Here is a 72,089-nt window from a genome sequence, read left to right on the forward strand (position 1 = left end):
TATTTTCCTATTATTATTGTTATTAGTATTTTATAATTATTAATAGTGTTATGAATATTATTACTATTATTATTATTGACATTTTTTAGTATCTTATTAAACAATAATATTATTATTATTAATTAGTATTATTATTATTATTATTATTATCACTAGTATATTTATTAATTATTAATATTAACTATATAATTTATAAAAATCAGAAAAATGAACGGAATCAGTTTCATGTAACTATCAATATGTAGCTAAGTTTTGTTTCTGTCTCCTAATTATTACATATTACAAACGAATCTGCAGATGCAACCAAAATCAGTTGAACATAGCTATCTGATTCATTTCTTCTCATTGAAAATTATGTCCTTCGTATCTGATTCTTGTTACATGTCGATCTCATTATCACAACAAAACAAACACCATTAAATCAAATTGTTAAATATCAATAGCAATCATACGAATCCGTTACACTTCCATTTCTACTTTATAAATTTTTGTTTGTTACTTACTGGCTCGAATACTTCTGTCGACAACAATCACCACCTTTCTCCTTATTTTTGAATATACATAAATGTTACAATACAGAGAGAGAAGGAGAGATCACCACGAACTAATACAAACTTGGAACGCCATTATTCAATAACTACACCTTGTTACTTCATAACCATCATCCGCCATATATATTTTGTTTCCTTCTATATTTATATATATACGTACCTATGATCATAATCACCTCTTGTACTATATGTTGCTGCATGAATAAGCTTCAGTTTCGTTTGATAACCAACACCAACACAACACGATCACCATCATCTCACCACCATATCCTTCTCAAACTCTTACTCACTCTCCTTCTTTATGAGAAACCTCCATAACCGCCACCATCATCAAACTTATTTTTCTTTCTTTCGTTTACCAACCATAGAACCACCACACCCATCGAACCCCTCCATCATCAGACATAATTGAACACCACAAAACAGCCCTCACCATTTTCTTTTTTTCTTTTTTTTTCGTACCTACAACTCACTAATGAATACTATTGTTGTTGTAATGTTCTTCCTTCTGTTTTCATTTATGTTGCTGTTACATCCGTCACCAAATCACCACCATCAACAATCAACACCTGCTACTACTTACTTTCTGTTATTCTTCTATCACTACCACCTTCGAAAACCTGCATGCTTCTGTTTCTATTTCAACCCGTCACCACCTCTCTCTCTCTACATCTCTTAGGTAAATCAAGATTCAAACTTAATGCTTCTGTTTTTGATTCACAGCCTGCAAATACCTTCGAATTTTTTCTGTTTGCACACGATCAAAATAAACCCACCATGATCGAAGTTAAATTGCAGCTCCTGTTTCCTGTTTTCGTTTATACTCTTGTTAATATAACAATGGTGAATATTGTGAAACAAAAGAGTTAATAAGTGGCTTTAATGATTGATAATTAGTGTGATAGTGGATATTCAGCTGTAAAGAGGTGATATGGTATCCAAGGAGGTGTATTTACATGATACCATCTATATCTATATTTTTTTTAAACACCGCCCCACTAGCAAGAATAAGAAACGAATTATAAATGACCTATGAATTGGGTTGTGATGGCTTATACATGTGGGCCGAAATCCACCTTACTCTGTTGGGCCACTACTTGCAAAATGGGACTTTTGATTTCCGAGATTTTGATGGGCCAAACGAGTACCCTTTGGGCCGTAAATGTATTTAAATATTGGGCAGTTTGTTTAAGCTATTCTCCTTCTATCTGCTCGAGTTGAGTGCTGCTATTGCAGCTGGCTTGCTTCAATGATGTATCATGACCAGGGATGTAGGATACGATGATGAACCGTAGGAAATGACAATGATGATAATTAATTTATGATGATATAGATGATGATTTACGGTTAAGACTATTATGAAGATGACGATAGGTATTATGATATGAGGTAAATCGATGATGATTCGTTATGATGATGATTATGGGAAGATGAGATGATGATCCGAGATTGATGATAGTTAGATGGTGATGAATAGATTAGTTTAAGAGAGGAGTAAGATGATGAACATGGGAGAATATAACACGGGTTATATATACTTCGGGGATAAATTTAATCAGAAAAACGAAATTGGCAGAATGGTTTAGGAGGTTAGTGGGTGAGCGAAAGGTCTCAGGTTCGAGTCCCATCCCAGACAGTTTATCTATTTTTAGTGTTTCTAAGGTATAATTTGATATTTATTATTATTATTATTATTATCATTATTATTATTATTGTTATTATTATAAATTATTGATATTATTAGGTTAATATAAATATGATAAATAACATTATTATCATTCTTGTTATTAAGTAATATCATTAGGTATTATTAGTGTTATCATTATTATTATTAACATTGATATGAGTAGAAATATTATTATTATTGTTAATATGAAAATAATACGAACTATTATAATTAATAATAGTATTAGTATCATTTTTGAATTAGTATTATTATTAACAAAAGTATTCTTAGTAATATTACCACTAGTAATAAGATTTTTATAATTATTATTATTATTTTTAACATTAATATTATTTTATCAAATAACTTAGTTATATAAAACTATAATTAATACATATAATATAACTATATTTTTATTTATTTAAAGTACATAAAATGAATACATTTACCAAACATACAAGTTATTAATACAAAATGATATCAAATAAATATATTTAACATACATAACTTAACTATATTAATACTTTTATATACCAAATAAGACATTTAACAATGAAAAACATATCAGTTAATAATATAAAAATTATATCATTAATAATAATATATATATTTATTCGATTACAAGAATACGTTTTAATATATATATACAAATGATATAGGTTCGTGAATCCGAGGACAACCCTGCATTGTTCAGTTCCGTAGTATGCATATTTTTACTACAAAATATCGTATTGTGAGTTTCATTTGCCCCTTTTACTCTTTACGTTTTTGGACTGAGAATACAGGCAAATGCTTTATTAACTGTTTTACAATATTTATATGCGTGAGTTCATTTGCTCCCTTTTACTCTTTACATTTTTGGGACTGAGTATACATGTGCTGTTATTTACAACTGCTTTATTAAATGCTTTAGAAATATATTTTTGAACTGCGAATACATGAAATGCTTTTATAAATGTTTCATGAGATAGACACAAGCAAAACATTCCTCGAATGAATTATTATGCAGACAGAAGTTCTGCGGATTATTATTGAATTATGTGGACATGATAATTGCCACCATTGAATTATGTGGACATGATAATTGCCACCATTAAATTATGTGGACATGATAATTGCCACCATTGAATTATGTGGATATGATAATTGCCACCAATTGATGTGAATGTTATGTATCGAGAGAATGATTTTTTTTATACACAGGTTATGTGTATGAGCTTTTGTACATGAGATATGTGTACGGTTACTAAGATTTATGAAAGATGATTTCGTACACGAGAAAGGTGTACTGTATTTAAAAGATATCGCATGTACATTACAGGTGGGTATAGGATTCGAGCCCATTTGTACCATGCAGGATTTAAATATTGTGGTCTATCAAAATGATGAATTTTATTGTTTATAATAAACCTATGAACTCACCAACCTTTTGGTTGACACTTTAAAGCATGTTTATTCTCAGGTATGAAAGAAATCTTCCGCTGTGCATTTGCTCATATTACATGGAGTCGTTCATGGCATATAGAGGTCAAAACCAACTATTGAAGACTTCGTCCAGATGGATTAGGACGGGGCATTTCAGACACGGCGTGCCACTCTGAATCTGCCAATTTTGTTTAAAGTTTTATATTCATACACCACAATTAACACCCCCAATCACAATTAAGGCAAACTAACCATATTACATTGTTATAAATGTTGTACCAAATACATTTTCACAACAAAATAAGTTTTACGACCCCGAGACCATCTCGGACCGTTTAGCAAATTTGAATACAAGTTACGACCCAATAAGTTTACATACCAAACGACGACACTAGAGCATGGGTTTGAGATTAAACTACCCAAAAACTAGGTCGAACTTCAAAAGCAATCCACTAGCATAATCAAATATGGAGTTCTCTAGTCCAAATGTATACCCTTGCCTTTATCCACGCCGGAGCCTAAAAAAGAGTAAACAACGAGAGGGTAAGCAAAACGCTTAGTGAATGCAATAATTACACACATACATATATAAATACCTATTTGCAAACACTTACACACATACCGCATTCATGCTAGCAATTTAATTAGCATACCATCTCAAAGTATAAGGCTAATAACCTCCAATACCGCAACTAGCATATCCAATAGCATATAGTCGAAACAATATAATATGCTACACTACAACACATAACCATGGTTAACCAATCGTACAAGGGAATGGTACTCGCGGAAGACCATCGGTGTTCACAACAACCGTTAGTGTACTAATCCCACAGGTGGTGTCTTAACACGTCGACACTTCACCCATCATACTTCTCGGAGTGGTGTCTTAACACGTCGACACTTCACTCGTCACGTGAAATGTGGTGTCTTAACACGTCGACACTTCACATCTCACGCTACACAAGTAAATACATCATAAACATACACGCATAATTATTTCACTTACCTTTTGGTCGAAAATGGAAGTAAGCAAAATAAGCTCCACAACCGTCAATGAAATTCACCTATTACATTAACATAAAATCAACACACATCTAAATAGAGCTTCCGACCCGCCCAACTAGACACTTGGTGCAAATGTTCACCATTTGCACCCACAATGCCAATCTTCGACCTAAACCATAAAGCTAGTGACCAAGGCTTTAAATGACCCAACTACACATCACTAGGTCATTAAGTTCATGCTAGTGTTCTTTTGACCCAATATGGCCAAACACCAAACTTGCAAGTTTCACACCCCAATTCGCTAGTTAATCGATTTTATTAGTAAACTTTAACCAATGTTAACTCATAAAACTAACAATTTCATCAACTAACTCTAAATTACTAATATTAGGTTTCTTACACTTTCACCCAAACCACAAACCCCCAATTTCACAAAGATCTAGGGTTTAGTTACTTGCAAGACCTAAATAAGAACACTAACACAATTTACTCACAAAATTCGATTTAGAGACTTACCACCACTCTTAAAGAGGTGCTAGGAGGTAGAAACACGAAGGATTGGACCCGATCTATGTAACGACCCCAAATCCGTTTACCAAAAATGAAGCACATTTTTTTTATATAAGTTAGGTCCCATTAATACTTAACATTTCCAACTCAGTTTTAATCAAAAACATAATATCATAAAGACACGTTTAACAATTTATAACGACCCTTGGTACACAAATGACACATTACAAAAGCATTTGTAATAATGAACCAATCATACAAATTTCGGGTTAACACTCGACAACCCAACCCGATACCAAGAGCATAATATCGGGGACTACCAGATCCCCAAACCGCGTTCAATAATCTAAAAGCTAATCCTCCAAGCTTAAGCAACGTCTATCAAGCCTAGTATAGCAACTAGGTAACTCCGCATCAACAATACCTATAAAAAGGTAAACAACGAGAGGGGTAAGCTAACGCTTAGTGAGTGCAATAAGTATACACATGCATATATAATATACCTACTTGCAACCACCTACTCACATACCACAAACATGCTAGCAATATAATATTAGCATACGAACTCCAAGTATAAAACTAATAACCTCCAATACCGCAACTAGCATAAACAATAGCATATACTCCAAAATATAATATGCTACACTACAATACATACACAAAATTTATAGTTAACCATATACTCATCATGGTGCTACCAGCTCCGTGGTTCACACCATAAAGTTCACGCTACCGGCTCTGTGGTTCACGTCACTACACATTCAATTCATACTCTTTTATAGTGCTACCGGCTCCGTGGTTTACACTTCAGTGCTACCAGCTCCGTGGTTCACACCTAATTTTATAGTGCTACCGGCTCCGTGGTTCACACTTTGATGCTACCAGCTCCGCGGTTCACATCACAACACGTGTACCATGATGCTACCGGCTCCGTGGTTCACATCATAGCACACTCACACACACTATGGCACTCCCGGCTCCGTGGGTCATACCATATCATACAAATAAATATACTATATACATACATACATACATAACTATCCCACTCACCTTGGAATGCCCGCACAAGTCATGTATGTAAATCGCCTCCAAACGCAACCGAGCAAACCTTTACCTATAATACACATATAGGTACAATACACATAAATAACAATTCTCTAAAAGAGAACTCAACACTCACATCCCTTAGTCGAGGGATCTCACCTTGCTCGTTTGACCCGCCCATTTATCTCCTAATGAGCTCAATCCGATTACCACTTCGGGTGGTAATTCAAACCAACACTAATAAGTACAAGTTAACCCAATTTGCACTTTACACTAATTAGACCAACCTAGGTCCCGACACTAGATTACTACTTAGGTAGTGATCATTTCAAACACCATATACACCAAAACCCCAACACGAGCAATATTGACCCATATTGCATTTGACCACCTTTGACTTATTGTTAAAATACCACTTTAACCCAAAATTACTTCTCGCGAGTAATTACATCCAAAAACATTATTTAACACTTAACAAAAGCGTTTAATATCCATTTAATCTAAATTAGTGTCATCCTCAATTTTGACCCAATTCAAATTTCCCATTTTAACCAAAGTCATAAAAACGCCCCATAATCACTAACGGCTAGTGATTATATTTCCAAAATACCAATTACAACCAAATCAAGTATTTACATACTTGATTCACCAAAACTTGACTCAAATCTTAGTTTGACACTAAATCAAAGTCATCACCCATTTTTGACCAACTAACATGTTCTTACGAACATCTATACACTAACACATTTATAATCTAGTGATTTACACCCAAAACTATGACCAAAATTGTCATCAAACCCTAACCCACCAATAACGATTCAAAACCCATCTACTAACCACAACAAACCCATTTCACAACCATTAAAGGGTTTCTAACAAGTTCAAGCTCAAACCCTAATTTGAATATCAAAATCAAATAATGAAAATCGAAGTTAGAACTTACCACCACTACCAAAATGTAGCTAGCAATGAGGTGAACAACTTTAATACACGCGACTAGACCCGATTCACACTTCTTCTTCCTCAAACCAAGCTCTCTCTCTCTCTCTCTCTCTCTTAAACTCTCCTTCTCTCTCTAAACTTGGAGTGTGTAGGTGAAAGGGTGTTAAATGAGGTTACGATAAGCTTGTATCAGCTTTTAAGTCCACCAAACCGTCCACAAGTGAAAAGACCAAAACACCCCAAAAGATACCCTCAAAACGGGTTAAAATTGACAATTCAGCGACTTTGTCGCGTTTCGCGACGACCTGTCTCGTTTCGCGACAATCAGGATACGACAACACCAACCCAAATGCGATAAAGTGGTCAGGTGGGGGATTTTCAAGCCCTCGCATTTCAACCTATTCTGTCGCGTTCCGCGACGTTCTAAAACGCGACAAACACCACTTAAACGTGACATAGTACCAGTTCTTAGAGTTCAGGGACTGAAGTTGTTAGGTTCACTTTTAGTGGCGCTTTCAGGTGCACACATTTACTGACACTTTCAGGAGCATTTTCTGAAGCACAAAATTCAGGATCTTACAACTCTCCCCCACTTAAACTGAATCACGTCCCCGTGAACTCCGTCACTTAACCAACCGGACCCACACTCAACGGTCGTCCGACATATCTCCAAACTCGATGTCCACAACAATTTTCCATTAATCCGAATATCTCACCACACACTAATAGTCACTAGCGTGCATTACCGCAACCAGCGGTATCTCATACACTCGACGTCCAAAATACACACTTAGGAAATACGAAAAACACCATATATTCCTTCAAATTCTTTCGACTAAAACTCGCAATAAGCTACATCCATAACTATATCACCCAACACGATCTACTAGGTCCACTACGTCGTGAACCAAGTTTTGCATTAATCCAAATCGAGAAGGACCATGCCTCATTAAAACTCTGTACTTCATCGGTTCATAAATGTACTACTCAACCGGTCATTCATGAATGTTCTCTAATTCAGGAACCAACTACTCATATTAGGAACACAACCTTCCCATCATTTGCTCCGCCAATGATCATTCGTCACTGAATTAATTTAAGACGACAATAATATACCACGATCTAGCCAAAACATCAATACTCGACACAGGGTTTCTCCTCCAAACCCTACAACACAACCACACAAGACGACCCCTAGTACTAGCATGGAAACTATTCATGTACTAGAATCCCGTCAACAGCGAATCATCATCACAATAAATTCGCAATTCACCACACGACCCACAAAATATTCACCAACACCGGGTGAATCCTCTTACCTAGACCGTCCGTTAAGGTTAGCCATGACATTTCGATGTAACCAATGCGTCACATCACTAGGGAACACACTTTACAAACAAACAACATCCGCGCGTCTCGATGTGATACAATCGGAACAGACACTCACCGCCCCATAAAGTGGAATAATCCACTGACAATTTCCATGAACTCATTTCCTAATAGGGAAAAAATACAACAACCACCACGATATCGAACTCGTTCCCATTCAATAATACTGTCCGAGTTTCACGATAACCAAGATTTTCACTACGAGAGCACCCGCAATGACAACTTCATTCTCTCACTTCCGGGATCTCAAACTTCGTATTTGGTCTCATACCGCACATTGGTACTACATGACCACTTTACATAAGAAGACTTACACTCCCTTCGATCCCACCATCACAATCTTCACGCATAACATTCCGAAATTGTAACTCACAATCGTAAAGCACGATCTCGAGTCGACATTAACAACCTGTCACTCTTCCTCGTTAGGAACTCTGAATACCTATTAAGGCTTAGCACGGTACACTCCGACATTTCACTATATATAACACCACTGGAGTTTTCCTCGGGCGGCAGTAAAAACTCCCCCACTTAGGATTTATCTCCCCATTCTCACCGCCAAGATGATAACATCCCGCGGAATTGTAATCCCACGTCACACCTGACCATTCTCACCGCTGGTCATAAACATGAAATCACCGCAAATTCACTTTAGGCTCTCAGAGCCGACATGCACAATCACTTGAGACGTCGTACACGCGAGGACATCACACCTTCATACCACCAATCACAATTAACAGTTCTTCATCGTTCGCAAAGCGAACTCCACTAAAGTCCCACATACGCCTCTATGACTAGGCATATGACACTCCGCTTAATCAGTCGTGCATCACAGTCGAGATCACCTGACCTTCTACGCAACGAACTTTTATCAACAATTGCTCACTCTCTTGGAGAAGAGTGACCAATCCGACACAATAATTGCATCGACCGCAATATCAACACTTCATTATAACCTCCAGCCTAACCGACCATTAAGTACATCACCGGCTCACCGGTCATCTTTACGCGTCTATCACTTAAGAGCAATAAGATTCGCTCATCCGTCACTTCATAAGAAGTATCTAACGCAATACTCTTAAACTTTGACTTTCGCAACCGTCGAATTACTATCGCCCGTCGATCACTATTATAATCTCCGTTGCTTCTAAGGGTATCTCACGGACACCTCAGGTACAAAGTGATTACACCATCACCGGAGTTGAACATCACACTTTGCAGGTATAAAGGGGCACCTGAAGCGGTGTCATGCAGACTCCCACCACAAGCTACCGAATTTTAGAAACTCGGTCTTTAGGTTCCATACACCCGATGTCACCCATCTCTCTATAATAATGACCGGAAGTCATACCTACCCAACAAACCTTACAGTTTATTGTCTTATCGAAAGTTCCTAGCGATCACACGCTACTCGCAATCTTCACAAGGCCAAACGATATAGCCTAACGAAACCTTTCATCCGACACTAAGGGATGCTCGGGAACACCAAGTCTTACACCCTTCTATATTTCGGCACAACCACAACTACATGGGATATTCCGTTAGGAATGTTACCCTAAAATCCACAACACGTTAACACACTACGCAATCATCATCATACGGGTCCCACTCCCATGAGTTTAATGACCCAAGGACTCCTCGATTCACCAATTCCAAGGCGACTCACAACTAGAATCCTTACCCAACCCCGTAATCACACACTCTACCGAGTGTAACCCAAACTACAATCATTAGACTTGTCGCATTCCATTACGGAATTCAAGTCCTCGACGCACACACACGCATACATTAATCGGTCATCCCCGTTACGATGTGTAACCACAACCAATGACAACCTCAACAGTGCACCCACTACTTAGGGTGACTACGCACGCGCCGAACTCGTGAGTTTGCTCACTCACATTAGCTAACCGAAACCACCGTAACACTTCCCGACTCACAAAGAACCCGATGCGACAACAAGCACATCCCCTGAGATCACTATAACCTAGGAACCAATAAAAGATTCCTAACTCGTCCCAATTCTACCCCAACCATGCCACGTTTCCTCCGCTCGGTACTCGTCATGTCATGCTTGGTGTCAAGATACACTTTCGTAATAATGGTGATCAGTCACTATTACAACGGCGTACCTTACCATTTCCACATGGTCACACAAAGTACTTTACCCGGACTGACGCAAAATTCACACAAACAAACACGCGATAACTCCTAGTACCCGAATGTGTAATGACCCGGAATTTTCCGACCAAATTATACTTATGAGATTAATATTTACATAAATTAAACCATACCAACATGATAAGCAATCCAAATTGTTGAGACTTGTGTTTTTGAATAGAGTTTTACACAACGTTTGATCGTCCAATATGACCGATGATATCACGAACTATATAACATACGATAATTATATGTTTGTGTATATATATGTATTTATATATATATTTAACATGATCTAAGGATGGTTTAACATCTCATTGTGTACTAATGACAATGAGTTATAAGTATATTTTGAAACTACTAACTTAAGTTTTCAAAACGATAACTATACGTAACATTCTTTGATATATATACTTATAATCTATAATGCTTATACATGTATCGTATATATAATGTATTTAATCACTTTTTAAGGACTTAAATACATAAAACAATATAAGTATATTCACAAAAGATAGCTATATTTGAATTCTCATTCCATTTCCTCAAGATTTCTATACGTATATCTAGGGTATATGTACCCGTATCATACCCAGCTTCTATATGTATTTACTATTGGTATATACACATCAAATCAACATCCTAATCAACATTATTACTGCCCTAGATATGAGGTAACTAGAATTTGTCAAGTAGTATGAATTATTAGTAAGAAAACAAAATTAGGAATCCTTTTCTTTCTTTATAAACTAAAAACGTTTTTATAAATGAACACCATTTCTTCACTCCATTTTCTCATACCTACACCCTCATTTCTCTCTCAAAATACTCCTAACTTCATACTTGATCATCTCCAAGCATTTTCCCCATCATTTAGCTTCAATTACAAGCCTTAAACACCATAAGAAAACTCTTTCAAGAACATATCAAAATAACTACCCATTTGAAGAAGTTTACTTTCAACCTTTTGATCTAACTCCACCACTCTTTGATTCCAAGATTATTTCTTATCTTTTGCAGTAACTTTGTCCAAGTAACTTGAGGTAGTAACCTTGTTCATAATCTTATTCAATTCATATTCATATAGCTATCTTATTTTGTGGTATAAAATTTTAACAACAAGAACATAGTTTGAATGATTTCAAACTTGTTCGCAAACTAAATAGATCCTTCTAACTTGACTTTTAAAACACTTCAAGACCTGTAATATATCATAATGATATGCTAACCTAACAAGATATAACTTGATTTTACAAAGAACATCTTAAAAACTGAATCTACGTCGTCAGAGTTCAACCGGGGGCTGTTTTGGGTTGGATAATTAAAAACCATCTTGAACTTTGAATTGGAAGTTTACGTTCTGGAAAAATGATATTTCTTATGAATATGTTAACACATAAAAATTTCATGGTTTAACTCAAAGTGTAAGTATTTTTAGAAAAATGATCATTAAATGTTGTTTTTATGATGGAAAATGATCACTTTCATAAGTTTCACAAAAGTTTGACCTATAACCTATGATTTCGAATACAAACTAAGGTATTTTCAGTTCATATTCTTAAAATTTGACTCGATCCAAGGAAGTGGCAAGTTGAACCAACAAAAACGGAGTTGTAATGAAGAAACTACGACTAAAACAAGATTGGGTATCCGAAGCTAGTTTAGCTATGGAAATATTTGGAGAAAAAGTAAATTAATCATATCTTTTCTAATTAATATGATATTTTATATATAATTACTCATGATTTGATTTTATATATTTCAGGACCACCCGTAAACAACACGAGAAGATTAATCATAAGACCTCATGATTGTACGCAACACGTCATTTGACAACACGGTACTTTATGTACGCAACACGTCATTTGACAACATGGTACCATGGGTCGAGATTAATTCTGATCAATACGAATACGATGGGGTCTTTATTTAATTTATTTAAGCAACTAATTGTGGACCACTAACATCGGACTGCTAACTACGGACTAAGAAAATATTAAAAGTATTAAAAGTATATGTAACGATTACTTAAAAAGAAAATATGTTGATATATTATATATATGGTTAGGTTCGTGATATCTATCGGAGACCAAGTCGAATTAAATACCTTCAAGGCAAAAGTGAGTTTCATTTGCTCCCTTTTTAATTGCTTTTGCAATATATATTTTTGGGCTGAGAATACATGCGCTGCTTTTATAAATGTTTACAAAATAGACACAAGTACTTAAAAATATATTCTACGTTGAGTTGTACCACTGGCATATTTCCCTGTAGCTTGGTAACTATTATTTACATGGGTATTGTAAACGCGAATCCTGTTGATAGATCTATCGGGCCTGACAACCCCAACCGGACTGGACGACCAGTATTCAACGGTTGCACAGTACTTCGTTTTGGTGACTACACTTGGTACGGTGTAGTGAGATTTCATAATAAAGGGAATATGCGACGCTGATTAAATGTTAAGTATGGTTACCAAGTGCTCAACCACTTAGAATGCTTTACATACACTTGCGAGTGTATTATGTTTATGATTATGAAATCTTGTGGTCTATTAACATATTGAAATGATTGTTATGATAAACCTATGAACTCACCAACCTTTTGGTTGACACTTTAAAGCATGTTTATTCTCAGGTACGAATTAAGTCTTCCGCTGTGCATTTGCTCAATATAAGGACATTACTTGGAGCCGATCATCGCAATGGGACCAAATGTTGATGACTTCGTCCAGGTGGATTAGGACGGGTCCTTTCAGTTGGTATCAGAGCGGTGGTCGTAGCGAACCAGGTCTTGCATTAGTGTGTCTAACTAGTTGTTGTTAGGATGCATTAATGAGTCTGGACTTCGACCGTGTCTACATGTCAAAAGTTTTGCTTATCATTTCTAGTCGGAAATCATCTGCTTATCATCCTTAGGAAATTACCTGCTTATCATTCATAAGTCTAGACACGTTTTACTGCATTTACTGCATTGATAGTGTATAGACGAATTCTTATCTTAGCATATCTGTTATTGCGAACTTTGACTGATATCTTTTCAAAGATTCTCCGTAATTTACGGAATTTTGGTATTATATATACATATGTAAATTATGTATTGAAGAGTACCAAATCTAACTCCTATAATCTATTCCATACCAAAAATTCATTTTCCCCATTATACAAGATGGATTCCGCAACTAGTTTGAATTCTTCAGATTCCGACAGTTATGCCGATATGAATTTCCATTCGGGCTCCGAAAGCAGCGTCACCGGAATGGATCAACCAATTTCCCATCATCTATTCTGGATGAATTGGGGATGGGTTCGTAATATACTAAATCACTGGAGACAAGAAGAAGGTGATCCATTCCATCCACCAAATTGCCCTCTTGGCGATGAACCTGAAGCACTTACCGGCTAACATATTCGAAATACCATTTTCTCTCTCATTTCTAGAGTATCTCGTCACGATTATATACTATCCCATATTACAAATCTTGTTCATTCGCTCGCTCCAACCACCGATCATCCCGGTGTACTAGCGGAAGTTAACGAACTTCACGCTCGCGTGACGGCTTTGGAGAACATGGTGCGAAGGTTGCAAACACCAGCAGCAGCACCAGCAGCATAATCAGCACCACCATCAATAACATCAACAATACCATCATCACCACTAATAAACAACATCCGCATCACACGTCTCGACATCATAATCTGTCCTACAAACATCAACATCATACGCACCATAGATATCAAGGAGTACCAACAATAATGAACGATGAAGTATTGATCCATAACTTCATTGATATTCTGCGAAGAATATGTGGTTTCAAAAAGTTTTAGAGATTTCTTATTCTAGCTCAAACCGAAAAGCAAATGAGATTAATATCATATTAACTCATTAAATTCATGATTTCATCTGAAGAAAATATATATGTATATATGTTTTCATAAAGATTGTAATTAAAAGTTCTTTTGTACAAAATATTAATGGTGAAATTTTTTTTTAACGGGTAGGTAATACCCGAGGAATAATTAGATTTTATCTTAATAAGTTACATTGTACATTCGTCGAAGCTGATTCAACAGTCATTTACTATCCTACTTACAACCACCGATATACGTATCCGTTCACCGCAGAATAACCATTTTCATTCAATTTCATATTTGGATTTTGACTTCCCAGAATCCAACAAGTGGCATATGAAGAAAACATATGACAAAATAAAATCTGTTAGAAACAAACAAATTAACTATGAAAAATTTTGTTAAGAATCCACGCTAACTGTTCCAGCTAACTGTTCCTAGCTAACTGATTACATTTTATTTATCGCAGTTTATTTATCGCAATTTAATTATCGCACTTTTATTTATCGTCATTTAATTTCTGTAATTATTTTACGCACTTTAAATATCGAGACACGTATACAATGTTTTGACATATCATATCGACGCATCTATATATATTATTTGGAATCACCATAGACACTCTATATGCAGTAATGATCGAGTTCTCTATACAGGGTTGAGGTTGATTCTACAATAATATATATAGTTTGAGTTGTGATCGAGTCTGAGACGTATACGGGTCACGACACGTATTAATTAATTCGTATATTATATATTAAACTATATATGAATTATTGGACTGTTACTGTGGACTATCGACTGTGGACTAATGACATTGGACAATTAAAATGAATTAAAATATTGATTATAACATATGAAACTAAACATTTCTTCAAGATTGCCACTTGATTTCATCTTAAACCTCATTGTATCTCGACGATTACAATCAGCGTTCAAATCTATCATGATTCTTAAAAACAACTCAATCGAGAGGATAAACCAACCGCACTTCATCTACGGAAGAAAAGATTGATGCATATAGTTATGCACCTGAAAAACCCTCGGAAACTGAGTAAACGTTTGACACGTATCTGTTCTAGTTCCTTTGACATTGTTATTACCGAAGATCGTTTTGCAATCCCTTTCCAAAGTAGCTAATTTTGTCACAGCTCCAGCAAGTCAACTCCGACTTTTCATCCGAAACAACTTTATTATAATCGCGATATATATGCGTACTCTTTATTGTTACTGGGGAACCTTTTATATTCCACAATATTACCATCAGCGATTAATCATTCTAAAAACACAATTCTCCTGAAACTACCTCGGTTTGATAACCGATGACCCAGATCAGTTAACTTTGAAAATGCTGACGAAGCAGCATGTTGTAGATGATCTTAATGGCCAAAAGTTTGATGATAAAGAAAGGAGTGTTAGGAACGCTCGATAGAAAATTTAGTACCGAAAAGCGGATTATGCGAAACTATGAAGAAAGCCGTGGACAAATCACAAAGAATAAGTTTGCCTTCAAAGAATCCAAATGATTCTGTGCCTGCTGAAATCGTTAGCAAACATCTTATTTCTCATTCTAAACCTTCACAGACAAATCTTCTTCATCATCCATTGATATTAGAAATTCTAAGATATTCTCGTATGTTCTATTATAAATATCCTCCATATTTCTGGCGATATTTTCACAACTATTCTTATCTGAGATCATTTATCTCTCCGTAATATCTGCAACATAAAAGAAACTGTGTTAGTTTCTAAATTTTGAAACCTTCGAGTTTAAAATATGAATGTTTTGAAGTAGTGTTGGGAACTGAAGCATGGATTAGTATAATATAATGACACTTGATCAACGTCATTATATTACAGTAAGTCATGCTGAGTTTCTAATGAAGCATGATGATTCACAGTACCGTCATCATGTGCCATTTACACGACTCTTACATTCTATCTAATCTCTAAACATATACAGAGAATATTTTTCTGGATGACTCGGTCATCTCCAGGGTATTCTGGTAATTTAACAAATCAAAATCGTTCTATTACCATTTTCTTCTTAGAGCATTAGCTATGTTCATTCTGAATTTCATATCTACGAATTTCGGACCATTACTCGCTTGACTCGAAGTCGGGAAGAGAAAACGAAAGCATGAAGCTCCGAAAAATAATGAAGAATATAAACTTCGATAATAACCCCGAAATTACAAACCGTGTATATCGATGCAGATAGCAATATAGAGACACGGGAGAATTAGAAACACTATAAACATAAGAGTATAGTAGAAGTAAATAGATTCTTCTTGTGGTAGATGAAAAAGAAGAATGACAGATATAAAAGTTAGGAGTATATCAAGAATCAGGAGTGGATGGAGCATATTGATGAATGCTTTAAAGTAAGAATCAAGGGAGAAAGAATAGAAGGTGTGAGTCGTAGAAAATAAGGAAACGAAAGGGTGAATTTATAGTGAAATATCTGACAGAACAATCGAAACAGATTATTGCATATAATCAAAGAAGATCCTGATTTCCTTAATCACCAAAGAATCAAATCTTATTACGTAAGATTCTCTTTAAATCCCTTAAATCCTGGAAATCAATCATAACTTTGTCATCGGTTAAGACGAATATATTTTACTCATCTCACTCTTTTACGATAGTCTCATTTATATTCTTCGCATATTCGAATCGTTTTATCTACATTACTCAATGATGATAAAACTCCATTATCACCTTATATTTGTCATGAAAACCTTCTTATTGTTATCCATAACAACCTCTATCAAATTTCGGGGACGAAATTTCTTTAACGGGTAGGTACTGTAATGACCCGGAATTTTCCGACCAAATTATACTTATGAGATTAATATTTACATAAATTAAACCATACCAACATGATAAGCAATCCAAATTGTTGAGACTTGTGTTTTTTAATAGAGTTTTACACAACGTTTGATCGTCCAATATGACCGATGATATCACGAACTATATAACATACGATAATTATATGTTTGTGTATATATATGTATTTATATATATATTTAACATGATCTAAGGATGGTTTAACATCTCATTGTGTACTAATGACAATGAGTTATAAGTATATTTTGAAACTACTAACTTAAGTTTTCAAAACGATAACTATACGTAACATTCTTTGATATATATACTTATAATCTATAATGCTTATACATGTATCGTATATATAATGTATTTAATCACTTTTTAAGGACTTAAATACATAAAACAATATAAGTATATTCACAAAAGATAGCTATATTTGAATTCTCATTCCATTTCCTCAAGATTTCTATACGTATATCTAGGGTATATGTACCCGTATCATACCCAGCTTCTATATGTATTTACTATTGGTATATACACATCAAATCAACATCCTAATCAACATTATTACTGCCCTAGATATGAGGTAACTAGAATTTGTCAAGTAGTATGAATTATTAGTAAGAAAACAAAATTAGGAATCCTTTTCTTTCTTTATAAACTAAAAACGTTTTTATAAATGAACACCATTTCTTCACTCCATTTTCTCATACCTACACCCTCATTTCTCTCTCAAAATACTCCTAACTTCATACTTGATCATCTCCAAGCATTTTCCCCATCATTTAGCTTCAATTACAAGCCTTAAACACCATAAGAAAACTCTTTCAAGAACATATCAAAATAACCACCCATTTGAAGAAGTTTACTTTCAACCTTTTGATCTAACTCCACCACTCTTTGATTCCAAGATTATTTCTTATCTTTTGCAGTAACTTTGTCCAAGTAACTTGAGGTAGTAACCTTGTTCATAATCTTATTCAATTCATATTCATATAGCTATCTTATTTTGTGGTATAAAATTTTAACAACAAGAACATAGTTTGAATGATTTCAAACTTGTTCGCAAACTAAATAGATCCTTCTAACTTGACTTTTAAAACACTTCAAGACCTGTAATATATCATAATGATATGCTAACCTAACAAGATATAACTTGATTTTACAAAGAACATCTTAAAAACTGAATCTACGTCGTCAGAGTTCAACCGGGGGCTGTTTTGGGTTGGATAATTAAAAACCATCTTGAACTTTGAATTGGAAGTTTATGTTCTGGAAAAATGATATTTCTTATGAATATGTTAACACATAAAAATTTCATGGTTTAACTCAAAGTGTAAGTATTTTTAGAAAAATGATCATTAAATGTTGTTTTTATGATGGAAAATGATCACTTTCATAAGTTTCACAAAAGTTTGACCTATAACCTATGATTTCGAATACAAACTAAGGTATTTTCAGTTCATATTCTTAAAATTTGACTCGATCCAAGGAAGTGGCAAGTTGAACCAACAAAAACGAAGTTGTAATGAAGAAACTACGACTAAAACAAGATTGGGTATCCGAAGCTAGTTTAGCTACGGAAATATTTGGAGAAAAAGTAAATTAATCATATCTTTTCTAATTAATATGATATTTTATATATAATTACTCATGATTTGATTTTATATATTTCAGGACCACCCGTAAACAACACGAGAAGATTAATCATAAGACCTCATGATTGTACGCAACACGTCATTTGACAACACGGTACTTTATGTACGCAACACGTCATTTGACAACATGGTACCATGGGTCGAGATTAATTCTGATCAATACGAATACGATGGGGTCTTTATTTAATTTATTTAAGCAACTAATTGTGGACCACTAACATCGGACTGCTAACTACGGACTAAGAAAATATTAAAAGTATTAAAAGTATATGTAACGATTACTTAAAAAGAAAATATGTTGATATATTATATATATGGTTAGGTTCGTGATATCTATCGGAGACCAAGTCGAATTAAATACCTTCAAGGCAAAAGTGAGTTTCATTTACTCCCTTTTTAATTGCTTTTGCAATATATATTTTTGGGCTGAGAATACATGCGCTGCTTTTATAAATGTTTACAAAATAGACACAAGTACTTAAAAATATATTCTACGTTGAGTTGTACCACTGGCATATTTCCCTGTAGCTTGGTAACTATTATTTACATGGGTATTGTAAACGCGAATCCTGTTGATAGATCTATCGGGCCTGACAACCCCAACCGGACTGGACGACCAGTATTCAACGATTGCACAGTACTTCGTTTTGGTGACTACACTTGGTACGGTGTAGTGAGATTTCATAATAAAGGGAATATGCGACGCTGATTAAATGTTAAGTATGGTTACCAAGTGCTCAACCACTTAGAATGCTTTACATACACTTGCGAGTGTATTATGTTTATGATTATGAAATCTTGTGGTCTATTAACATATTGAAATGATTGTTATGATAAACCTATGAACTCACCAACCTTTTGGTTGACACTTTAAAGCATGTTTATTCTCAGGTACGAATTAAGTCTTCCGCTGTGCATTTGCTCAATATAAGGACATTACTTGGAGCCGATCATCGCAATGGGACCAAATGTTGATGACTTCGTCCAGGTGGATTAGGACGGGTCCTTTCAGAATGACCAAAGTCTTTACCGTGAACTTGATCACTCAAAACCGCCAAACATCTGAATCTCTCTAATAGATTCGTCTCTAGAACACCGCACCAATAGATACCTGTATATATACACCTATATACAATATGATAATAAATATACACAAATACACCGCAACAACAAGTCAACCTACAACCTAGGTGACTATCACTAAAACAACGTCCAAGTTTGCCTACTTACATTATGCACTAGCAATCTAAGGCACTAATTTACACACGAAATAAGGCCCCACATAATCACACTTTGGACATGCACTAGTCCTAGTTAGTCACCTACTCTAAGGCACTAACAAATCTCAATCCGACCCGTATTCCTACAAGTCCCGCAAATAACGCACAACTGTCAATAAGTCTAAGACTAGGCACCTATTCTAAGGTCACCTAATTCCCTTAGACTATGCTCTGATACCACTTGTAACGACCCCAAATCCGTTTACCAAAAACGAAGCACATTATTTTTATATAAGTTAGGTCCCATTAATACTTAACATTTCCAACTCAGTTCTAATCAAAAACATAATATCATAACGACACGTTTAACAATTTATAACAACCCTTGGTACACAAATGACACATTACAAAAGCATTTGTAATAATGAACCAATCATACAAATTTCGGGTTAACACTCGACAACCCAACTCGATACCAAGAGCATAATTCCGGGGACTACCAGATCCCCAATCCGCGTCCAATAATCCAAAAGCTAATCCTCCAAGCTTAAGCAACGTCTATCAACCCTAGTATAGCAACTAGGTAACTCCGCATCAACAATACCTATAAAAAGGTAAACAGCGAGAGGGGTAAGCTAACGCTTAGTGAGTGCAATAAGTATACACATGCATATATAATATACCTACTTGCAACCACCTACTCACATACCATAAACATGCTAGCAATATAATAATAGCATACGAACTCCAAGTATAAAGCTAATAACCTCCAATACCGCAACTAGTATAAACAATAGCATATACTCCAAAATATAATATGCTACACTACAATACATACACAAACTTTATGGTTAACCATACACACGTCATGGTGCTACCGGCTCCGTGGTTCACACCATACATAATGCTATGACGCTACCGGCTCCGTGGTTCACGTCACTACGCATTCGAGTCATACTCTTTTATAGTGCTACCGGCTCCGTGATTCACACTTCGGTGCTACCGGCTCCGTGGTTCACACCTAATTTTATAGTGCTATCGGCTCCGTGGTTCACACTTTGATGCTATCGGCTCCGTGGTTCACATCACAACACGTGCACCATGATGCTACCAGCTCTGTGGTTCACATCATAGCACACTCGCACACACTATGGCACTCTCGGCTCCGTGGGTCATACCATATCATACAAATAAATATACTATATACATACATGCATAAATATCCCACTCACCTTGGAATGCCCGCACAAGTCATGTATGTAAATCCTCCAAACGCAACCAAGCAAACCTTTACCTATAATACACATATAGGTACAATACACATAAATAACAATTCTCTAAAAGAGAACTCAACACACACATCCCTTAGTCGAGGGATCTCACCTTGCTCGTTTGACCCGCCCATTTATCTCCTAATGAGCTCAATCCGATTACCACTTCGGGTGGTAATTCAAACCCACACTAATAAGTACAAGTTAACCCAATTTGCACTTTACACTAATTAGACCAACCGAGGTCTAACACTAGATTACTACTTAGGTAGTGATCATTTCAAACACCATATACAAGAAAACCCCAACACGAGCAATATTGACCCATATTGCATTTGACCACCTTTGACTTATTGTTAAAATACCACTTTAACCCAAAATTACTTCTCGCGAGTAATTACATCCAAAAATATTATTTAACACTTAACAAAAGCGTTTAACATCCATTTAATCCAAATTAGTGTCATCCTCAATTTTGACCCAATTCAAATTTCCCATTTTGACCAAAGTCATAAAAACGCCCCATAATCACTAACGGCTAGTGATTATATTTCCAAAACACCAATTAAAACTAAATCAAGTATTTACATACTTGATTCACCAAAACTTGACTCAAATCTTAGTTTGACACTAAATCAAAGTCAACACCCATTTTTGACCAACTAACATGTTCTTATGAACATCTATACACTAACACATTTATAATCTAGTGATTTACACCCAAAACTATGACCAAAATCGTCATCAAACCCTAACCCACCAATAATGGGTCAAAACCCATCTACTAACCACAACAAACCCATTTCACAACAATTAAAGGGTTTCTAACAAGTTCAAGCTCAAACCCTAATTTGAATATCAAAATCAAATAATGAAAATCGAAGTTAGAACTTACCACCACTACTAAAATGTAGCTAGGAACAAGGTGAACAACTTTAATACACGCGACTAGACACGATTCACACTTCTTCTTCCTCAAACCAAGCTCTCTCTCTCTCTCTCTCAAACTCTCCTTCTCTCTCTAAACTTGGAGTGTGTACGTGAAAGGGTGTTAAATGAGGTTAGGATAAGCTTATATCAGCTTTTAAGTCCACCAAACCGTCCACAAGTGAAAAGACCAAAACACCCCAAAAGATACCCTCAAAAACGGGTTAAAATTGTCAATTCAGCAACTTTGTCGCGTTTCGCGACGACCTGTCGCGTTTCGCGACAACCAGGACGCGACAACACCAACCCAAACGCGATAAAGTGGTCAGGTGGGGGATTTCCAAGCTCGCGTTTCAACCTATTCTTTCGCGTTTCGCGACGTTCCAAAACGCGACAAACGCCACTTAAACACGACATAGTACCAGTTCTTAGAGTTCAGGGACTGAAGTTGACAGATTCTGATTCTGATGTAAATTCTGAAAACGCATAAGTGTTAGGTTCACTTTTATTGGCGCTTTCAGGTGCACACATTTACTGACACTTTCAGGAGCATTTTTTGATGCACAAAATTTAGGATCTGACAATCTAGCAAAAGCCCACTTCAAAGACTCCACAAATCTACTTTCTCTCGCTAATCTCTCTACTTTAAGATGAAGATGATAAGGTTGGTGAATGGGGTTAATGAGGCCAAAATATGTTTTTAATGCTCCTATACTCGTTCTATTGTGAAATTACCAAAATGCCATCGTCTAATTTTTAATTAAAACAAGGATTGCTGAATCAGGTGCTGGCACGACGTGCCTATTAAGTGGCACGGCGTGCCGCAGTGCAGAATTCTCAAAATTATATTTCTTACACCGTGCGACTTGTACTTTTGGTTTTCGGGTCTTACAGTAGATCTTCATAAATAGGGAATTGATTTAGACTCAATTAGATGCCTGATTTGTAACAATGACATAGAATCGGTAGATCATATTCTTTTTCATTGTCAATTTGCTAAAGATTTATGGAGTCGAGTTCTACGTTGGTGGGGTGTAAACAATTCGGGCCAACTACTCTCTTCAAATGTCGATGATATCTTCTAATCCTATTCATCACAGCCGAACAATTTTTCAAAGTCATGGCAAGCATTTGAATAAACGTGTGGGTACATCACTTGGCAAAATAGAAACCATATGATCCTTAAAAATAAAAAAGAAAATGGCCCCATGACACTAAATGAAATACAAATCAAATCTTTCGAATGGATTTCTAAACGCTCGAAGAAAATATCTTTAGATTGGAACCAATGGTTGCTTAATCCTAGCTTTTTCGATGATCACGGTTAAACATAGCTTATCTCATGTAATCTTTGTAATTTTCGTCTGTTTCGTGTAATCATCAAATATGTTTGATGTAAGAGCATTCCCTCATATGCTCTAAGTTTGTATCTTTGCTTCTAGTAATATAAATCCTTTCTGTCTTGCAGAAAAACACATTATAGTGCATGTTTAGTAGTGTTATGTAAATAATTATTTTGTAAAAATAAGTATTTTTATAGATTGCCCTAAAGGGTATTATTAAGAAATTATGAAATACATTGTTTGATATTACATTCTAATAACTACCGTATAACTTTTAATAATCAACTCACAAATTAACTTTTGACTCGCAAGCATAGGCGGACCTTCAAGGGAGGCATGCCAGGGTGCTAACCCCTCCAGTCTTTTGTATAATTACTAGAAGTTTGATATTATATAAGTTTAAAAAATATAAAATTTTATATATTAGCCCTTTCAAAAAATTAGAAACAACCCTCCCAAAACTTCCACCTTTTGTGATTTACCCTCGAACCATTTTCGCCCTCTCGGTAGTATAGTTCAAGATCCGCCACTGCGCAAGGATGGTTTAGTGTAGGGGCATTGTGTTATTCTATTGTTATAGCTTTAGTTTTTAGCGTAAAGATTGTTTCACTTTTTGGGTGTCAAATAATCGCAAAGTAGCTAATACTTCTAAGTGATTTCGATAAGTTGCATTGAAAAAAATACTGTAATAAACTAAAAAGAAGAAATTGCTTCACCCTCTTGATGAGTTGATATTAGTAAGCGCGTGGTATGAAAGGAGAAATAGAGGCAGTAAATATTTAGTCAGAAAATCATCACATGAATTTAAACATCTCCTAAAAAGTTTCCCTTTTCTATCTATCCACATCTATCATTTATCGTTATACTCTGCCCATTTTAAAGTAAAATGATAAAGGTTTAGTAAATGGTAGTAAATGATAGTACATTTTTGTATAATTAGTAATTTATTTAAAATTATTGTCAATTTTATAAATAATACACTAATTTTAATTAAGAGTGTATAATTATTTTCAAAATTTAATTTATAAAAACTGTGTTGAATGTAAAAGTAAAATTGTACCACATACTATAATTTGATGATTATTGTATGATCTTAACATGGTAGTCAACTTAGTTGCAACTGATTATTGTAGATCTTAATGGTGCTTACAAATTCAATATTTTACTTAAACGAGTAGTTGGAAAATTTGTGTTAATTATATTTTGTAATGATTATTTATATATTATGGAGTATTTATTATAGCGGTGATTCTCACACACCACTTTTTGATCCATATACACTTTTGTCTTATAAACTTACAGTTATGCCCCTAGAGAGTTGAGTTTATATTATTATTATTATATATGTAATTAAAAGTAAACTAGTTAATTATGTGTAAATGAATAAAAAGTAGTATGTGAAGATCACTTTCAATTTATTATTTATTTTAGACGAACATAAAAAGGTTACCAAAAGATGGGAGGGTTAATAAAAGGTGTCCGTGTCACCATTATTTAATCTTTAAACTAATCTCAAGATTAAAAGTAAAATAAAACAAAACAAAAGGTGTATAGTGTAAAGTGTGGAAGCAGAACAGGGCATTTATTTCCCAGAATTTGTTGCAAATTCTCTCTCTAGAATACAAACAAACATTGCCATCATCATCCCCCTTTTTCCATAAAAAACTCAAAGTTACCCATCTCCATACCACCATCTCCACTTATTATTAATATTAAATTATTTTCAAAAAGCTTCTTTTGTTTTTATTTTCAGTTTTACATACACGCCCCTATATAGATACATATATACACATATATACACACATACACATATACTATAGATTCAGATAGAGAGAGAAAGAACGTCTCTTTCTTTATCATCATCCTCAGTCCACATAGAAATTATGATGGTGGGTCTTCTCAATTTATAAGGTTTGCAAATTTCTTCTTTTTCCCCAATATTCAAATTCATTCTTGAATCTTGAATTTCTCTAACCCACAAAATTCCAACTTCTGGGTTTTGTTAAATTACTTATTTTTCTTAAAACCCAGCTCAATCTTTAATTATTATTGTAAAAGTATATATATTATGAGGGCTGGATTAAGTACAATCCAACAAACCTTAACGCCGGACGCGGCAACCATCTTAAACCAATCAATATCAGAAGCCGGCCGGCGAAACCACGGCCAAACGACGCCGCTTCATGTCGCTTCAACTCTTCTTTCTTCACCAACTGGGTTTCTCCGACAAGCCTGTATCCGGTCCCACCCAAATTCATCGCACCCACTTCAGTGCCGTGCTTTAGAACTCTGTTTCAGCGTTGCACTCGAAAGACTCCCGACTGCCACGTCATCTCCGGCAGTCACAGAACCACCGATTTCTAACGCCCTGATGGCTGCCCTGAAACGTGCACAAGCTCATCAACGACGTGGCTGCCCGGAGCAACAACAACAACCCTTATTAGCCATTAAAGTTGAGCTCGAACAACTGATTATATCCATTTTAGATGACCCGAGTGTCAGTCGGGTCATGCGTGAAGCAAGTTTTTCTAGCCCAGCTGTTAAAGCCACAATCAAACAAATAATAAACAATAACAACAGCAGCAGCAATAACAATAATTCAATTTCCGGCGGTGGGAGTCCAATTCCGTCAACTATCGGAATCGGATTCCGGCCCTCTTCCATTACTATAACCGGCCCAGTATCCATACCCGGAAACCCGAACTTGTATCTGAATCCACGGTTGCAAAAGAACGAAGAATCACCAAGGAATCTTTATTTAAATCCGAGATTACAATTACAACAACAAACACAACAACGACAACAACAAGGGACTGAAAACCGGTTTTTAAATCAATCTGGACAGCAAAAAAATGATGACGTAAACAGAGTTATTGAGATTATGACAAAACCCAAGAAACGGAATCCGATTCTAGTAGGCGAATTGGAACCAGAGGCTATACGTAAAGAGATCTTGAGACGAATCGAGAACGATGAGTTCGTAACAGAAGGGGCGTTGAAAAGCGTTGAAGTGATTTCAATCGAAAAAGAATTTGTTTCTGTATCAGATAAGTCAACTATACCGGTCAAGATTAAGGAATTAGGCGATTTAATCGATAAAAGAATTGCGAGTTTGGAAGGTGCTAAAGGGATAGTAGTTGATCTTGCTGACTTGAAATGGTTGGTTGAGCAACCGTCTGCAACGATTGTGACGTCAGCTGGTCGTCAGTCCGTTGGTGAGATGGCTAATTTAATAACGAGATTTTATGGGGAAAAAGTTTGGTTAATTGGTACCGCTACTTGTGAGACTTATTTAAGATGTCAAGTTTATCATCCAAATATGGAAACTGAATGGGATTTACAAGCTGTTCCAATTACATCTAGATCACCTATCCCAACTATGTTTTCGAGGTACTTTTGTTTATAATTTGATCTTGTATTTATTGATTAATATAATCAATCAATATTGTCTATAATTGTATAAAGTTAATTAGTTTTTAAGAGTGACGTTTGGGTATGTATTAATGTATTTATGAAGTTGTGTTGATTTTTTAATATAGGATGGGGACAAATGGTGTTCTTGGTAGTTCGGTTGAGTCAATAAATTCGTTAAAGAATTTTTCAACAACTATGAATTTGGATACTAATCGAAAGTTACCGTGTTGTCCAAAGTGTTCGAATGATTATGAACAAGAACTAGTGAAATTGAAGGAGTCCGAGAAACCGTCCGACGAGGTTAAGAGTAGTTTACCTCAATGGCTGCAGAATGCTAAACCTAAAGAGCAATCTCCCGTGAGTTGACGATTGATTTATTATTATTATTATTATTTTAAATTGTCGTTTCGATTGTGTTACTTGTATCCTAATTGTTGATTTAATCTTTTGTATTCAAAGGTTAAGGATCAAGAAACAGTTTTGAAAATGAGGATTCAAGAATTACAGCAAAAATGGAGTGATACGTGTTCAAGACTTCATCCGAATTACAATCAAACTCCGAGATTGGATAGAATTGTACCGATGGTTGTACCATTGACTGGAGCTTATAAGCCGAACATGCTTCTAAGACAAAGTCAACCCGGTCAACAGCAGCCACGGTTACAACCACCTAAAAGTCTTCAAGAGGCTTTGCAACCTAGCCGACAGCCTCGGTTAGAGCCTCCACGGAGCCCTGTTCGTACCGATCTAGCTCTTGGATTAAAGGAACCGACGATTTTGAAAGAAAACGAGGATTTGGCTGTTAAGGATCTTTTAGGCTGCATATCTTCGGAACCACAAAAGGCTAAATTTGCCAACTCAGCAGACACCGACTCCTTTAAGAAACTTCTCAAGGGTCTTATGAAAAAAGCTTGGTGGCAGCCAGAGGCTGCATCCACTATCGCGACAACGATAACACAATGCAAAGTAGACAGTGGTTCGAGGGGTTGCGTGTGGCTATTGTTCGTCGGTCCTGATAGGGTTGGTAAAAAGAAGATGGCGTCGGTTTTAGCGGAGCACGTGAGTGGGACCCGCCCGATCACTATAGGACTTGGTTCGAGACGTGACGGTGAGGATACGGATACGGGTTTTCGTGGGAGAACTGTGGTCGATCGGATTGCTGATGCGGTTAGAAGAAACCCGTCTGGTGTGATTGTGTTATCGGATATCGATGAAGCCGATATGTTGGTTCGTGGAAGTATAAAACGGGCGATGGAACGAGGAAGGTTAACGGATTCTCACGGGCGTGAAATTAGTCTTGGTAATGTCGTGTTTGTGCTAACCGGGAATTGGTCAACCGCCAACACGGATGTAGTCGATGAGCAACGGTTGCACTCGTTAGCAAGCCGTGATTGGGAGTTGAAGTTGGCCGTGGGTGAGAGACGGTTTAAACGGAAAGCAAATTGGTTGTCCGAGAATGAATGGTCAAAAAGATCGAGGAAAGATTCGGGTTTAGACCTTTCACTTGATCTTAACCTAGCCACGGACTATGAGGAAGACCGAACCGATGGCTCAATAAACTTGAGCAACCTAACAGTCGAACAAGGAGACGAGAATCAACAATTTGGAGTTATGTCCGTGCCTCATGAGCTATTAGGACCCAGCGATGGTGTGGTTGTATTCAAGCCAGTCAATTTCGGGTGCATCAGTCGCGAAATAGAGAAAACAGTGAAGAATGCATTTTCGACTGTAGTTGACGAGAAAATTACGATCCAGGTGAACGAGGCTGCGATCGAGAACATATTGGGCGGGCTATGGTTCGGGCGAACAAGTCTAGAGGAATGGGCTGAACACGTGTTGGTTCCGAGCTTCCACCAGCTGAACGCGCGGTTACCATCTTTAAAAGATGACGTGATGATTCGGTTAGAGTCAGATCGTGATCCGGTTCAAGTGAACGGTGGTGGGGATTGGTTACCGAGCAAAATTGCTGTGGTGGTTGATGGACTGTAATTTTGTAACTTTTTTTTTTTTTTGGCTTCATATATGACCATATATGTAAATAGTTGGGGAAAAGAGAGGTATAGTGAAACTTTAGAAAAAGGTGAGGGAATTTACGGTTCTAAGATTTCCCTTTTTAAGAATTGTTTATTTTCTTAATATATAAAATATTCAAGGTAATTATTACGACTATATCTATGTTTTAGCAATAAAAGATATTGTAGTGTTTGGACGGAATAATGTCATTTATTTATTTATGTGCACTAGCTTGCATCTTCAAATAATAATTTATATTTCCAATTTCATATATCTATTTTAATGTCTTTATTTGCAAAAAGATCATTAAAAGTTGTATTTTACATTAATTTATTACTTTCATTAATAATTGATAAATTTCAGTCAAATTTGATTTAAAAACAAGGATATAATCGATAATTGTTAGAGCTAATCGGTAAATTGTGTGTCTTATCGAAAAATGAAAGAAATAAATGTATGTTTATAAGCTTATGAGAACCACCTCTACCACCAATTGATTATTGGGATCGAACCCCAAGGCCTCCCTTACGGAAAATCACGTCATCACCAATACATCACTTTGAGGTTGATAGTGTTATGTATACTACTACTCCCTCCATCACATTTTTTTTGAACGGCAAGCTTTGCATCACAGTATCATTTATTTCAACGACACTCATCATTTGCACACACATACGCGTTCGGAAGGAAACCCGAATCGCATTACAGGAAACCGATCCTTTAACCATCTCGAGGGGCAGGCGGATCGGGTTTGAATCCTGAATGGATCCGGGAGAAAACCCCCTGGGGTCAATCTGGATATCCATATTTCAGGCAAATTAATTAATAGGAAGTGCAGAACGAGGCTCGAACCCATGACCTAACCTCCAGTCCCAACACACAAGGTGAAGGGGATGTCGTTAAAGCAATGCTTCGTTGGCCCCTCCGTCACATATTAATAGTCCACCGACAAAAAACCACACGGTTTAAGAAAAAGTGATTGTCACATATATTTTTTGTCTATTTTCCAGTTTTATCCTTATTTTTTACCTTTTTTTTTTTGAAAAGCAACAATGATTTTATTATAAGAAGATTTACATTACAGAAATACACAAAGAAGGCCAAAGGCCCACACGACAATACTATGAGACATACAGAAGGATATACATCACAACAATTACATTTTTATACACCTTTATACATTACACATATGAATATGGAGCTGTTAGCCATTGAAGCCAATCCAGTTTTATCTTCCGCGAACGACTTGAAATCCATTCGTAACTCTTAATTTGAATTTCATTGAGAGCCTATGAACCACACCACCATTTATTATCAAACGCTTTTTGGTTGCGGTTTTTCCAAATGACATACCCGGTGGTCCATTCAATCGCTTGCCAGAGCTTCGGACCCCAACCCGAATTAAAGGACCCATTACCCCCACCGAAGCTGTCTTCAATGCTAAAGTTGGTAGCGTTTTGTAACCCCCGCCATTTATAAACTCTATCCCAAATATTTCTAGCATGTTTGCAAAATACAAAAGCATGATCAATCGTTTCGATACCATCCTGTCATAACCCGTCCTTAACCATAAGAACGCGTTAGATAACGTATGATTTCATTGCGAGGTATTGACCTCTATATGAGACATTTTTAAAAGAAAAACTGCATATATTATACATTACAAACCACAACCATTATTTTTGTTACAAGCTTAAGACAATAAAAAGAAGATTAACGTTTAGCGATAATCTTCGACTTACAAACTTTACAAATGATGACAACAACACGGTTTCTAGCATATTTTACAATACAACATCTCGGATATGCAGTTTTATTTTTGACACAAACATGCGTACGCAAGATCCTGGTTAGATCCAACATGATGCAGCGGAAGCTTTAGAAATCACCTGAGAATAGACATGTTTTAAAAGGTCAACATAAAGTTGGTGAGATATAGGTTTAATGCCGGCAGCAATATATATATAGACCACAAGATTTCGTATATAAACAGTTTAATAAAAGTATTCTAAGTGGTTGAGCACTTGGTAACCATACTTAACATTTTCACGTCGCATATTCCCTTTAATATGAAATCTTACTACACCGTACCAAGTGTAGTCACAAAACGAAGTACTGTGCAACCGTTGAATACTGGTCGTCCAGTCCGGTTGGGGTTGTCAGGCCCGATAGATCTATCAACAGGATTCGCGTTTACAATACCGCTGTAAATATTAGTTACCAAGCTACAGGGAAGTATGCCAGTGGTACAACTCAACGTAGAACATATTTTTCAGTTACTTGTGTCCATATCGTAAAACATAAAATACATGTATTCTCATCCCGAAATATTTAGAGTTTAAAAGTGGGACTATATACTCACTCTTGTCTTGATGATATATATAATTTGACTCGGTCTTCCGGTTGATATCACGAACCTATCCATATATAATATATCAATATGTTTTCATTTTAAAACAAACGTTATATATATATATATACTTGTTATACTTTTAATATTTTGAATATTTCCTTAGTCCGTAGTTAGCATTTCGATGTTAGTAATTCAATTTTAATGGTTCATTTTTAGATGTTTAATATACCCGCAATAAACAAAACCCCCAACGAAATAAATAAAACCCCATCGTATATGTATTGGTTGAGATTAATCTTGACCCACGGTACCGGTGTTGTCAAATGACGTGTTGCGTACATAAAGTACCGGTGTTGTCAAATGACGTGTTGCGTACAATCATGGGATCTTATGATTAATCTTCTCGTGTTGTTTACGGGTGATCCTGAACCATATAAAATTGAATTATAAGTACATATATATAAAATATCATGTTATCTTAGAAATATGTGATTTATATCATTTTTTTCCAATTGATCCCGTAGTTGAAATGATCTAGGATAACCAATTTTGTTTCGGTCATAGTTTCTTCGTTACAAATCCGTTTTCGTTGATTCAAATTGCCATCTTCTTGGATCGAGTTCTTCTTTAAGACTATGAACTGTAAATACCTTGGTTTGTATTCAAAATCATACGGCATAAGTGAAACATTAGTGAAACATATGAAGTTAAACATTTTTGTTACAACAAAATCATTTAATGACCATTTTTCTAAAAATACTTATACTTTGAAAAACCAAGTTTTACCTTGTTAAATTAGCATATACATAAGTTATATTACAGGTCTTGAAGTATTTTAAAAGTTAAGTTAGAAGGATCTATTTAGTTTGCAAACAAGTTTGAAAACATTCAAACTATGTTCTTGTTGTTAAACTTTTGTACCACAAAATAAGATAGCTATATATATATGAATCGAATAAGGTTATGAACATAGATTCTACCTCAAGTTCCTTGGATGAAGTTGCTGTAAAAGAGAAGTAAGAAGCTAGAATCAAAAGGGTGATAGAAGTGGATGAAAGATTGGAAGTAAGTTGGTGTTCTTGGAAGGTTTTCTTGAAGTGTTTTTGTATGGTTTTCTTATGGTGTTTTAGTATGGTTTTTGAAGCTAGATCTTCTTGGAAACTTTGCTGAATTGATTAAGGGTTTTAAGGCTTCAAAGTATGTGTGTGTTTTGGCTAGAAAGTTGAAGTAAAATGAATGAAGATGATGATACATATAAAGGCCTTAAAAAAACGTGGCATTAGGTGTTCATGGACAAAATTCTAGTTTGTAATCTTGCTAATTAGTCAAGTAATCATCCAAAAGTAATTACCTAGCTCTAAGGGCATGAATAATGGCTGGTTAGGTGGTGATTTTGATGTGTATTTACTATTAGTAAATACGTATAGGAGCTAGGTATGATACGAGTACAAATACTCTAGGTATACGTATAGAAATTTTGTGAAAAATGGAATGAGGATTCAAATATAGCTATCTTTTGTGAATACACTTATATGGTTTTATGTATTTAAGTCTTTAAAAGTGATTAAATACATTACTTATACAATATATGTATAAACATTATATGTCTTAAGTATTTATGTCAAATAACGTTACGTATAGTTATCGTTTTGAAAACTTAAGTTAGTAGTTTCAAAATACACATATAACTTGTTGTTATTAATACAAAATGAGATATTAAAACATTTATTAATCATGTTAAATATGTATATATACATTTATATACACAAACGTATAATTATCATATATTGTATAGTTCGTGATATCATCGGTCAAACTAGACGGTCAAACGTTGTGTAAAACTCTTTTCGGAAACATAAGTCTCAACAATTTGGATTGCTTATCAAGTTGGTAATGTTTAATTTATGTAAATATCAATCTTATAAGTATAGAACGATCGAAAAAGTGCGGGTCGTTACATTACCTCCCCGTTAAATAAATTTCGTCCCGAAATTTTAAAATTGTACCTATTTTGCGTCATCGAGAAACAAGTGTGGATACTTTTGCTTCATCTGATCCTCTCGTTCCCAAGTAAACTCGGGACCTCTTCTAGCATTCCAACGAACCTTAACAATCGGTATATTGCTCTGTTTGAGCTGTTTAACTTCACGGTCCATGATTTCAATTGGTTCTTCGACGAATTGTAGTTTCTCGTCGACATGGATTTCTTCAAGAGGAATGGTGAGGTCTTCCTTTGCAAGACACTTCTTAAGGTTTGAGACGTGAAAGGTATTATGTACTCCGGCGAGTTGTTGCGGTAACTCGAGTCGATAAGCTACCGGTCCAATGCGTTCGATGATCTTAAACGGGCCTACGTACCTTGGGTTCAGTTTACCCCTTTTTCCAAAACGTATCACACCTTTCCAAGGTGACACCTTTAGCATAACCATGTCCCCGACCTGAAACTCTAATGGTTTCCTTCGGACATCGGCGTAGCTCTTTTGGCGACTGCGGGCTGTTTTTAATCTCTCCTTGATTTGCACTATCTTCTCAGTCGTTTCATGTATGATCTCGGGACCAGTTAATTGTCGATCTCCTACTTCATTCCAACAGATAGGAGATCTACACTTCCTTCCATACAATGCTTCGAATGGCGCAGCTCCAATGCTCGCATGATAACTATTATTATACGAGAATTCTGCTAACGGTAGATATTTATCCCATCCGTTTCCAAAATCGATCACACATGCCCTGAGCATGTCTTCGAGAGTCTGAATCGTTCTTTCACTCTGTCCATCGGTTTGTGGATGATATGCGGTACTCATATCCAAACGAGTTCCTAGTGCCTCCTGTAGTGATTGCCAAAACTTTGAGGTAAATCTACTATCACGATCGGATATAATGGAAATAGGTATTCCATGCCTTGAAACAACTTCCTTTATATACAATCGTAATAGTTTCTCCATTCTATCTGTTTCCTTTATAGGCAAGAAATGTGCAGACTTGGTGAGACGATCAACAATCACCCAAATGGTGTCGTATCCCCAGGCAGTCTTTGGTAACTTTGTGATGAAATCCATGGTAATACCATCCCATTTCCATTCTGGGATTTCTGGTTGTTGAAGTAACCCTGATGGCTTTTGATGTTCTGCTTTGACTTTAGAACAAGTTAAACACTCCCCAACATATGTTGTAACGTCGGTCTTTAAATTAGGCCACCAATAACGTGTCTTAAGATTTTGATACATCTTTCCAACTCCAGGATGTATCGAGTATCTTGTCTTATGTGCCTCGTTCAATATCAACTTCCTTAATCCACCCAACTTCGGTACCCAAATACGATTTGCAAAATACCGAATTCCATCTTCCCGTACAACAAGTTGTTTCTCGTACTTTTTCATTATTTCATTTCCTATATTTTCTTTAGTAAGTGCTTCTCGTTGAACTTCTTTGATTTGTGAGTTGAGATTCATACGAATTTTTATGTTCATTGCTCAAACTCGAATTGGTTCTCGTTCTTTTCTGCTTAAAGCATCAGCCACCACATTCGCCTTCCCGGGATGATAACGAATTTCACAATCATAGTCGTTTATTAACTCGACCCACCTACGTTGCCTCATGTTCAATTGTTTCTGATCAAAAATATGTTGAAGGCTTTTATGATCAGTAAACACAGTGAATTTAACCCCATACAAGTAGTGTCTCCACATCTTCAATGCAAACACGACTGCTCCCAATTCTAGATCATGCGTCGTATAATTTCGCTCGTGAATCTTCAATTGTCGGGATGCAAATGCAATAACTTTCTTCCGTTGCATAAGAACACAACCAAAACCTTGTCGCGAAGCGTCACAATATATTTCAAAATCATCGTTCCCTTCTGGTAACGATAAAATAGGCGCCGTAGTTAACTTCTTCTTCAGTATTTGAAATGCGTTCTCCTGCTCCGAGGTCCATTCGTATTTCTTCCCTTTTTGCGTTAATGCTGTCAAAGGCTTAGCTATTCGGGAAAAATCTTGAATAAACCTTCTATAATAACCGGCTAAACCCAAAAATTGGCGTATCTGTGTTGGTGTCTTAGGAGTCTCCCATTTTTCAATAGCTTCAGTTTTTGCTGGATCAACCTGAATTCCTTCGCTATTAACAACGTGACCAAGAAATTGCACTTCTTTCAACCAGAAAGCACACTTAGAAAATTTAGCATAAAGTTGTTCTTTTCTCAACAACTCCAGTATCAACCTTAAATGCTCTTCATGCTCTTGCTCACTCTTGGAATAGATAAGAATATCATCAATGAAAACGATAACAAACTTATCTAAATACGGACTACAAACTCGATTCATGAGGTCCATGAATACAGCTGGCGCATTCGTCAATCCAAACGGCATAACCAAAAATTCGTAATGACCATAACGTGTCCGAAAAGCAGTTTTCGGAATATCCTCTTCTTTGACGCGTAGTTGATGATAGCCCGATCTTAAGTCGATTTTCGAATAAACACATGATCCTTGCAATTGATCAAATAAGTCATCAATTCTCGGTAGTGGATACCGATTCTTGATAGTTAACTTATTTAATTCACGATAGTCTATACACATCCTAAAAGATCCATCTTTCTTCTTAACAAACAAAATTGGAGCTCCCCACGGTGAAGTACTCGGTCGTATGAATCCACGGTCCAGTAATTCTTTTAACTGACTTTGAAGTTCTTTTAACTCGGACGGTGCAAGTCTATATGGAGCACGAGCCACTGGTGCAGCTCCTGGTACTAAATCTATTTGAAATTCTACCGATCTAAATGGAGGTAATCCCGGCAATTCTTCCGGAAAAACTTCGGGAAAATCTCTTGCCACAGGCACGTCGTTGATGCACTTTTCTTTCTTTTCGACTTTATTAACATGTGCTAAAATAGCGTAACATCCCTTTTCTAAACACTTCTTAGCTTTCAAACAGCTAATGAGTTTTAGCTTTGAATCACCCTTCTCTCCGTAAATCATCACCGGCATTTTATCCTTACCAGGAATACGAATTGCCTTCTTGGCACAAACAACTTCCGCTCCTACTTTGGACATCCAGTCCATGCCAACTATTACATCAAAACTTCCTAATTCTACGGGTATTAAGTCGATTTTAAACGTTTCTCCGGCTAGATTTATTTCACAACCACGACAAATTTTATCGGCTTTAATTAGTTTACCATTAGCTAACTCAATCATGTACTTAGCATCTAGAGGTAATGATGAACAATTCAATTTAGTGTAAAAATTTATACACACGTAACTTCTATCGGCGCCAGTATCAAATAAAATAGATGCTGATAAGTTATTAATGGTAAACGTACCCGTAACAAGCTCCGGGTCTTCTCGTGCCTCTCTAGCATTAATAACAAACGCTCTTCCACGTGCAGGTCCGCCATTCTGATTCGGGCACTGGCTCTTATAATGACCTTGTTTTCCACACCCAAAACAAGTAATGTTAGCCAAAGCAGTTCTATTTGCGTTGGTGGCAGGAGTCTTGTTACCATTTGCATTTGTAACGAGAGCCTTACAATCTTCAGCAAGATGTCCCTGTCGATTGCATTTGGTGCACAACACACTACAGTAACCAAAGTGATGTTTGTGACAACGGTTGCATAAAGGACTTTGTCCTTTGTAACCAAAGCCTGAACCGCTACCCGCACCTTTCGGGGTTTCTGGTTTCTTAAAAGATTGCTGTTGGTAACCTCGATCATAATTTCCGTTCCACTTCCTTTTGTTACTTGATACCTTCACCTCAGTAGTGAATGCTTTCTTATCCAGAATGACCTGATCCATTAACTCGTTCGCCATGGTTATAGCTTCATGAATTGTCTTAGGTTTCGACGCCGTAACGTTTGCCTTGACCTTCTTGGGCAAACCACCTTTGTACATTTCAATCTTCCGTGCTTCGGTTGGAACCAATTCAGGACATAGTAAAACCAATTCCATGAATCGCTGATTGTAGTTGGTGATTTCAGTACCAACTACCTTCAAACTTCGTAACTCATCTTCTAACTTAATAACCTCATTCCTTGGACAATACTCGGTGATTATCATCGCTTTGAATTCTTCCCATGGAGTATCATAAGCTACATCTCCTCCTACCGCCTTCACATAATTCTTCCACCATGTGAGTGCACTATCTTGTAAAGTGCACGATACAAACTTGGTCATGTCTTTTTCATCACAACCACTGATTTTGAACACCGTCTCCATCTTTTCTATCCATCGGGTTAAACCGATCGGTCCTTCCGTTCCACTGAATGATGAGGGCTTGCAAGCTTGAAACGTCTTGTAGGAGCATCCTACACGAGGATTTGGGTTAACTGCAGCAGCTCTTGCAGCCTCAACCCATAACATTCTGTCGTTCACTCGCTGGTTGATGAGTTCCTCGAGTTCTTGTTCCGTCATTCGATTCAATCGCGCCATTTCCTAATGAAAGAAAATAATTATTCACATGGAATATTATAGATGTAGTGTGTATTTATAGTACATTTATAGCTTGTTAATAATATGAACCAGGTATTATTATAAAAGCCTTTTCTTCTTATTAGCGTTTTATAATTATATCTAGGGTAGTACCTACCCGTTAATGTTCATACTTAATAGCTTAGTACAGAACCAATTACTACAATCTAAATAATACTTAACCATGGAAAATTATTGCATTTCATACTTCGCTATTTTACATATGCTTACATCAAACTTTAAACAAACCACACTAATAATATTATACAAAACATTATGTGATTCCATGGTTTAATACGGCAGCGCATCATTTGGTCTATTTCCCAAAACATTTATGTCCAGGGAATCCCCCAACGCGAATCCTAGCTGTCTCCCTACGTTTTGGCTGAGGTGCCGAAGAACTAGATGCGGGGATAGCACTAATAGGAATAGCGGGGATAGGGGTGGTAGTGTTGAGTGGAATTGGTGCCACTTCATTCTCATTAAACTCGGGATTTGGATTTTCTAATTCATTAGCCTTTCGTTTCTTTCCTAGTTCGAACTCGTCTTTTGTAATTTCCTGTATTTCTTCCTCGGGTTCACTTTCCTCCTCGGGTTCACTTTCCTCCTCGGGTTCACTTTCCTCCTCGGGTTCACTTTCCGATATTTCTATAGTTGGTTCATCCGGAAATTGTGAGTCTTCCCCAAAAATACCACTTTCGTCATCGGATATGTTAATGACTGAAACACAATCTGAAGGTTCTGATTCGGAGTCGCTGAATGTGATAATAAGTTTCGAGCCCGACATCTATCACACAACAACTAACCCATTAGTACTTACATAATATTTACACATAAATTTTAACCAACAGTGATAAGCAATGGTTTTTTTTTTTTTTTAAAATCAGACCCGGTCAAAGTCCAGACTTTACTAATGTATCCTAACGACTTCTCGGTTAGACACACTAATGCAGACCTGGTTCGCTAAGACCAACGCTCTGATACCACATGTCATAACCCGTCCTTAACCATAAGAACGCGTTAGATAACGTATGATTTCATTGCGAGGTATTGACCTCTATATGAGACATTTTTAAAAGAAAAACTGCATATATTATACATTACAAACCACAACCATTATTTTTGTTACAAGCTTAAGACAATAAAAAGAAGATTAACGTTTAGCGATAATCTTCGACTTACAAACTTTACAAATGATGACAACAACACGGTTTCTAGCATATTTTACAATACAACATCTCGGATATGCAGTTTTATTTTTGACACAAACATGCGTACGCAAGATCCTGGTTAGATCCAACATGATGCAGCGGAAGCTTTAGAAATCACCTGAGAATAGACATGTTTTAAAAGGTCAACATAAAGTTGGTGAGATATAGGTTTAATGCCGGCAGCAATATATATATAGACCACAAGATTTCGTATATAAACAGTTTAATAAAAGTATTCTAAGTGGTTGAGCACTTGGTAACCATACTTAACATTTTCACGTCGCATATTCCCTTTAATATGAAATCTTACTACACCGTACCAAGTGTAGTCACAAAACGAAGTACTGTGCAACCGTTGAATACTGGTCGTCCAGTCCGGTTGGGGTTGTCAGGCCCGATAGATCTATCAACAGGATTCGCGTTTACAATACCGCTGTAAATATTAGTTACCAAGCTACAGGGAAGTATGCCAGTGGTACAACTCAACGTAGAACATATTTTTCAGTTACTTGTGTCCATATCGTAAAACATAAAATACATGTATTCTCATCCCGAAATATTTAGAGTTTAAAAGTGGGACTATATACTCACTCTTGTCTTGATGATATATATAATTTGACTCGGTCTTCCGGTTGATATCACGAACCTATCCATATATAATATATCAATATGTTTTCATTTTAAAACAAACGTTATATATATATATACTTGTTATACTTTTAATATTTTGAATATTTCCTTAGTCCGTAGTTAGCATTTCGATGTTAGTAATTCAATTTTAATGGTTCATTTTTAGATGTTTAATATACCCGCAATAAACAAAACCCCCAACGAAATAAATAAAACCCCATCGTATATGTATTGGTTGAGATTAATCTTGACCCACGGTACCGGTGTTGTCAAATGACGTGTTGCGTACATAAAGTACCGGTGTTGTCAAATGACGTGTTGCGTACAATCATGGGATCTTATGATTAATCTTCTCGTGTTGTTTACGGGTGATCCTGAACCATATAAAATTGAATTATAAGTACATATATATAAAATATCATGTTATCTTAGAAATATGTGATTTATATCATTTTTTTCCAATTGATCCCGTAGTTGAAATGATCTAGGATAACCAATTTTGTTTCGGTCATAGTTTCTTCGTTACAAATCCGTTTTCGTTGATTCAAATTGCCATCTTCTTGGATCGAGTTCTTCTTTAAGACTATGAACTGTAAATACCTTGGTTTGTATTCAAAATCATACGGCATAAGTGAAACATTAGTGAAACATATGAAGTTAAACATTTTTGTTACAACAAAATCATTTAATGACCATTTTTCTAAAAATACTTATACTTTGAAAAACCAAGTTTTACCTTGTTAAATTAGCATATACATAAGTTATATTACAGGTCTTGAAGTATTTTAAAAGTTAAGTTAGAAGGATCTATTTAGTTTGCAAACAAGTTTGAAAACATTCAAACTATGTTCTTGTTGTTAAACTTTTGTACCACAAAATAAGATAGCTATATATATATGAATCGAATAAGGTTATGAACATAGATTCTACCTCAAGTTCCTTGGATGAAGTTGCTGTAAAAGAGAAGTAAGAAGCTAGAATCAAAAGGGTGATAGAAGTGGATGAAAGATTGGAAGTAAGTTAGTGTTCTTGGAAGGTTTTCTTGAAGTGTTTTTGTATGGTTTTCTTATGGTGTTTTAGTATGGTTTTTGAAGCTAGATCTTCTTGGAAACTTTGCTGAATTGATTAAGGGTTTTAAGGCTTCAAAGTATGTGTGTGTTTTGGCTAGAAAGTTGAAGTAAAATGAATGAAGATGATGATACATATAAAGGCCTTAAAAAAACGTGGCATTAGGTGTTCATGGACAAAATTCTAGTTTGTAATCTTGCTAATTAGTCAAGTAATCATCCAAAAGTAATTACCTAGCTCTAAGGGCATGAATAATGGCTGGTTAGGTGGTGATTTTGATGTGTATTTACTATTAGTAAATACGTATAGGAGCTAGGTATGATACGAGTACAAATACTCTAGGTATACGTATAGAAATTTTGTGAAAAATGGAATGAGGATTCAAATATAGCTATCTTTTGTGAATACACTTATATGGTTTTATGTATTTAAGTCTTTAAAAGTGATTAAATACATTACTTATACAATATATGTATAAACATTATATGTCTTAAGTATTTATGTCAAATAACGTTACGTATAGTTATCGTTTTGAAAACTTAAGTTAGTAGTTTCAAAATACACATATAACTTGTTGTTATTAATACAAAATGAGATATTAAAACATTTATTAATCATGTTAAATATGTATATATACATTTATATACACAAACGTATAATTATCATATATTGTATAGTTCGTGATATCATCGGTCAAACTAGACGGTCAAACGTTGTGTAAAACTCTTTTCGGAAACATAAGTCTCAACAATTTGGATTGCTTATCAAGTTGGTAATGTTTAATTTATGTAAATATCAATCTTATAAGTATAGAACGATCGAAAAAGTGCGGGTCGTTACAATCCTCACAAGTGGGACACCGTAATGAGTCTAGGTCGATGCCCCTTTTTTCCAACTCGACTCGAACCGGTAGTGTTCTACGATTAACTCTCCATACGAAAACTCCTAGTTTACTCGGTACTAAGTTGTTTCGCATAGTAGCTTTAACAGTATCTTCACTACTTAAACTTAGACTATCGACCAGAGTACTAAGAGTTTTCGTTGAGAATATACCTTGAGAATCAAATGTCCATCTCCACCCATGGTATCGAAACGATTGATCATGCTTTTGTATTTTGCAAACATGCTAGAGATATTTGGGATAGAGTTTATAAATGGTGGGGGTTACAAAACGCTACCAACTTTAGCATTGAAGACAACTTCGGTGGGGGTAATGGGTCCTTTAACAAGATCCTTATTTTTTACCTACATTTTTGTCTTACTTGAATAAAATAAAAGCATAAAAGAACTTCAACTAATTATTTTTATCTATTTACGGAAGTGGACTATTAATTTGGAACTCGAAATGAAAAGATGGACTATTAATATGGGATGGATGAAGTACTATTTAGGATATTCATACATGGCATATTTTACATCATTTTTCATTAAGCCCTTCTCAATTAACAATAATTTGTTTTATTATATATATATTTGATAATGAAATAGCTTATAATAGCATTGTTAAATCTGATCTAAATTGTAGGGCAGTTTTGTCACTTTTAATTGTTCAATACATAAAAGTGAGCTTTTCGTATACAAAAGTTTTCATATAAAGTTCAATAAAACTAAAAAAAAAAACGTCGTAACTATTATTATCAATGAAAAACAATTGAAGTAAACGTAATATCGAATCAAATGGACATACGTATGAAATGTTGGGCTATATTTTTTTAGCCCTTTTGAATTTTAAGTTCCGTACAATCGCACATTTTGCACACTTCAATATCTGATCCTGCTAAACTGTAGAATGTTTATTTCACACATTCTGATTCCTTAACAATGACAATTTATAAAGGGGCTAATATGGTGGTAGAATACTTTCGAAAGTATTAAGTTGTCAAACATCAAAAGATAAGGGAGGTGATCCTAATGTGTGAGGTATCACATGGTAATGATATACGGATAAGTAGATTACGGATGTGATAAAATTTAAGTGGTCAAACAAGCACTTTTTGGTTTTATTATTAAAAATAATACAAGTACTAATAATTAATACGAGTAACTTAACGTAAAGAATAAAATAATATGGATATAAAAGGGTCTAAATAAACACACGTCTTTGCCTCAATCTATGTCAAGCTATTACTTCATCAATTAACTACGCCCAAGTATTTTACAATAATATAATATAATATAATATAATATAATATATAATATATAATAATAATAATAATAATATAATATTATATATTAATATTATTAGACCATTTGTAAGACCACTTGTATCGGTGGTAACAAACGCCACCCATTGATGATGTGGAGGGAAAAAAACGCCACTTTGTGGTTTAACAGTGTGTCTCTTTGAAGCATTTCTTTGCTGTGCGTCTCATTCCAACACCAAAAGAAACGGCTGTTTCTTAGTTTTTTTCTTTTTTCTTATTAAGTTAAAAATATTAATTTTATTCTCTTTTAATACTTAACCGAATTATATTTTAACACATCATCAAAACACTCCTAACTAACACCAAAAACTAACACCACCGCTACTTCATCCAAAAAAGAAACATGTCCTAGTCATCAAAAAAGTGCAAAAAGCAAGAAACACGAGTAAGAAACGCCTAGCACCAATACAAATTGTCTAACGGTTGTGGCGTTTCTTTGCGGCGTCTCTTGCTTTTTGCACTTTTGATGAGTTGACCATGTTTCTTTTTTTGGGTGGAGTAGTGGTGGTGTTTCTTTTTGGTGTTAGTTAGAGGTATTGTGGTATTGTGATGATGTGTGAAAATATAATTGGGTTAAGTATTAAAATGGGATAAAAATAATATTTTTAAATTAATAAAAAAATACAAGCGACGCCGTTTTTTTGGTGTCACTATCCAACTAACACCAAAGTGACACCAAAAGTGATGCCTTGTTACAGCGAAAAATGTGACGGTGTCACTTTCAACCATTACAACTCGCCTTATTATATTTTATCTCATTCTCCTATTTATTTATTATTATCGTCTTTCCCATAGCATTGTAAAGTATCGTGTTGAGTCTAAGTTTAGATGTAATAAACGCGAATACGAGAGAAAATTATTAACTCTTGTAAAAGAAAAGTACATTGGAGGTGTTTATATGGAGATTACTAAAGCGGTGTCTTCCGGTTCGGGTTGAATTAGACAAAAGAGGCATCGATCTTGACTCCATCTGCTGCCCCATTTGTGATGATGGTATTAACTACCTTGACCATGTTATGATCTTTTGTAAACACTCAATGGATGTATACGAAAGGGTCTATAAATGGTGGGGCTTTGGCAATGTTTCGAATTTGAGATTCGATGAAGCTTTTAGAGGTGTTAGTAGTGTAAGATTGTCGAACACTAGTTCAAAGCTATGACAAGCGGTTGAGTGGACGTGTGCGTATTTAATTTGGTGGAATCGAAATCAAAAGATGTTCGCAAATAAATGCTGGAGCGGGCCAAACGCTCTTTTGGAGATACAACTAAAACCGTTCGAGTGGATATCTAAACGTTTCAAAAAGAAGAAAATCGAGTGGATATCATGGCTCTCAAAGCCTAGTTCGTGTGCTGCTTAAGTTTGATATAATTTCTATGTTGCATTCTGTACAACATATGTTCCCAAATATATTGTATGTTTTCATTTGTAGTGTTCTTTGAAGATTGTCGATGCTGTACTCGTTTGATGCATGTAAGGGGTTATTCCCTGTTTGTTTTGGCTAATTAATGAATTGATTGCGTTTTGAAAAGAAAAAAAAGTACAGTCTATATGTGCAAGACTTATATGAAGATTAAAACAGTTATGTTGTCTCTTCAGGTAACGTTTAGATATTAAAGGATCCTTCTGAATAAACTATCCATATTGTTAGTACTAACCCATGTTATTAGTTATTATTATTGTTATAAGAATGTTAGAAGTAGCCCTTAAAATACATTAAATTTAGTGTATTTAAGTTTATATGATCAGTTGAATTCATTCTAAAATATAAATATTCTTTTTAATATAGTTTTTCCTTATTTAATTTATTACCCGTATATATTCATAGTAAATCTGAGTATGTTATACGGAGTATATGGTACGTTTAAACGTAGTTATAAGGGCTACGTATAATATTCTTTAAATTTTTATCTAATTTTTTTTTTCATAAGTGAAAATTGATACTTGATAGCGTATACATATAGGTTTCACATACGTGCGTATATGCTCATGAAATTATTTACAGAATTGTCAACACGAATGGTAACATGATGTATTTTGTAAACAAATTCCAATAAAAGTGGATGACGACGATGATGAAGTTATTGATTTTGATTCTATATTTGAAAACTATAAAAACAACATTCCTGCATTCATTGATCACAATTGTATATTTAAAATATACATTCTGTTAAAATTATGTTCTCAATCTCATTTTTGGTCTTTGTGTAGGAAGTTATCTTTTGGACCTCTTGTGCAAAGATTGATGGACCTGTGCTGCTAAGATAATAAAGCTGGAGGGGCTAAAGTGTTTCTTTTTGGACTGGCCATGTAAGAGCTAGAGGAGCGTAGCACATTATGTCTTTATGGTCTTCTTCAAGGGTGCAATGTGTAACTTGCTCTAGGGTTAGGGTATTTATATCCTGTGATCTCAATGTGTCAGACATACTTGAATCCGATCACTTTTATCATCATCTTCTTATGTTCTCTGTTCTTGACTCATTGTAATTTTGGCACTTGTTAATCTTGGCACTTGGTTAATCTTGGCTGGAGGTTGTATCCGAATTGTGGATAAACCTTGTTTGTGGTTTCTGTTGATACTCTTATTGTTTCTCAATTTTGGATTATATTATTTGCATTAGTGATTGATGTACCTTGTTGCTATAAATTTCACATGGTATCAGAGCGTCAGGCCATCGATCGATCTGTGTTTTTCAATTGAAGAAACCCTAATTTCAAAATTAGGGTTAGGGCTTGATTCGATCTGAGTTCTCTGCAGTTGTAACTGGCCAAAGCTTTATTAATCGTCTTCCAATGTATCCTGTTGCTGTGCTAGGGTTCTACACCCTGCTAGGGGAGTTTCTTTCCTCTATCCTCTTTCTTTTTCATTTGTTTCCATTTTTTAGACCGAATCCCAGTACCCAACTCTTGATCTGAGTTCCTTGAAACTCATGAATACCTGATCAAGCACTTGGTTGATTCAAGACCTATTTTTATATTTTTTATATCTGTTCTTGTGTTTCTGTGTTTGTGTTGTTCTTTTGCTTTCGTGTGTTTTCTCTTGGCCATCCTGCTTGTGTTGGTAGTATGGGTGATGAAACTGCTTTAACTCCTGTTAATAAACTTGACTTTGGTGACCCTCTCTATTTGCACCCCAGTGACACCTCCAGTACTCCTCTTGTTACTTTTAAGCTTAAAGGCACTGAAAATTACAAAATATGGAGTAGGTCTGTCTTACTTGCCCTTGGAACTAAAAATAAAGTTGGTTTTGTTGATGGTACCTGTGTCAAAAATGTCACTGATGAGGCTTTGTCTAAACAATGAGATAGGTGCAATTCTGTGGTCTTATCTTGGTTGCTTGGGTCCATATCTGATGAGTTATATGTTGGTTTGATATTTTTTGAAAATGCTAGTACTGTTTGGTCTGAATTGAAGAAACATATGATAAAATAGATGGCTCTATTATTTTTAATCTTCATTATAATATTAGCACTCTAAAGCAAGGGAGTAGTTCTCTATCTGAATATTATCATAAGTTGAACTCTCTGTGGAAACAATATGATGCCATGGCCAATCTGAAAAATTGCTCTTGTGAAGCTGCAGACCAAACTGTCAAACATAACAATATGCTTAAGCTAATGCAGTTCTTAATGGGCCTAAATGACTGCTATATGAATGTCAAAAGTAACTTGTTGCTTAGAGACCCTTTGCCTGATGTCAAAACTGCCTATTCTGTGTTGTCTAGGGAGGAATCCCATAGAGGGTTGACCAACTCTGAAAACAAACCTCAAACATCCTTTTTTCTTGCTCAAACTAATTCTCATATAACCTCTTCTAACAATGTTGTCTCTGACAGCAATGTTCAAAGAAAGGGAAATCAAACTAATTTTTCAGATGGAAACAACTCAAATAATTTCTCTAATAACAATAGAGCTGTCCTCAATCCAAATTATAAATGCACCAAATGTCATAAAATTGGGCACACTGTTGACAGATGTTACAAGATTGTAGGATTTCCACCTGGATGGAAAGAAAAACCTTTTAACAAATTTCATAAGAATTCTGCTAATCATAGCTCCTTAAGTGAGGACACTGGATCAGGGTCTGGAAACAATATGAACCTGACAAATGAACAAATAATGAAGTTGTTGAGCCTAATAAATGAGAAATCTGGTCCTGAGATTGCTTCTGGGAACATGGTAGGTACTTGAAATGTCCCGTTCTTATTGATTAAAAACGTTCCATATTAATTGATTTCGTTGCGAGGTTTTGACCTCTATATGAGACGTTTTTCAAAGACTGCATTCATTTTAAAACAAACCATAACCTTTATTTCATCAATAAAGGTTTAAAAAGCTTTACGTAGATTATCAAATAATGATAATCTAAAATATCCTGTTTACACACAACCATTACATAATGGTTTACAATACAAATATGTTACAACAAAATAAGTTTCTTGAATGCAGTTTTTACACAATATCATACAAGCATGGACTCCAAATCTCGTCCTTATTTAAGTATGCGACAGCGGAAGCTCTTAATAATCACCTGAGAATAAACATGCTTAAAACGTCAACAAAAATGTTGGTGAGTTATAGGTTTAACCTATATATATCAAATCATAATAATAGACCACAAGATTTCATATTTCAATACACATCCCATACATAGAGATAAAAATCATTCATATGGTGAACACCTGGTAACCGACATTAACAAGATGCATATATAAGAATATCCCCATCATTCCGGGACACCCTTCGGATATGATATAAATTTCGAAGTACTAAAGCATCCGGTACTTTGGATGGGGTTTGTTAGGCCCAATAGATCTATCTTTAGGATTCGCGTCAATTAGGGTGTCTGTTCCCTAATTCTTAGATTACCAGACTTAATAAAAAGGGGCATATTCGATTTCGATAATTCAGCCATAGAATGTAGTTTCACGTACTTGTGTCTATTTTGTAAATCATTTATAAAACCTGCATGTATTCTCATCCCAAAAATATTAGATTTTAAAAGTGGGACTATAACTCACTTTCACAGATTTTTACTTCGTCGGGAAGTAAGACTTGGCCACTGGTTGATTCACGAACCTATAACAATATATACATATATATTAAAGTATGTTCAAAATATATTTACAACACTTTTAATATATTTTGATGTTTTAAGTTTATTAAGTCAGCTGTCCTCGTTAGTAACCTACAACTAGTTGTCCACAGTTAGATGTACAGAAATAAATTGATAAATATTATCTTGAATCAATCCACGACCCAGTGTATACGTATCTCAGTATTGATCACAACTCAAACTATATATATTTTGGAATCAACCTCAACCCTGTATAGCTAACTCCAACATTCACATATAGAGTGTCTATGGTTGTTCCGAAATATATATAGATGTGTCGACATGATAGGTCGAAACATTGTATACGTGTCTATGGTATCTCAAAATTACATAATATACAATACAAGTTGATTAAGTTATGGTTGGAATAGATTTGTTACCAATTTTCACGTAGCTAAAATGAGAAAAATTATCCAATCTTGTTTTACCCATAACTTCTTCATTTTAAATCCGTTTTGAGTGAATCAAATTGCTATGGTTTCATATTGAACTCTATTTTATGAATCTAAACAGAAAAAGTATAGGTTTATAGTCGGAAAAATAAGTTACAAGTCATTTTTGTAAAGGTAGTCATTTCAGTCGAAAGAACGACGTCTAGATGACCATTTTAGAAAACATACTTCCACTTTGAGTTTAACCATAATTTTTGGATATAGTTTCATGTTCATAATAAAAATCATTTTCTCAGAATAACAACTTTTAAATCAAAGTTTATCATAGTTTTTAATTAACTAACCCAAAACAGCCCGCGGTGTTACTACGACGGCGTAAATCCGGTTTTACGGTGTTTTTCGTGTCTCCATGTTTTAAATCATTAAGTTAGCATATCATATAGATATAGAACATGTGTTTAGTTGATTTTAAAAGTCAAGTTAGAAGGATTAACTTTTGTTTGCGAACAAGTTTAGAATTAACTAAACTATGTTCTAGTGATTACAAGTTTAAACCTTCGAATAAGATAGCTTTATATGTATGAATCGAATGATGTTATGAACATCATTACTACCTTAAGTTCCTTGGATAAACCTACTGGAAAATAGAAAAATGGATCTAGCTTCAACGGATCCTTGGATGGCTCGAAGTTCTTGAAGCAGAATCATGACACGAAAACAAGTTCAAGTAAGATCATCACTTGAAATAAGATTGTTATAGTTATAGAAATTGAACCAAAGTTTGAATATGATTATTACCTTGTATTATAATGATAACCTACTGTAAGAAACAAAGATTTCTTGAGGTTGGATGATCACCTTACAAGATTGGAAGTGAGCTAGCAAACTTGAAAGTATTCTTGATTTTATGTAACTAGAACTTGTAGAATATATGAAGAACACTTAGAACTTGAAGATAGAACTTGAGAGAGATCAATTAGATGAAGAAAATTGAAGAATGAAAGTGTTTGTAGATGTTTTTGGTCGTTGGTGTATGGATTAGATATAAAGGATATGTAATTTTGTTTTCATGTAAATAAGTCATGAATGATTACTCATATTTTTGTAATTTTATGAGATATTTCATGCTAGTTGCCAAATGATGGTTCCCACATGTGTTAGGTGACTCACATGGGCTGCTAAGAGCTGATCATTGGAGTGTATATACCAATAGTACATACATTTAAAAGCTGTGTATTGTGCAAGTACGAATACGGGTGCATACGAGTAGAATTGTTGATGAAACTGAACGAGGATGTAATTGTAAGCATTTTTGTTAAGTAGAAGTATTTTGATAAGTGTATTGAAGTCTTTCAAAAGTGTATAAATACATATTAAAACACTACATGTATATACATTTTAACTGAGTCGTTAAGTCATCGTTAGTCGTTACATGTAAGTGTTGTTTTGAAACCTTTAGGTTAACGATCTTGTTAAATGTTGTTAACCCAATGTTTATAATATCAAATGAGATTTTAAATTATTATATTATCATGATATTATCATGTATGAATATCTCTTAATATGATATATATACATTAAATGTCTTTACAACGATAATCGTTACATATATGTCTCGTTTAAAAATCATTAAGTTAGTAGTCTTGTTTTTACATATGTAGTTCATTGTTAATATACTTAATGATATGTTTACTTATCATAGTATCATGTTAACTATATATATATATCCATATATATGTCATCATATAGTTTTTATAAGTTTTAACATTCGTGAATCACCGGTCAACTTGGGTGGTCAATTGTCTATATGAAACATATTTCAATTAATCAAGTCTTAAAAAGTTTGATTTCTTAATATGTTGGAAACATTTAATCATGTAAATATCAATCTCAATTAATATATATAAACATGGAAAAGTTCGGGTCACTACAGTACCTACCCGTTAAATAAATTTCGTCCTGAAATTTTAAGCTGTTGAAGGTGTTGACGAATCTTCTGGAAATAGATGCGGGTATTTCTTCTTCATCTGATCTTCACGCTCCCAGGTGAACTCGGGTCCTCTACGAGCATTCCATCGAACCTTAACAATTGGTATCTTGTTTTGCTTAAGTCTTTTAACCTCACGATCCATTATTTCGACGGGTTCTTCGATGAATTGGAGTTTTTTGTTGATTTGGATTTCATCTAACGGAATAGTGAGATCTTCTTTAGCAAAACATTTCTTCAAATTCAAGACGTGGAAAGTGTTATGTACAGCCGCGAGTTGTTGAGGTAACTCAAGTCGGTAAGCTACTGGTCCGACACGATCAATAATCTTGAATGGTCCAATATACCTTGGATTTAATTTCCCTCGTTTACCAAATCGAACAACGCCTTTCCAAGGTGCAACTTTAAGCATGACCATCTCTCCAATTTCAAATTCTATATCTTTTCTTTTAATGTCAGCGTAGCTCTTTTGTCGACTTTGGGCGGTTTTCAACCGTTGTTGAATTTGGATGATCTTCTCGGTAGTTTCTTGTATAATCTCCGGACCCGTAATCTGTCTATCCCCTACTTCACTCCAACAAATCGGAGACCTGCACTTTCTACCATAAAGTGCTTCAAACGGCGCCATCTCAATGCTTGAATGGTAGCTGTTGTTGTAGGAAAATTCTGCTAACGGTAGATGTCGATCCCAACTGTTTCCGAAATCAATAACACATGCTCGTAGCATATCTTCAAGCGTTTGTATCGTCCTTTCGCTCTGCCCATCAGTTTATGGATGATAGGCAGTACTAATGTCTAGACGAGTTCCTAATGCTTGCTGTAATGTCTGCCAGAATCTTGAAATAAATCTACCATCCCTATCAGAGATAATAGAGATTAGTATTCCATGTCTGGAGATGACTTCCTTCAAATACAGTCGTGCTAACTTCTCCATCTTCTCATCTTCTCTTATTGGCAGGAAGTGTGCTGATTTGGTGAGACGATCAACTATTACCCAAATAGTATCAAAACTACTTGCAGTCCTTGGCAATTTAGTGATGAAATCCATGGTAATGTTTTCCCATTTCCATTCCGGGATTTCGGGTTGTTGAAGTAGACCTGATGGTTTCTGATGCTCAGCTTTGACCTTAGAACACGTCAAACATTCTCCTACGTATTTAGCAACATCAGCTTTCATACCCGGCCACCAAAAATGTTTCTTGAGATCCTTGTACATCTTCCCCGTTCCAGGATGTATTGAGTATCTGGTTTTATGAGCTTCTCTAAGTACCATTTCTCTCATATCTCCAAATTTTGGTACCCAAATCCTTTCAGCCCTATACCGGGTTCCGTCTTCCCGAATATTAAGATACTTCTCCGATCCTTTGGGTATTTCATCCTTTAAATTTCCCTCTTTTAAAACTCCTTGTTGCGCCTCCTTTATTTGAGTAGTAAGGTTATTATGAATCATTATATTCATAGATTTTACTCGAATGGGTTCTCTGTCCTTCCTGCTCAAGGCATCGGCTACCACATTTGCCTTCCCCGGGTGGTAACGAATCTCAAAGTCGTAATCATTCAATAATTCAATCCACCTACGCTGCCTCATATTCAGTTGTTTCTGATTAAATATGTGTTGAAGACTTTTGTGGTCGGTATATATAATACTTTTGACCCCATATAAGTAGTGCCTCCAATTCTTTAATGCAAAAACAACCGCTCCTAATTCCAAATCATGCGTCGTATAATTTTGTTCGTGAATCTTCAATTGTCTAGACGCATAAGCAATCACCTTCATTCGTTGCATTAATACACAACCGAGACCTTGCTTTGATGCGTCATAATAAATCACAAAATCATCATTCCCTTCAGGCAATGACAATATAGGTGCCGTAGTTAGCTTTTTCTTCAATAACTGAAACGCTTTCTCTTGTTCATCATTCCATTCAAATTTCTTCCCTTTATGCGTTAATGCAGTCAAGGGTTTTTCTATTCTGGAAAAGTCTTGGATGAACCTTCTGTAGTAACCAGCTAGTCCTAAAAACTGGCGTATGTGTTTCGGAGTTTTCGGGGTTTCCCACTTTTCAACAATTTCTATCTTTGCCAGATCCACCTTAATACCTTCTTTGTTCACTATGTGACCGAGGAATTGAACTTCTTCCAACCAAAATGCACACTTTGAAAACTTAGCATACAATTCTTCCTTCCTCAATACTTCTAACACCTTTCTCAAATGTTCACCGTGTTCTTGGTCATTCTTTGAGTAAATAAGTATGTCATCAATGAAAACAATGACAAACTTGTCAAGGTATGGTCCACACACTCGGTTCATAAGGTCCATGAACACAGCTGGTGCATTAGTTAAACCAAACGGCATGACCATAAACTCGTAATGACTGTAACGTGTTCTGAAAGCAGTCTTTGGAATATCATCTTCTTTCACCCGCATTTGATGATACCCGGAACGTAAGTCAATCTTTGAATAAACAGACGAGCCTTGTAGTTGATCAAATAAGTCGTCGATTCTCGGTAGTGGGTAGCGGTTCTTGATGGTAAGTTTGTTCAACTCTCGGTAGTCGATACACAACCTGAATGTACCATCTTTCTTCTTGACAAACAAAACAGGAGCTCCCCACGGTGATGTGCTTGGTCGAATGAAACCACGCTCTAAAAGTTCTTGTAATTGGCTTTGCAGTTCTTTCAACTCGCTGGGTGCGAGTCTGTAAGGAGCACGAGCTATTGGTGCAGCTCCTGGTACAAGATCTATTTGAAATTCAACGGATCGATGTGGGGGTAATCCCGGTAATTCTTTCGGAAATACATCGGGAAATTCTTTTGCAATGGGAACATCATTGATGCTCTTTTCTTCAGTTTGTACTTTCTCGACGTGTGCTAGAACAGCATAGCAACATTTTCTTATTAGTTTTTGTGCCTTCAAATTACTAATAAGATGTAGCTTCGTGTTACCCTTTTCTCCGTACACCATTAAGGGTTTTCCTTTTTCTCGTATAATGCGAATTGCATTTTTATAACAAACGATCTCTGCTTTCACTTCTTTCAACCAGTCCATACCGATTATCACATCAAAACTCCCTAACTCTACTGGTATCAAATCAATCTTAAATGTTTCGCTAACCAGTTTAATTTCTCGATTCCGACATATATTATCTGCTGAAATTAATTTACCATTTGCTAATTCGAGTAAAAATTTACTATCCAAAGGCGTCAATGGACAACTTAATTTAGCACAAAAATCTCTACTCATATAGCTTCTATCCGCACCCGAATCAAATAAAACGTAAGCAGATTTATTGTCAATAAGAAACGTACCCGTAACAAGCTCCGGGTCTTCCTGTGCCTCTGCCGCATTAATATTGAAAACTCTTCCGCGGCCTTGTCCATTCGTGTTCTCCTGGTTCGGGCAATTTCTAATAATGTGGCCCGGTTTTCCACATTTATAACAAACTACATTGGCATAACTTGCTCCGACACTACTTGCTCCGCCATTACTCGTTCCGACACCATTTGTTCCTTTCGTTCTATTAACCCCTGGTCCGTAGACCTCACACTTCGCCGCGCTATGACCATTTCTTTTACACTTGTTGCAAAATTTGGTGCAGAACCCCGAGTGATACTTTTCACACCTTTGGCATAGCTGCTTCTGATTGTTGTTGTTGTTGCGGTTATTATTGTTGTTGGGATGATTGTTGTAGTTGTTGTTGTTATTGTTGTTGTTGTTGTTATTGTTGTTGGGCAGTTTGTTGTAGTTGCGATTGATGTTGCGATTGTTGGGATAATTGTTGCGATTATTGTTGTAATTGCTGTTGTTGTTGTATTGGTGATTCTTATCACCGTTTTCCTCCCACTTTCTTTTGACTTGCTTCACATTGGCCTCTTCAGCAGTCTGTTCTTTAATTATTTCTTCAATCTGGTTCACTAGTTTGTGAGCCATTCTACATGCCTGTTGTATGGAGGCGGGCTCGTGTGAACTTATATCTTCTTGGATTCTTTCCGGTAATCCTTTCACAAACGCGTCGATCTTCTCTTCCTCATCTTCGAATGCTCCCGGACACAATAGGCACAATTCTGTGAATCGTCTTTCGTACGTGGTAATATCAAATTCTTGGGTTCGTAACCCTATAAGTTCTGTCTTGAGCTTATTGACCTCGGTTCTGGGACGGTACTTCTCGTTCATCAAGTGCTTGAATGCTGATCACGGTAGTGCGTACGCATCGTCTTGTCCCACTTGCTCTAGATAGGTATTCCACCATGTTAACGCAGAACCTGTGAAGGTATGCGTAGCGTACTTCACTTTGTCCTCTTCAGTACACTTACTTATGGCAAACACCGATTCGACCTTCTCGGTCCACCGTTTCAATCCGATCGGTCCTTCGGTTCCATCAAATTCCAAAGGTTTGCAGGCAGTGAATTCTTTGTAGGTGCATCCTACACGATTTCCTGTACTGCTAGATCCAAGGTTATTGTTGGTATGTAGCGCAGCCTGTACTGCGGCTATGTTTGAAGCTAGAAAAGTACGGAATTCCTCTTCATTCATATTCACGGTGTGTCGAGTAGTCGGTGCCATTTCCTTCAAAATAGTCAAATGGAACAAGTTAATCATACAGAATATTATGAGTAGTTAATAGTATTTCGTAGCATAATATGAACTCATTTATAAAAGCTTTTTCTTCATATTAGCGTTTTATAAGTTTAAATTCGGGTAGTACCTACCCATTAAGTTCATACTTAATAGCTAATATACAATTCAACTACTACAATTCTATATGAAAAACTGATTATAATAATATTTCGCGTTCAAACTTTTACACAATATTTTACAAACTTACAATACCGCTTATTTTACATATAGCATGAAATATAGCACACAATAAATTTGATACAAGATGGTTGTGAAGATAATTCTAGCTAGTACACAAGTCGTTCAGCAAAGGCAATAAAGACACGTAATTCATACGTCCAGAAACAAGTCATGCATTCTGGTTTTACTAATATTACTTCCCATCCTTGGTCTTGTGGAACATAACCGTTATGGCCGTTGATAAGACATCGTGTTGTAACGTCGTCAAAGGGACGAGGGTTACGTAATGTCCAACAGTCCTGTAACAATCTAAAAACCTCATTTCTTACCCCAATTACCGACTCCGTCACTTGTGGGAACGTTTTGTTTAATAGTTGTAGCCCGATGTTCTTGTTCTCACTTTGGTGAGAAGCGAACATTACTAATCCGTAAGCATAACATGCTTCTTTATGTTGCATGTTAGCCACTCTTTCTAAATCACGAAGTCCAATATTCGGATATATTGAGTCAAAATAATTTCTTAACCCATTGCGTAAAATAGCATTTGGGTTCCCCGCAATATATGCGTCAAAGTAAACACATCGTAACTTATGGATTTCCCAATGTGATATCCCCCATCTTTAAAACGAAAGCCTTTTATAAACCAAGGCATTCTTGGAATGTTCTTCGAATGTCTTACAAACTGATCTCGCCTTAAATAGTTGTGCCGAAGAATTCTGACCGACTCTAGACAAGATTTCATCAATCATGTCTCTGGGTAGGTCTCTTAAAATATTGGGTTGTCTATCCATTTTGTGTTTTTATACTGTAAAATAGACAAGAGTTAGATTCATAAAAAAAATACTTATTAATACAAGCAATTTTTACATATATCATAAAGCATAAGCACACTATATTACATATATTACACCACACGAATACAACTATCTTATTCCGACTCACTTGTTTCTTCTTCTTCGGTTTTGGTTCGTTTTGCCAAGTTTCTAGGGATATATGATGTTCCCCTAATACTAGCTGTCGTTTTCCACATTGGTTTAGAAAAATCTGGTGGTTTAGAGGTTCCCGGGTCATTGTTACAACTTAAGGACTTCGGGGGTTGACGATACATATAAAGTTCATCGGGGTTGGAATTAGATTTCTCTATTTTTATGCCATTTCCCTTATTATTTTCTTTTGCCTTTTTAAATTCAGTTGGGGTAATTTCTATAACATCATCGGAATTCTCGTCGGAATCCGATTCATCAGAGAATTGGTAATCCTCCCAATATTTTGCTTCCTTGGCGGAAACACCATTGACCATAATTAACCTTGGTTGGTTGGTTGAGGATTTTCTTTTACTTAACCGTTTTATTATTTCCCCCACCGGTTCTATTTCTTCATCCGGTTCCGATTCTTCTTCCGGTTCCGACTCTTCTTCCGGTTCCTCTTCGGGAACTTGTGAATCAGTCCATGAATCATTCCAATTTACATTTGACTCTTCATTATTATTAGGTGAGTCAATGGGACTTGTTCTAGAGGTAGACATCTATCACATAATATCAAACGCGTTAAGAGATTAATATATCACATAATATTCACATGTTAAAAATATATAGTTTCCAACAAAATTTGTTAAACAATCATTTTTCAAGTAAACACGGTCGAAGTCCAGACTCACTAATGCATCCTACCAAACTCGATAAGATACACTAATACAAAATTCTGGTTCTCTAAGACCAACGCTCGGATACCAACTGAAATGTCCCATTCCTATTGATTAAAAACGTTCCATATTAATTGATTTCGTTGCGAGGTTTTGACCTCTATATGAGAAGTTTTTCAAAGAATGCATTCATTTTAAAACAAACCATAACCTTTATTTCATCAATAAAGGTTTAAAAAGCTTTACGTAGATTATCAAATAATGATAATCTAAAATATCCTGTTTACACACAACCATTACATAATGGTTTACAATACAAATATGTTACAACAAAATAAGTTTCTTGAATGCAGTTTTTACACAATATGATACAAGCATGGACTCCAAATCTCGTCCTTATTTAAGTATGCGACAGCGGAAGCTCTTAATAATCACCTGAGAATAAACATGCTTAAAACGTCAACAAAAATGTTGGTGAGTTATAGGTTTAACCTATATATATCAAATCATAATAATAGACCACAAGATTTCATATTTCAATACACATCCCATACATAGAGATAAAAATCATTCATATGGTGAACACCTGGTAACCGATATTAACAAGATGCATATATAAGAATATCCCCATCATTCCGGGACACCCTTCGGATATGATATAAATTTCGAAGTACTAAAGCATCCGGTACTTTGGATGGGGTTTGTTAGGCCCAATAGATCTATCTTTAGGATTCGCGTCAATTAGGGTATCTGTTCCCTAATTCTTAGATTACCAGACTTAATAAAAAGGGGCATATTCGATTTCGATAATTCAACCATAGAATGTAGTTTCACGTACTTGTGTCTATTTTGTAAATCATTTATAAAACCTACATGTATTCTCATCCCAAAAATATTAGATTTTAAAAGTGGGACTATAACTCACTTTCACAGATTTTTACTTCGTCGGGAAGTAAGACTTGGCCACTGGTTGATTCACGAACCTATAACAATATATACATATATATTAAAGTATGTTCAAAATATATTTACAACACTTTTAATATATTTTGATGTTTTAAGTTTATTAAGTCAGCTGTCCTCGTTAGTAACCTACAACTAGTTGTCCACAGTTAGATGTACAGAAATAAATTGATAAATATTATCTTGAATCAATCCACGACCCAGTGTATACGTATCTCAGTATTGTTCACAACTCAAACTATATATATTTTGGAATCAACCTCAACCCTGTATAGCTAACTCCAACATTCACATATAGAGTGTCTATGGTTGTTCCGAAATATATATAGATGTGTCGACATGATAGGTCGAAACATTGTATACGTGTCTATGGTATCTCAAAATTACATAATATACAATACAAGTTGATTAAGTTATGGTTGGAATAGATTTGTTACCAATTTTCACGTAGCTAAAATGAGAAAAATTATCCAATCTTGTTTTACCCATAACTTCTTCATTTTAAATCCGTTTTGAGTGAATTAAATTGCTATTGTTTCATATTAAACTCTATTTTATGAATCTAAACAGAAAATGTATAGGTTTATAGTCGGAAAAATAAGTTACAAGTCGTTTTTGTAAAGGTAGTCATTTCAGTCGAAAGAACGACGTCTAGATGACCATTTTAGAAAACATACTTCCACTTTGAGTTTAACCATAATTTTTGGATATAGTTTCATGTTCATAATAAAAATCATTTTCTCAGAATAACAACTTTTAAATCAAAGTTTATCATAGTTTTTAATTAACTAACCCAAAACAGCCCGCGGTGTTACTACGACGTCGTAAATCCGGTTTTACGGTGTTTTTCGTGTCTCCAGATTTTAAATCATTAAGTTAGCATATCATATAGATATAGAACATGTGTTTAGTTGATTTTAAAAGTCAACTTAGAAGGATTAACTTTTGTTTGCGAACAAGTTTAGAATTAACTAAACTATGTTCTAGTGATTACAAGTTTAAACCTTCGAATAAGATAGCTTTATATGTATGAATCGAATGATGTTATGAACATCATTACTACCTTAAGTTCCTTGGATAAACCTACTATAAAAGAGAAAAATGGATCTAGCTTCAACGGATCCTTGGATTGCTCGAAGTTCTTGAAGCAGAATCATGACACGAAAACAAGTTCAAGTAAGATCATCACTTGAAATAAGATTGTTATAGTTATAGAAATTGAACCAAAGTTTGAATATGATTATTACCTTGTATTAGAATGATAACCTACTGTAAGAAACAAAGATTTCTTGAGGTTGGATGATCACCTTACAAGATTGGAAGTGAGCTAGCAAACTTGAAAGTATTCTTGATTTTATGTAACTAGAACTTGTAGAATATATGAAGAACACTTAGAACTTGAAGATAGAACTTGAGAGAGATCAATTAGATGAAGAAAATTGAAGAATGAAAGTGTTTGTAGGTGTTTTTGGTCGTTGGTGTATGGATTAGATATAAAGGATATGTAATTTTGTTTTCATGTAAATAAGTCATGAATGATTACTCATATTTTTGTAATTTTATGAGATATTTCATGCTAGTTGCCAAATGATGGTTCCCACATGTGTTAGGTGACTCACATGGGCTGCTAAGAGCTGATCATTGGAGTGTATATACCAATAGTACATACATTTAAAAGCTGTGTATTGTACGAGTACGAATACGGGTGCATACGAGTAGAATTGTTGATGAAACTGAACGAGGATGTAATTGTAAGCATTTTTGTTAAGTAGAAGTATTTTGATAAGTGTATTGAAGTCTTTCAAAAGTGTATAAATACATATTAAAACACTACATGTATATACATTTTAACTGAGTCGTTAAGTCATCGTTAGTCGTTACATGTAAGTGTTGTTTTGAAACCTTTAGGTTAACGATCTTGTTAAATGTTGTTAACCCAATGTTTATAATGTCAAATGAGATTTTAAATTATTATATTATCATGATATTATCATGTATGAATATCTCTTAATATGATATATATACATTAAATGTCTTTACAACGATAATCGTTACATATATGTCTCGTTTAAAAATCATTAAGTTAGTAGTCTTGTTTTTACATATGTAGTTCATTGTTAATATACTTAATGATATGTTTACTTATCATAGTATCATGTTAACTATATATATATATCCATATATATGTCATCATATAGTTTTTACAAGTTTTAACATTCGTGAATCACCGGTCAACTTGGGTGGTCAATTGTCTATATGAAACATATTTCAATTAATCAAGTCTTAAAAAGTTTGATTTCTTAACATGTTGGAAATATTTAATCATGTAAATATCAATCTCAATTAATATATATAAACATGGAAAATTTCGAGCCACTACAGTACTGTACTAAACAACAGTAAAAAAATTAATGAAAATTTTCATAAGTTTTTAAAACCCAAAACTAATTTTACAAATAACAAATGCATGGGTTGGATAATTGACTCAGGGGCCTCCCAACACATGACTGGGTCTGATGATAAACTTGAAAATGTTATTGATGTTTCTCACCTAAATTTAACTGTTGGTCACCCAAATGGAATTAAAGCCTTTATTAAAAAAATTGGTGATCTAAAACTTAATGAGAAAATAACTCTTTTCAATGTCCTGGTCATCCCTGAATATTGTGTTAATCTCCTCTCTATTCACAAAGTGGCTAAAGATAGTAAATTATTTGTTGGTTTTGATGATATTAAATGCTATATTCATGACTTGAGGCTAGGGATAATTGTAGGGACTGGTGATGTTTGTAATGGTCTCTATGTGTTTAATGTAAGTGACTCTGAAAATATGAATGTGTGCCTTCCTAAAAGCAAATGCTACATGTTCAAACACCTATGGCACAGCAGGCTTGGTCACCCTTCTGATAATGTTTTGAAAAATCTCAAAGATAAAATTGACCTTTCATGTAAAGATACTGTTTCTGAACCATGTGACATATGTCACAAAGCTAAACAAATCAGAGAAACCTTTAATGAAAGTGATCACAAGTCTGCTGCTGTTGGAGATCATGTTCACATTGACCTTTGGGGCCCCTTTAGGATCCAAAGTAGAGAAGGATTCAAATATTTTCTGACCATTGTTGATGACTACTCAAGGGCTGTATGGACAAACTTAATTAAGTCAAAAGATGAAGTCTTTGATCAAATTAAAATTTTTGTGTCATTTCTTGAAACTCAATTTGAGTCAAAAGTCAAAATCATAAGATCTGACAATGGTACTAAGTTTATAAACAATCAAATGGATGATTTTGTCAAAAACAAAGGTATTCTACACCAAACCTCATGTGTTTACACCCCACAACAGAATGGGATTGTTGAGAGGAAACACAGACACCTTCTTCATGTTCCAGGGTGGGCTTCCTTTAAATATGTGGAGTGACTGTATTCTCACTGCTTGCTATTTGATAAACAGGACTCCATCTTCTGTGCTCTCTGGATCTTCTCCTTATAAACTTTTGTTCAAAAAATCTCCTAACCTCTCTCATTTAAGATGTTTTGGTTGCCTATGCTATGCTACTGTTTTAAAACCTTTTGACAAGTTCAGTCACAGATCTGAACAATGTGTTTTGATTGGATATTCAAACCAAAAGAAGGCTTATAAACTTTTTAATCTTGAAACCAAAACTACCATGTTTTCTAGAGATGTTAAGTTTTATGAAACTGTTTTTCCTTTCAAAATTAAAAAATTTGCTTCAAACAATCCATAAAATGAAAATACTTTGAACCACAAAAGTTTCTTTGATCAAATGTTTTTTGATGATCCAAACATCTCAAGTCCCAATGATGAGGAGAGAGGGCACAATGATGGTGATGGCAGTAGTGATTTCAGTCCTGCTACTAATATGCATCACACTGGTGACAAGAGTGGTGATAACAGTAGCAGTGATGAAGGTCCTACAGCAACACCAGTGGATAATTCCACTTCTCCTGAGGGCAATACTCAACCAATTCAAAATATAAGGAGATCAACTAGAGAGACCAACCTTCCTAGAAAATATAATGACTTTATTGTAGAAGGGAAGGTGAAATATGGGGTTGAGAGATATGTGAACTACTCTTTCTTGAACAGTGAGAATTATGCTTTTGTGTCTAGCTTGAATAAATCTATTGAACCCAGTTGTTATAAACATGCCATAAATGACCCAAACTGGAGGAAAGCCATGAACCTTGAAATGGAAGCACTAAACAGAAACAACAATTGGGTCATCACTGATTTACCTCCTGATAGGGAGCCCACAGGCTCCAAGTGAGTATATAAAATAAAGTACAAATCCAATGGTGAAATTGAAAGATATAAGGTTAGACTAGTTGCCAAGGGATATAGTCAAAAGGAGGGAATTGACTATGATGAGACCTTCTCTCCCGTTGTCAAACATGTTACTATTAGATGTGTGATTACTCTTGCTGTTCAAAATGATTGGTCTTTGTTTCAACTTGACATCAATAATGCCTTTCTATATGGTGACCTATGTGAAGATGTATATATGACCCTACCTGAAGGATACTTTAATGCTAATGACACTAGGGTGTGCAAGTTAAACAAGGCTTTATATGGTCTAAAACAAGCCCCTAGACAATGGTATTTTAAACTTAATGCTGCTCTCACTGAACATGGTTTTGTCCAGAGTGTCTGTGACAACTCCTTATATGTTAAAAATGATGGTGACACCTTTATTGCTTTACTTGTGTATGTGGATGACATTGTCATCACTGGAAACAATAATTCTGAAATTGAGAAGGTCAAACATTTTTTGAAAACAAAATTTCAGATTAAAGATCTGGGAAAACTTAAGTATTTTCTTGGAATAGAAGTATTGAAAAATGAAAAAGGCATTTGCATTTCTCAAAGAAAATATTGTCTTGACCTACTTGATGAATATGGTCTGTTGGGGTGCAAGCCTGCTAGCACTCCAATTGAACCAAACTTAGATGTCTCATGTGAACCAAGTGAAAAAGACCCCTTATTGACAAATTTGACTGAGTACCAAAAATTAGTTGGAAAACTAATTTATTTGACACTTACCAGACCTGACATTTCCTTTTCTGTGCAAGTCCTTAGTCAGTTTATGCATGCTTCTCTACAGTCTCATTTTAACCTAGCCTTAAGAGTACTCAGGTACCTGAAAGGCTCTCCAGGTAAAGGTGTTCAATTTGCTAAGAGTAATAGTATGACCTTAAATGCTTATTGTGATGCTGACTATGGAAAATGTAAGATTGAAAGGAAATCTGTAACTGGGTACTTAGTCTACTTTTGTGGGTCTTTGGTTTCTTGGAAAAGTAGAAAACAAGCTACCACTTCCAGGTCCTCAACTGAGGCTGAGTATAGGGCCATGGCAAGCACATCATGTGAAATTGTATGGGTCAAAAATCTCCTTCAAGAGCTTGGTGTAAATGTTGATCTGCCAATTGACCTTTTTTGTGATAATAACTCTGCTATTCAGTTAGCAGCTAATTCTGTCTTTCATGATAGAACTAAACATTTTGAAATTGATGTGCATTACATTAGACAAAAGGTTTCAAGTGGTCTTATTAAAACTGTGAAAGTCAAATCTGAAAGTCAACTGGCAGATATTTTAACCAAGGGTGTAAGTGTGACCCAACATGGTTTTTTAACCAGCAAACTTGGACTTTATGACTTATATCAAAAATGAGTTTGTGGGGGGATGTTAAAATTATGTTCTCAATCTCATTTTTGGTCTTTGTGTAGGAAGTTATCTTTTGGACCTCTTGTGCAAAGATTGATGGACCTGTGCTGCTAAGATAATAAAGTTGGAGGGGCTAAAGTGTTTCTTTTTGGACTGGCCATGTAAGAGCTAGAGGAGCGTAGCACATTATGTCTTTATGGTCTTCTTCAAGGGTGCAATGTGTAACTTGCTCTAGGGTTAGGGTATTTATACCCTGTGATCTCAATGTGTCAGACACACTTGAATCCGATCACTTTTATCATCATCTTCTTATGTTCTCTGTTCTTGACTCATTGTAATTTTGGCACTTGTTAATCTTGGCACTTGGTTAATCTTGGCTGGAGGTTGTATCCGGATTGTGGATAAACCTTGTTTGTGGTTTCTGTTGATACTCTTATTGTTTCTCAATTTTGGATTATATTGTTTGCATTGGTGATTGTTGTACCTTGTTGCTATAAATTTCACACATTCCCTTATGTGAATTTGGCGGACATTCTTTTCAGCCGGATTCAAATAGGAGGTATGAGTTTATGAAAAAAATTATAATATTGAATCTATATACAAAGAAATATCTATATTCTAAAATGTGCAATTAAGTTGTTATAATCGTTGCAAATGTGTCCAAAATATACCTTAAGAAACTAAATAGCAGTATGTTTGTTTTTTATTGTCCCAAATTAATAGTTCACTTGAAAAAATAAGAATAATGTGGTGAGCTTCTTTAATATCCTTACTATATTAGTATATATAAAACAATGTGATAATTACATTTCTTAAACAGTTTATTTTTTGTTTGTAGACTTTAACTTGGAACGAATGAAATAATCTTTTTTTTTTTTTTTTTTTTTTTTTTTTTTTTTTTTTTTTACAAACATGATTTTGTAAGAGAAAAAAGTTGAAAGAAACGAATAAAGGCTTGACAAACACTGAGATGTAGTTATGTCCTATGTGTGGCTGGAGATCGTCCCGGAAAACTATGAAATTGAGGAAAATTAAGTTGGTCAAAATTAATTGGAAATCCCAAAGGCATAAATTGGGAATTGGATTGTGGACTTCTATTCTCACACATTTGCCTTCGCCACGATTTATATAAGGGGATGATTCTAACACACCCTTTTTTATCCTCACACACCTATTTTAACCTTTTACTCTTTTAATAATAATCCATTTCTTTAAATTGGTGTGTGAGGATCAAAAAAGTGTGTGTGAGAATCACCCCCCTTTATATAAACGGATATTTTATAATAATAATAACAATATCATTAATGTAAGGAGTAAATAATATGACGATTCAGGATTTGTTTTTATTTCAACGATCACTCTATGAAAAAGAGATCTATGTTTGATAACTCTAACCAATAAGAAACCAAAAAAACGACCACTCTATAAAAAAAATGAACTTATGTTTTTCTTTCAGCGATCACTCTAGCCAACAAGGCATGATATCGTGATATATTTTGTAAACAAATTCCAATAAAAGTGGATGACGACGATGATGAGGTTATTGATGGTTTGATTCTATATTTGAAACTATAAAAACAACATTCCCGAAGTCTTTGACGACAATTGTATATTTACTATACACCTATGAGTTTTGTGAAAAAGTATAATATAGAATGGTATCTATATACAAAGAAATATTAATATTCTAAAATCGGCATTAAAGTTGTTATAATAATAGTCTACTTTAAAAAAAAATAGAAGTTCACGATTTTTTTATTGTCTCAAATAAATAGTCCATACTTTAAAAAAATAACAATAACGACGGTGAGCTTCTTTTATATCCGTACTATTAAATTGGAACGAATTAAGTAATTTTTTTTTTTTACAAATATGATTTTGAAAGAGAAAAAAGAAACGAATAAGACCGTTTGTATCGGTCCGTCTTTGCATCCGCCATTGACTTAGTGATCCTATCACCCCAATACTAGCAACTTAGTGATCCTTTAGCCCTTGATATTCCGTGTTGCAAAATGTCGTTGGGTAGCAAATTTGATCACGGACCACTTCTATTAATTTGTTGTACATTTTGAATTAAAACTTGTACCCGTAAATAAATAATTAATTTAATATGTGTGAGAAAGTGTGTGATGGGTACGTCAAGAATGTTAGCAGTTTAGTGGTTGGTTAGTGATGGGAAGTAAGTGCTGATGTGGCAGTCAGTGATCCCATGATGAACCGTCATGGTTAAGAGTGGTCTAAGGGCTTGACAAACATTGAGACGCAATTATGTCATGTGTGTGGCTGAAGATCGTCCCGAAAAACCATGAAATTTAAGGGAAATTAAGTTTGCCAAAGTTAATTGGATATATCAATGGCATAAATTGAGAACTGGCTTGTGGACTTTTATTCGTACACATTTGTCGGCGTCACGCTTTATATAAATAGATTTTCTATAATAATAATAATAATAATAATAATAATAATAATATTAATGTAAGAGTAAATGATATGACGATTCAGGAATTGTTTTTATTTCAAAGATCACTCTATGAAAAAGGGATCTATGTTTGATTGTTCTAACCAATAAGAGACCAAACAAACGATCACTATATAAAAAATGGACCCATGTTTTTATTTTAGTGATCAACTAGTTTACGAACTCTCGCTTCGCGCCGGGGGTTCGATTTTCAATGTATTTTAGTGCGTTTAGTTTGTAAAATTATTTCGTGGCTAACGATGATGTCGTTGAAGCGCAACACGGGTCGAACTAAAAGGTATAATCTGTGATAGATTTAAATGTTATTTTAAATTAACAATATATGTGCTATGTGTATCTCCGCGTTTCGCTACGGAATTGTCGACTTTTAAAAATTTAACGCAGAATCAACGTGTATGAAAAGTACCTCAAATATTTAGCGTTTTTTAAAAAGATTCCATTTTGCGTATAGTTAGTGACATTGTGTTCTTAAAATTATTTCGAGTTTAACGATGGTGTCGGAAAAATTTAACTCGTTGCGAACGAGAAGATATAATCCGTTGAATATTTGGGTAGAGTTTAGTTAAGATTTTTTATGAAAATGGTTATTTGAAACTTACTCCCCTGTTTGGGGGGCGATTTTAATTTTTGAACAAAGTTAGGGGTTTTTTTGGAAAAAGGAAAAAAAAAGGTGAAAACAAAAAAAATAAAAAAATTTAAAAAAATGTGAAAGGACGAAATATATTATATAATATTATTATAGTATAATAACGGGGAGGCGAGTCGGGTCGGGGTAAGGGGGTAGGGTTGGGGGGTTTTTTGTATTTTCTCGAGGGTGTGAGGTTTTTTTAGGAAAATTGGGGAGGGGCCGATTCGTACTTTGGATAAATGAAACAACTCAACCCGTATTCAACCGGATAAGTTTTTTTTAAAAAAAATAATATAAGCCATTAACGCGCCATTCAATAAATCGGAAGATGTAAACCATTTCATACAACACATTTAAACACACTACGAGTTTAAGGTTTACAATTAGAGGCGCAAAGGCCTTTAATCCAATTGTTTAAAAGTTCGACCCATAAATGATAGTTTTAAACCAAACGACACTTGAGCATGGTTTGGGGCTAAACTACCCAAAACACTAGGTCAACTTCCAAAAGCTTCATCCAAAAGCATCTCCTATCAAAACAAAGCGGGAGGCCACTAATCCATTCGAATACCCTTGTCTTTATCCAAGCCAGGATCCTAAAATGGTAAACAACGAGAGGGTAAGCAAAACACTTAGTGAATGCAATAGTTATACACATACATATATAATATACCTACTTGCAACACTTACACACATACCGCACACACGCTAGTAATATAAATTAGCTTACCATCACAAGTACAAAGCTACAACCTCCAATACCGCAACTAGCATAACTATTAGCATATAATCGAACAATATAGATATGCTATATAACAACATACACACAACCATATGGTTAACCATACACGCGTCATGGTGCTACCGGCGCTTTGGTTCACACCATACGCTATAGTCATGATGCTACCCGCGCTTTGGTTCACATCACAACTTGAGTCATACTCACGTCAAAGTGCTACCGGTGCTTTGGTTCACACTCTAACAATTAACGCTAAGGTGCTACCGGCGCTTTGGTTCACACCCTAACAATTTACACTTTAGTGCTACCGGCACCTTGGTTCACACTACAACATATATGCCATGATGCTACCGGCGCTTTGGTTCACATCATAGCACATTCGTACATGCTATGGCACTACCGGCGCTTTGGTTCATGCCATAACACACAAATAGATACACTATATACATACACGTATAATTATTCCACTCACCTTATCACGTCGGTGATGATTAAACACTTCCTTAAGCTTCAAAGCAAGTACCTAATACATTAAGTACACATTCAATACACAAACTAGTTGGACTAACCACCAACATTTAACACTTGAGCATTTAATGACCCGATTGCATTAATTGACTCATTTATACCAAAATCGCCCATTAAAGGTCAAGACTCACTATAAATCACTAAAAGCTAGTGATTAAAGTCTACTAACACCAACTAACACAATTTATAGATATTTCATACCCATCTTACCCAACTAGGTCAACAATTGCCCATTTGACCCATTTTAACACTTAGACTTACAAATTTGTCAAACTTGAACCCCTTAACCATCTTTCATTATTTCACAAGTGTATTAGTGATCTAACAACACAATTAACACTTACAAACACCAAACCCATTACAAAACCCTAGATTAAAAGCCTTAGGGTTTTCATACACCAATTTAACCCAAGTTCCCCCCATTTAACCCCCAAATGGGTCTTACAAGTCTCAAATGACCAAACCCTAGCCATAAATCAATTAAAACTCAAAACACGAAGTTAAGACTTACCAACACTATCAAATCGTAGCTAGAGACGTATGGAACAACTTTAAAACTCGGACTCGGGTGGGATTTGGTCTTCTTCTTCTCCAAAATGAGCTCTCTCTCCCTCTCTCTAAAACTCTAACTCTCTCTCTAGAATTTAAGTGTGTAGGTGAAAGAGTGTTAAATGAGTTAAGGATAAGCTTTAGATCAGTTTTTATGGTCTCAAACTGTCCACAAAGTGAAAGGACTCAAATACCCCTCATTAAAACTCAAAATATCAAGAAAAACACCAAAAACCCGTCCCCAGCCGCAAATTGCGCCTGGTGGCCGCAATTTACGCCCAGGCCTCAAAAATGGCCGCCCAAAGGCGCCTATTTGGGTCCTGAACATATTTTTGACCCCCAGCCAGCCGCAAATTGCGCCTGGCAGCCGCAATTTGCGCCTGGCACATTTTTCCCGGTTTTTGAACTTGTTTTGGTCGTAACTTTTTGACCGTAACTCCGTTTTTGATGAATCAAATATTGTTGGAAACGTAATAAGATTTCATTTCTAATGGTAAGGTTTTGAAATATCAACTCAAACTTTATTTGGGGTTGAAAAGGTACGTACACACCTTGTAACTCAAACAACGTCCAGTTTTCTTCGACATTCGAACAAGCAACACGTACATGCTTGGTATCCTTCATACACGCATCGTACAATTATATTTATACAATTATACAACCAAGTATGAACATTCTAAAGATCAATTACGTACCTTAAATCACATTCGGGAAAAACGGGGTGTTACAACTCTCCCCCACTTGAATCGGAGCGCGTACTCGCGATCCAAGCCGCATGACAAGCCGGAAGATACAACAATACAAACTCTTCAGGTTCCCATGTAAACTCAGAACCTTTACTACGACTCCATTGAACTTTAAAAGTTCTCACCTCTTTAATTCTCAACCTCTTTACCTTTTCATCGAGTATAGCAATCGGTTTCTCAACATACTATAACTTGTTGTTTAGTTCAATCTCGTCTAATGGCACCCATGAAGAATCATCCACAAGACACTTACGGAGATGGGAAACATGAAATGTATTATGGATCGCCGCAAGCTCTTTGGGTAATTCCAAACGGTACGCAACTTCACAAACACGAGCTAAAACTTTAAATGGCCCAATAAACCGAGGAGCTAACTTTCCTCATTTTCGAAACCGAATAACACCCTTCCATGGCAAAACTTTAAGCATCACCATGTCACCTTCTTGGAACTCAATAGGTCGTCTACATTTATCGGCATAAGATTTTTATCTATCTTGAGCCTTTTTCAAATGAGTCCGAATCATATCAATCTTGTTGTTCGTCTCTAAAACCAAATCGGTACTCCCGATTTCTCTTTGACCCACTTCACCCCAACAAATCGGAGTTCGACACCTACGCCCATAAAGCATCTCATAAGGTGACATCCCGATACTAGTATGATAACTATTATTGTACGAGAATTCCACCAAAGGTAAGTGCTCGTCCCAACTACCATCGAAATCGATAATACACGCCCGTAACATATCCTCCAATGTTTGATTCGTACGTTCGATTTGACCATCCGTTTGAGGATGGTACGCCGTGCTCAATTTCAATTGTGTACCCATATCTTCATGAAAATTTTTCCAAAACCGAGATGTGAAACGAGTATCTCGATCTGAAATAATAGATATAGGAACCCCATGCCTTGATATCACCTCCTTGATAAACATCTTAGCCAAAGTCTCTGACGATATCGCTTCCCGAATGGGAAGAAACAAAGCACTCTTCGTCAATCGATCAACTATCACCCAAATTGAACCAAATTGGGTTCTCGCCGTCTTTGGTAACTTTGTAATGAAATCTATGGTAATGTGCTCCCATTTCCATTTCGGGATTTCTAACGGTTGTAACATACCATACGACTTTTGGTGTTCGGTTTTAACTTGAAAACACGTGACGCATTGTTCAACATACTTAACAACATCACGTTTCATGCCCGACTACCAATACTCCTTCCTTAAATCAAGATACATTTTCGTCGTGCCCGGATGAATGGAATACTTTGACTTATGTGCTTCATCAAGTAGCACTCGTCTATTATCCCCCCTCTTAGTTACCCACACTCTTCCTTGAAAAGACAACAAACCATGTGGGCCTAAGGTAATAGACTCCGTTTGCCCTACGATTCGTTCTTCATGCTTGTTGTTAACAAAAGCTTCAATTTGAATCTCACCAAGCTTTACAAGAAAATTGTTAGTAATAATCATGCGTAACGATCCTACTCGTATTGCCGGATGTTGACTCTTTCGACTCAACGCATCCGCGACCACATTCGCCTTGACCGGATGATAAAATATCTCACAATCGTAGTCTTTCACCACATCCATCCACCTACGTTGACGATAATTTAAATCTCGTTGATCAAAAAGATGTTTTAAACTCTTATAATACGAATAAATCGTACACTTGACACCATACAAGTAGTGGCGCCAAATTTTCAACGCATGCACAACCGCCGCCAATTTAAGATCATGAGTCGGATATCTCGTTTCGTGTTCCTTTAATTGTCGAGAGGCGTAAGCGATGACTTTACCTCTTTGCATTAGAACACATCCGAGCCCATTTAAAGAAGCATCACAATAAACCGTCATGTCTTCTACACCTTCCGGCAACACTAACACCGGAGCTTGACACAACTTCTCTTTTAACAATTGAAAAGCAATTTCTTGCTCGTTCTCCCAAATAAATTTCGCGTTCTTTCTCGTCAACTTCGTCAATGGATAAGAAATCTTAGAAAAGTCTTGGATAAACCGACAATAATAATCGGCCAATCCGAGAAAACTTCAGATTTCCGTAGGCGTAGTCGGTTGTCCCCAACTCTTCACCGTCTCTATCTTCCCCGGATCTACTTGTATACCTTCCTTATTCACGATATGACCAAGGAATTGAACTTCCCTTAGCCAAAATTCACATTTAGAGAGCTTAGCATACAACTTCTCCTTCCGCAACACCTTCAATACACCACGTAAATGGTGTTCATGTTCCTTCATACTCTTTGAATAGACAAGTATGTCGTCAATGAACACTATCACCGACTTGTCTAACATAGGTTGGCACACTCAGTTCATAAGATCCATGAATGCCGCCGGTGCATTCGTAAGACCAAAAGGCATAAGTACGAATTCAAAATGCCCGTATTGCGTTCGAAAAGCCATTTTCTCAATATCTTCCTCACGGACCAGCATTTGGTGATAGCCGGACCGTAGGTCAATCTTAGAGAAATACGTTGCACCTTGGAGTTGGTCAAACAAATCGTCAATCCTAGGCAATGGATAACGATTCTTAATCATCACTTTATTCAACTCCCGATAATCGATGCACACCCGCATACTACCATCCTTCTTCTTCACGAATAAAACCGGAGCACCCCATGGCAAAGCACTCGGTCGGATAAAACCCTTTTCAAGCAACTCTTGGGTTTG

At 35.5% G+C, this 72,089-nt stretch overlaps 1 protein-coding gene across 1 annotated transcript; it reads left to right on the forward strand.

Moving 5' to 3' along the window:
* The first annotated feature begins 25,636 nt into the window (after nucleotides 1-25,636).
* LOC139904110 (protein SUPPRESSOR OF MAX2 1-like) lies at nucleotides 25,637-29,419 on the forward strand. Its single transcript, XM_071886041.1, has 3 exons — nucleotides 25,637-27,187; nucleotides 27,337-27,568; nucleotides 27,671-29,419. Exons 1-3 carry the CDS (start codon nucleotides 25,866-25,868, stop codon nucleotides 29,198-29,200), a joined length of 3,084 nt encoding a protein of 1,027 aa, XP_071742142.1. The 5' UTR covers nucleotides 25,637-25,865; the 3' UTR covers nucleotides 29,201-29,419.
* Nucleotides 29,420-72,089: the final 42,670 nt, after the last annotated feature.

The sequence above is a fragment of the Rutidosis leptorrhynchoides genome, chromosome 4 (genome assembly GCF_046630445.1).
Source record: "Rutidosis leptorrhynchoides isolate AG116_Rl617_1_P2 chromosome 4, CSIRO_AGI_Rlap_v1, whole genome shotgun sequence".
NCBI classification, from domain to species: domain Eukaryota; kingdom Viridiplantae; phylum Streptophyta; class Magnoliopsida; order Asterales; family Asteraceae; genus Rutidosis; species Rutidosis leptorrhynchoides.

Excerpts from the sequence above, each read along its gene's own strand:
- LOC139904110 (XM_071886041.1), top strand. The coding sequence starts at position 25,866 with ATGAGGGCTGGATTAAGTACAATCCAACAAACCTTAACGCCGGACGCG. Across the intron at positions 27,188-27,336 it reads ATCCCAACTATGTTTTCGAG|GATGGGGACAAATGGTGTTC; the intron begins GTACTTTTGTTT and ends TTTTTAATATAG. Across the intron at positions 27,569-27,670 it reads AACCTAAAGAGCAATCTCCC|GTTAAGGATCAAGAAACAGT; the intron begins GTGAGTTGACGA and ends TTGTATTCAAAG.